Source organism: Peromyscus eremicus, chromosome 10 (genome assembly GCF_949786415.1).
Source record: "Peromyscus eremicus chromosome 10, PerEre_H2_v1, whole genome shotgun sequence".
Taxonomy (NCBI): Eukaryota; Metazoa; Chordata; class Mammalia; order Rodentia; family Cricetidae; genus Peromyscus; species Peromyscus eremicus.
Genome location: NC_081426.1, coordinates 89074331 through 89132229, shown reverse-complemented (window position 1 = coordinate 89132229; position 57899 = coordinate 89074331). Strand labels below are relative to the sequence as shown.

The following is a 57899-nucleotide window of genomic DNA, read 5'->3' as shown; positions in this document are numbered from 1 at the left end:
TTCCTGTAAGGAACACTATCGGTTTAAGGACACACTGGTCCAGGAATAGTTTGTCTTACAGGGACTGGCCCAGCATCAATCAACCCCAGTGTAACCTCTGCAAAGAGAACTCTCACAATCAGGCATTTACTAGCTAGAAAACGACCCCAGGAACCCAAGAGATGTCTCCGGTCAGCAAAGTGCCAAGTAAGCATGAGGACTTGTGTCTGGAACCCCAGCAACGACATTAAGATAAAAGGCCAGGGGTGGGGGGCGGAAGGGGCTAAGGCACAGTGTAAAGGTGCCGCACAAGCCTGACAACCTGAAAACTGGTCAAAGGAGAGAACTGACCAAAGAGCCAAGTGCTGTTTTGTTTGACTCTGGCACAGTGGTGTGCGTGTGTAGTCCCAGCCCCGAGGATGCAGAGGGAAGAGGCTCCCTGGGGCTTGTGAGTCAGACGATGGTCAGCCTAAGTGATGGTCAGCCCAAGTGAACTCCAGATTTGGTGAGACCTCGTCTCAAGACATGAGGTGAACAGGCCAGCACGATGGCTTGATGGGTTGAGATACTTGTGCTAAGCCTGGAGACCTGGGTTCTGTCACCAGAACACATGGTTGGAAGGAGAGAACCAACGCCTGGACAATGACCTCTGACCTCCACATTTGCCCTCATGGCAGGCACACACAAATCAGTGAATAATTTTTTATATAAAAAGGTGGAGATACATTGAAAAAGACGCCTGATAATCAACTTCTAGCCTCCACAAACCCCTGTGCATACATGCACACCAAAACCACAAAATGACTCCAAGCAGGTTGAACTCCCCCCAGCCAGGTACATGGCATTCAAACACTACCTTTCTTTCTTTCTTTTCTTTCTTTTTTTTTTTTTTTTTTTTTTTTTTTTTTTTTTTTTTTTGGAGCTGAGGATCGAACCCAGGGCCTTGTGCTTGCTAGGCAAGCACTCTACCACTGAGTTAAATCCCCAACCCCCAAATACTACCTTTCTATAACCATTCCCCTAAAACCATCCCATTTGTAAGAACAGAATCTGGGCTAGGGTGGAATTCTAATAGAAGCCCTCCCCTTCCAGAATCAAAGAAGCCGTGACAACCATGAGGTACCACCTTTATCAAAGTGTACAATGTAACGTCACCATCTTAAGCAGTGTATCCAGAGAACACTCACTGGTGTGGAGGGGTTGCATCCCTCCTAATCCATTGAAAGACATTTCTACTCAAATTAGTTTGAATCAGTGCTGACGTAGCCACTTCCAGGTTTATTGGCAGTAACTTTACACAATTTATTCCCGGTATCTGATGTTACAAACTTTGGGGTCTTTGAGATATGCAGGATCCTTGTATGTTACTGGCATAAACCCTGTAAAGAGATAATTAAAGTTCTTCACAAAGACAATGAGCAAAATCTTAACTAGTTCCATTCATTTGTGCAGGCGGACTTACCCATTTTCTGAGCTCGCTTAATGGCTTTTGTTATTTCTTTCTGTTTCTTTCCACAGAGACCTGTGAAAACAGAAGAGGTGCTTTCTTACACATCAGAAATGCTAATACTACATTTACAGCAGCTTTCTAAGTTGAATACTGGTAAGTTTTTTTTGTGAAGGAAGTAAAAAATCTCCTGTGGGTCATTTGGTCTCACACACTCGATTCTGTTACTATGACTCAATGACAACCATGTGGCCCTATGTAAACAAAAAAGCAAATGACAGTTTGCATAGAGCCACCAGTTGCTGACACTAGGTTTTAGTCTAAGAATGGCAATTTTTTTTTTTAAGATTTATTTACTATGCATATAGTGTTCTGCCTGCATGCCAGAAGAGGGCACCAGATCTCATTACAGATGGTTGTGAGCCACCATGTGGTTGCTGGGAATTGAACTCAGGACCTCTGGACGAGCAGCCAGTGCTCTTAACCTCTGAGCCATCTCTCCAGCCCCAAGAATGGCAATTTTAAAATATTTAGTTTTCCTGTCTTGAATACAGGTGCCTGCAGAAGCCAGCCATGCTGTATTCCCTGGGGATGGAGTTAGAGAAGATTCTGAGACACCTGATAATCGTGCACCGGACATCACCGTTGTCTAAAGAGAAATATTAGCGTTGTCCCTTCGAGCACAGTGGGCTGCTCATTACTGAACGTTTTTAGACCTAGGCTGGGCAGTAGTACTGCAAGATGGCAGAATAACTTATTCTTATTGAACCTGATGCTGGGAACCGAACTCCAGTCCTCTGCAGGAGCAGTATGCATTCTTAACTGCTGGACCACCTGTCTAGACCCAAGATACAGTTTTCCTTAAGTCCAAATTCCTGTATGTTGTCACTCTGAAGTTAAGTGTGAGTAAAGAAGGCAATTGCCCCTTGCACTGAAGGTAACTCCTTCCCTAAGGACCTCACTCCAGTCCCTGTGGCAGCAACTTCATAGTGACACAGCATGATTTGAAAACCTGCCATTCTTCTGAAATAACAAAAGCGATAAGTGTGATTCTTACCTACATTTATATTTCTAAGATTAAAAAAAAGTACCTGTTATGTGCCTTCCATAAATGCATCCGGTAAATGGAGAGATAAACTGGGACAAAAGCTGTTTGGGGGTTATATTTGGAAGGGAAAAAATATTAGTATATTTGTTATTCAACCCTGAATGTGTAAATTTAAAAATTTTTCAGAAACGACCTTTAAGTTATGTAAACATTTAATATGTTTCAGACAAAGTTAGTAACATGAAATAAAATACCATGTAGCAAAAAGCACCCTTTAAAAGTTAACATCTAGTGTATCAAAAACTTGACAAGACTAAGTAACATGAGTCAGCCTACCTGCTAGGTGCCAGGGCTACTGACTCCCACAGGCACCTAGAACACGGCTGCTTACAGCCAGTCACTGGATACTTGGCCCGTCCGTCATGGCAGGCTATCGAATGAGCTCTTTGGAAACACACAGACTAGGGCATTTACTTTAACTTATTCTTATTGAACACTTTAATAACACTTTCTAGATACTAGGCACTGTCCTTGGCTCTTCCCACAATCATCTGCTGCATTGTAGTTTTTTATAATCCCTTGATTTTTCTCCTTCAAAGGTAGCTATCGCTTGATACTACTGTGAAAATACTTAACTTTAATATCATGCACTTTCTAATTTGCTGAAAGCTTACAGAGGAACAGTATTTAAAGCGATAGCATATGACAGTGAACTGCAAAGGTCAACTTCACAAGAGGAACTTTCCCAAAGCACTCCTGTCTATCAATGTACAGTGAGCTACTGAGCAACAATAAAGAGGAGAAACACTTAGTCATAATATGACCACGGGGAGCGGGGGCTCTGAACTGAACAGAGATAACACAGGAGGTTATAACCAGATCAGATATCATCAAGTTGCTGAATCCGTCCTACATAAAGCCTGAGGACAGTGACATGATCCTCTGAGCAGATGAACCAAGAAGAGGAAAATCCTAGTCAAGTTCACAGAGGCAAACCAACGCTCACCTGTACGTTCTTATAATCTACTCGCTTCTCGCACAAAATACACTTCTTAAGGGGCTCCTTATAGGGGTTTTCCATCGGGATTGGCTAGGATAAAAGAAGCCTCGTGATGAAAACATGTTAAGACTGAGTCATAAAAGTTAAAGCCATAGCTATACTTATTTACACAAGTACTTTATTTTGTGTCAATCTGGCTACAGAGGGATTACCTCATGAAAGATTCTGCAATGAAACATCATTTCTACAGAAAAGGACTTCCAAGGTAAGCACACTGATCAAGGGATTCTTTGCTCATGTGCTGTGTTTGGATTGCAGATGACCAAAGTGTCTTAGTTTATTTAAAATTCATTCAATTAAAAAATTATATTTCAAGATAATTCTTTGGTATACATATAATTTTATCATTGTCTTTCAGATTTATATATTAAGTGTGTGTGTGTGTGTGTGTGTGTGTGTGTGTGTATGTGTGTATGTGTGTGTATGTGCATGCAGTGCCCACACAGTCCTGAAAAGGGCAATGGATCCTCTAGAGCTGGAGTAACAGACAGTTGTTAGCTGTCCAATGTGAGTGGAGCAACTGAACTTGAGTCTTTTGGAGAAGTAGTACATGCTCTTACACACTAAGCTATCTCTCCAGCCCTTAAAATTAATTCAGTTTCACTTCAAGAGAAAGGTACAGCACAACAGATAACATGCAATTCCTAAGTTAGGAGAACTGCTAACTTTACTCATCCCCAAATTTTCTGTCCGGTGTTTTCTCACTATTACATTTTATAAATAGGTAATGTTCCATGGCTTCCTGCAATAAAAGGTTCATTAATATCACCCTAATAGACTGCCATATAAGTCCTTGTGGGCCCATTTAGCATTTCTATCCTTGTTATTTCTTTTTTTTTTTTTTTTTGGTTTTTCGAGACAGGGTTTCTCTGTGTAGCTTTGCACCTTTTCCTGGAACTCACTGGGTAGCCCAGGCTGGCCTCGAACTCACAGAGATCCGCCTGGCTCTGCCTCCCGAGTGCTGGGATTAAAGGCGTGCGCCACCACCGCCCGGCTATCCTTGCTGTTTCTGATACAGTGCCTCCCTCTTACTATAAACATACTTGTCGCCAGTATAGAGACATTTAAAACTTTTTTAAAGTTCTTGGTTAGCATATAAAGAAACAGGATTCATTATGTGAGATTATATTTCTGTATATGTGTGTGTGTGTATGTGATTATACTTTTTTCCTATTTACCTTCTACAGCTCTCACTCAGCCTGCCTCTCCCTTCTTGCAGGCCCCCTTCTTCATTCCCAGTAATATCCTTTTCTGCTTTTAAAATAGGACTAACACAACATGTGTATTCTACCACCCTCTTTGTACCCCTGCCCTTCTCCTCAGTCCCTTTTCAACATTCCTGTCCCATGGTTTTTGGGTGTTTTGTTTTGTTTGTTTGTTTGTTTAGGGGAGGGTTTGTCTCTTCAAATAGGTTCTCACTATGTGGCCTCAGCTGTCCTACAGCTTGTGATGTAGCACGTGATCGTCTCAGACTCCCCACCCTTCTGCATCAGCTTTCCAGTTGCTGAAATTCCAGGTTTTACCGCCACACCCTGGCACAGGGTCTTCATTCAGAAATGGCTTTGAAACCTATAATCTTCCTTAACTGTGACAAATGAGTATGACTGTGTGTGTGTGTGTGTTTTCTGTGGAAAAGACACATAATTTTCCTTAGTCACAGTGTGATTCATGGACTAAAAAAGAAGAGTAAATGCCCTTTATTCTTTTCGAGTGTGATGTATGAATTAGATGACTAAGACAGATACACATTTGTTTAGACAAACCCCTGGTATTTAATAGTCCTTAAGATTTGTGTTCTTGCTTTTTTTTTTTTTTTTTTAAACATTTGATTTTAGCCAAAAGGCCAAAATGGATTGTTTTTGTTGTTGTAGCCCAGGGTGGCCTTGAACTCAAAGACCCTCTTGCTTCAGCATCCTAAGTGCTATTACAATATGTATGTACCACCATGTCTAGCTTGCCTTGAATTTTCTTAATCCAGTTTATAATCAGTTGAGATATAAGCTATATTCCTTCTCAACTCTAGCTAAGTACTTGTATGGTGTGATTAGGCGCCCACATCCATGTTCATACTTTAAACCCATAAAAATACACCTACAGTTTAGAAGCAGCTGTTTACATGTCCTAAAGTAAAACTAGTTTGGTAGGAGGCAGAGGCAGGTGGATCTCTGTGAGTTCAAGACCAGCCTGGTCTACACAGGGAAACCTTGTCCCAGAGAAAACAATACAACATTAATTTGTATCTCTTATCAAGGTAGCCTGCTAAAACTGATAAATTAAAGATAGTGCCATTCCCCAAATTCCATTATCTATAATTATTCTATCTACCCAAGCTATCTTTAGAAATTCTCAAATCATATCCTTTAATATCTAGGAAGAAAAATATGGTATTACAGAAGCCTGAATCTAGGAATTCTCTTCAAAACCCAAGTGACTATAGTCAGTAAGTTATACTTTCCAAACTCAAACATTATTTTGTTTTGTCCTGTAATTGAGTTCCAACTAGTTAAAATATATAAGAAAAAACCAAAAAAACAAAAACCTAGGCCGAATTTGGAAATGGCTTAGTAATATAAGGGGGAAAAACCTGGGGCTGGATGGGTGTCTGTGGTTAAAAGCACTTGCGTTTACTGAGGACAAGAGCTAAGATCCCAGCACCCACATCCAGTGGCTCACAACCACCTCAAATTCCAGCTCCAGGGGATCTACTGCCCTCTCTGGCTTCCACAGTTCCCCCTACCTCAATGTACACACAAATAATTAAAGGCTTTCTTTAAAAAGTAAGAAATCTTACCAGGTCCTCACTGCTGGCTACCTGTTGATCCTGTGAACAGCCTCTTCTGCACAGCACTGTCATTAAATAGAAATGGCAATGACCCGATTATTTTCATCCACTTAATATCTAACAAAGACTTAATGTCTTAAAAGAGGCTACAAGACTCAAAAGGCACGATATAGTGCCGGCATGGGGTGCACACATTTAGTCCCAGCAATTGGTAGGCATAGGCAGGTGGAGGGAGCGCTTGAGTTCAAGGCTAGCCTAGTCTACAGAGAGAGTTCCAGGACAGCCAGAGCTACATAATAGTGAGATTCTGTCTCAAAACAAAACAAACAAACAAAGCTGAACACTATCAAATAAGGGTTTCATATTCCTTTTACTCAGTGATTGGTTAACGTCCTGTTAGGATTTGGGGCACAACAGGACTTAAAATGAGCGATTCCCAAGGCTTTGGATTAAAGGGCATATATATTTCCTCTCCTATAAAACCTTCCTCCTTTCTACAGTTACCAGCTTGCAATGGTACAGAAGCAGAAAGGCACTGCCATCCCGAAGGGAAAACAAGAAAAAGATTCAAGTCGCTGACAGAGAAGCATAGAAACAAAAATTAAAAGTAAAGAGTTGACTACACCTCAAAGTCCTCTTGAGCTCTGAGAAACCAGTCTAAGGCGATTCGAGCTTCCCACCCATCTTAAACCTAGTCGTGGAGAAATAGTCCTTTTGCTAACAGCAAAGCCGCCATCGACAAGCGGAAGCAGCCTGCGGCTGGAGGGCTCTGCCGGAGACTTTACCCGCGTGAGTTCCGCGATCCGCGAGGCCGACTGCCGCGGTTATCCAGCTCTTCCTCCCTACGCCGCTGCACACGGCAACCACAGCGGCCATGGTCCTCCGCCCCTCCTCTTCCTTTCCCGTTCCCTAATCGCCCCGACAGGTCCTTTCCTGTACTCTTCCCTCGTGGGCCCGGGGATTCTATGCAAAGGTTCCGGGTGCGAACGCGGACACGATTTCAAAGCGACGGCACGGTACCGTTCTGTTCCCGCCCTCCCCGGGCCGGAAGTCACGTGACACAGCCTGTGGCGCGTAGAGATGGAGAGCTGATCCCCGGGCACCTGGAGCACCGGAGGGATGGCCGTACCTTAGTCTGGACCTCGGGCGGCCCGGCCCTCCGCCCCAGCCATGGAGGACGGCGGTGCCCGCATCCGCCGGCGGGTGTCCGTCCGCAAAAGGAGCCGCGGCAGCCTAGAGAGCCTGTGTGCCGCCCCCGCCCCGGCCGAGCTCCAGCCCGCCGGGGACCCGGAGGACGAAGCGGCGGCCGGGAGCCGCCGGCGGAAAACCGGGAGCCCGGAGCCCGCCCAGGTACAGCCCCGCTGATGCCCCGTTGATGCCCCGCAGAGCCCGGTCCCGTCATCACCGAGGGCTGCGGTGCCGACCCGCGTCCCCTGCACCGGGCACAGCTGCGGGGGGTTGAAACGTCCCAGGTGCACACGGTTGACTGGTTAGATGCGTAACCTTCGTGTGCTCTTCTCATCTTCGTTATCCTTGCTCACCGCACTTGGGAGACACTGCCTTGAGCCTTCTAAATGGATGTGAGACGTACACACGCACGCACACACACACCGTCCCTGACATAAAAAGTGTTCGCGGGGCAGTTAACTGGCTTGACAGACAGAAGGCCAGCCTTCAAAATGACTCGTTTCTACTTTACTAATAAAACATTTTACTGGTGACCTGTGACGTGCTGGTTACTTTATTAAACTAGCCATATTATCTAGAATTTACAACAACAACCGGGCCCTGGGAAGTTGAGAAGCTCAAATTGTAACTCTAATAAATATTACCTCCCAGTTTACATCTTTTCTGTTCAGTACGCCACCCCACGAGTGTGCACACTCTTGTCTCAAGTCCAAGTTCAGAACAGAGTTGGCTTGTAGTGTCTAGTGGTACAACCATGATTTTGTAACAGGCCAGCCTCTATGTTAGTGCCTGGATAGGAATTACCACAGTTATTAGAAGCATCTATTGAACTCACAACCTGATAGGCGGCTACCACTCTTTTGTTCCTTAATGCTTTAGCACAGGTTTAAGAATTAAAATCTCTGGGGCTGGAGAGATGGCTCAGTGTTGAAGAGCACTGACTGCTCTTCCAGAGGACCTGGGTTCAGTTCCCAGCAACCACATGGTGGCTCACAGCTGACTATAACTCTAGTTCCAGGGGACCCAATACTCACACAGACATGCATGCAAGCAAAGCGTATAAAATTTTTTTAAAAAATTAAAATACCGCTGGGCGGTGGTGGCGCACGCCTTTAATCCCAGCACTCGGGAGGCAAAGGCAGGCAGATCTCTGAGTTCGAAGCCAGCCTGGTCTACAAAGCGAGTTCCAGGAAAGGCGCAAAGCTACACAGAGAAACCCTGTCTCAAAAAACCAAAAAATTAAAATACCAAATGTTAGGGGTTTGGGCTCACACTTAAGCACCTAAATAAATAATTTAGAATTCCAGTATCACCCGGTGGGCTGAGCTGGGGATGTAGCTGAGTTGGTAGAATGTTTACCTAGCATGCACAAAGCCCAGTGCTTGATTCCCAGCACCTCATAAAACCAGGTATGGTGATACACTCAGGAAATAGAGGCGGGAGGTTCAAGGCTTCATACCTCTGTTATATGAGATTTTGTCCTAACTTAAAAAAAAAAATTTAAAGCATCCTGATACCCCATAATCCAGCAGCACTATTTAGGCAGGTCAGTTCAACTCTCTGGGCTTGTTTCTTTTATCTGGTGATGATAATATGTATTCAGAGGATAATTTGCATATAGTGGTATGTTTGGTATAGTCCTTTGCTGGAACATTTTTTATTCTTGATGAAGATGGAATTCATTTGTGTGTTTTTGTTTCAGGAAAACGACAGCGAAGAGGACATGTTCAATGACTGTGATAGCTTTGCAGAAAATTCCTTTTTAGCCCAAGTTGATGACCTGGAGCAGAAGTGCATGCAGCCGCCTGAACACAGGACACTTGCTACAGACTCTGCTACCCAAGATGTTTGTTCAGACGGCATCAAAAACAAACTCGGCGTTTCCGACTCTGAGAATAATAAGTGTATAAAGAGCCAGAGTGATCCAGATGTCCCTGCTGGACCTGAACCTGAAAATGAGCTTTTATTTGATGTGCCTTCTTCTCAAATTTTATACTTTGAAAGTATGCAGAACCCTTCAAATGATTTGGGTGGTCAGTGTACTAAGGAAAGAGATGGGAACTCACATAAATCATCAAATGAAGAACCAGCCTGTAGCCGTAAAGAGCAACCGCAGCAGCAAAATGATGACTTCTCTAACGTCAGAGCTTCTGCAGAGACCAATAGGAGGAAGAGCATTACGGACCACCTAAAAAGTGCTATGACTGGGAACGCCATGGCCCAGACCCCAGTGTTTTCTAGGAGTAAACAGCTCAGAGAGACTCTCCTGTCTGAGGAAATCAGTGTTGCTAGAAAAGCAATTGAGTCACCATCTGATGATCTCGGTCCTTTTTATTCTCTACCGAGCAAAGTGAGAGACCTTTATGCTCAGTTGAAAGGAATCAAAAAACTATATGGTAATACTTTTTATAAAATGAAAACCAAATTTATAATTCAAATAATACTAGAACATTAATTGAAATCAGTGGAAGCAGGTGGATCACTGGTTCTGTTTCTCATCTGGAATGACCATAGATCAATTGTGTTCACCCTGCATCCCTATCATGGACTTCTTTCCTTTTTACCGTCTGGTCTTCCTCCAACCAGATGTCCTGGCTGTGTCCCCTGCCTAAGTAGTCTTCAGTCCCCTCACTTCCTGTGCCCTCACTTAAGTTACAAAGACTAAGGAATCCAAGCCCAGACATGCTTCCAGAGTGGCCTCATGTTCTGCTGTTGACTACACTGCTGAGTTTTCATTCCTTCATGCTTGGCTTCTCACTGTTTTCTTCTCTGATTAGTTCTTTTATTGTTTCCTTGGTATTGGCTGCATCTGAATTCTCTAACAATTTAGTTGTTTAAATTCCTTTGACTGCTCAGAATCTTAAGTGAAAGAAATCAGTAATAGCAGTTAAACACATTTAAAGACAGCTAAGCTGGGCGGTGGTGCTGCACGCCTTTAATCCCAGCACTCGGGAGCCAGAGGCAGGCGAATCTTTGTGAGTTTGAGGCCAGCCTGGTCTACAGAGCAAGATCCAGGAAAGGCACAAAGCTACACAGAGAAACCCTGTCTTGAAAAACCAAAAAAAAAAAAAAAAAAAAAAAAAAAAAAAAAGCTAAGATTTAAGTGCAAAAAATACTGCAGTAATAATAATTATGCAATGTTTTTCAAAAGTCCTGGGTCCTTGCATATATTTCAGATATATCATTTTAGACAGGAACAGCAGGTGCCATATAGGAGGTCAGTCCATCTGGCACCACTTCGTAAATATTTCTGGAGAACGAATGAACTTTTGAAACGTGGATTGTCAACTCAAGACAATCAGGTTGGGGAAGTAGAATTGGCTGTTGTGGAGGGCTCCTAGCAGAGTGCTTGATTCCCTCAAGACTGGGATCTGGTTCCCAGCACCCACATGGTGGCTTACAGCTATCTGTAACTCCAGTTTCAGGGGATCTGAGGCCCTCTTCAAACCTTTCTGGGGCTAGACATGCACTCATACACATAAAACAGAAGAGTCCCAGAAATTGTACGTTGTGAGACACGAGGCTCACGAGCTAACAGTGCTGGGTGTAGTGTGCACTCACTCCTGCAGTCCTCCCTTCAAGAGGTGGAGGTCAGGAGATCAGGTCATTCCCAGCTACACAGCAAGTTCAAGGCCAGCCTGGGCTATACGAGGACCCTGTCTCTGACCCTGTCTCAGCAAAAACCAAACTCTTAAAATACACGTTAACTTTCTTCCCTCTGCCCTTCTGCTGGCCACTTTGCTCAGTCCGAATCTGCTGCCAAGTGACTTCCCTGAGGGCAGGCTTCTAGGGCCCTGCCTTTTTTTGTTTTGCTTTTGAGCTGTGTAGGCATTTTGTGGTATTAGAGATTGAACCCATGGCATTGAACATGATAGACAAATTCTCTGCCTCTGAACTACATTCCCAGCTTTCATGTTTTGAGACAGAATCTCATGTAGCACAGGCTTGCCTCAAACTCATGATCCTCCCGCATCTGGCTCCCAAGTACTGGACGGGATGTAGCACAGTGCATAGGCGGGACTTGGACTCAGTGTCTTATGTAACTAGCAGTTTCCCTGGTGTATTGGGCTTTATAGAATTCCCAACTGTTGGTTTGTCGGCCTCTTTAACTCTGGCCTTGTTACTTAAACAGTACCTTATCTATCAAACAGGATACGGCAAGACAATGGTTTTAGCGTGTAGTTAGATTCTTTGCCAAATACATGATAAATTATTTGTAATGACATTATGTTGGTAGTGTCTAAAAGCCTCAGTAAATCGCTGTGTGTGAGTGCAGGCGCATGTGTGCACATCATGTATGGTGTGTGCGTGTGTGTAAAATGAATATAGTTAAGTTTGTGTATAAACTTCTGTAGTTTGATAACTGGTGGGTGATACCAATCTGAGGTGCTTTATGTACATTTTAAATATTTTGGTTTATTTATGATCTGGAGATCAAACCTAAGGCCTTACACATTAAGCATTCACTTTGCTACTGAGCTAAACCTGTCAGCTTAATATTTTCTAAATATTTTTAAAGAAAAAAAAGTCACTGTAAGTACTTGAGAATCACTAGACAGTAAGGTGGTTTGTGTCTGTTATTCGGTCATAACTGTTGTAATGCCTCGAGGTGAGGCCTCACTGTGTAGCCCTGGCTGTCTTGGAACTCTGTTTTGACCAGGCTGACCTCGAATCCACTGCAGTCTGCCTGCCCTTGCCTCCCAAGTTCAGGGATTAGAGATGTGTACCACCACCCTCAGCTTCAGTTTAATTCATAAAACAATGTATTCAAGCCCTTTAGATTAAATTTGGGATGGGTTTTCTTAAACCATATATTAAGTGTGTAAATAGTTTTTAACTTTTTCCCACTTGTTTGTTTTGTATACTTGGATGTGTATTGATGTAGACATGTGTGCCATGGCATGCATCTGGAGGTCAGAGGACAGACAGCTTGTGGGATTTGGTTCTCTCCTTTCACTGTGTGGGTCCTTGGGATCAAACTCGGACTGTCAGGCTTGGCAACAAACGGCTTTGCCCACTAACCATCTCGCAGGCCTAATTCCAATTTTATGCTGTGAATGACATACTTGGAATAACTCATTTAGCTTACCCCCACCCCGCCCCATAGTACTTGTTAGACAGTGAGGCAGTAAACATCCAGTGCAGACTGTTCACACCCTCTTACTGAGTCGGTGGGGAATCCTGGAAGAAGTGCTGATGAAGTCTTATGTTTTGTAATGCTGCATCACTTTTCTCACAGACTGTCCAGTGGCGAATTCTCTCTGTACTCTCTGGGTTTTATGACTGTGGGATTTTTTTTGTTTCCTTCCTATTTGTTTGGCCGATCCTGTAGATTACAGTTGAGCTTCCTTTTTCTGTATCTATTACCTTGTTTGCCTGTTCCTCTAAAGATAAAAAGATGGTTCAGCAGTAAAGAATACTCACTGACTTCTCTTCCAGGGGACCCAGGTCCAAGTCTAGCACCAGGGTATATATATATATATATGAGTCGTGCACGTGTGTGTTTGTGTGCAGGCTAAACATCCACTCACAAAAAATACTAGTATGCATTTTGAAGATTGTTGATGTGCGTTTTCCAATTACTTACTTCCATTATTATCATTTTATCCAGGGCCTCGTGGAATGCAGGCTAGCTATGTAGTTGAGGATAAACTTGAACTTCTGATCTTCCTGTCTCCACTGCTCAGGTGCTAGGATTACAGGCATGAGCCACCAGACCCCTTTTATGGGTGCTGGGGATCACCCCAGGCTTCATACATGCTAGGTGAGCACTCTACCAACTGAACTGCATCCTCAACCTCTAAATTCTTCAGAGCACTAGTTTTCATGTAATGTGCTGCTTTCATCAATTGTTTCTTACTAAATTGGGAGTGGGGAGACCCTGGTTGTACCCATTAGTAACTGAAGCCTTTTATGATTTACATAGTCCTTATTTAAAATGATATTTGGACCATTCAAAGATCAAGTCCATAAGAGAGCTAACTGAAGGTTTTTCTGGTTTGTGTGAGATCTTGTGGATTTTCTTTTCTTCTGCAGTTTCTGCCTGAGAGGCTCTTGGGTAGGTGATGGAGGTAAGCCTAAATGATCTTGTAGAACATAGGACGATTTTAGGATGAACACAGGTCCTTAGACCCCCCTTCTCTATACATATTGGCCCCTTGTCCCCAGGCAGCTGTCTGCTCTGCTGGAACTCGACACCTGTATCTGTCACGATTGTAAGGGCGAGCCAGTTGCCCACCTGCTGACAAGGGCTGAGCTGAGACCTGCTGGCTGTGCACATCCAGGATTGGGGCAGTTACCACCTGTAAGAATTACAGTGATCATGAAGACTGCCACCCTGAGATTCCCGATTTCTCACAAAAACTCCTGAGAATACTGAAGGGGAAGTAATCTCTGCTGTTTTTCTTTAAATTCTACAGACTGGCAGCATACTTGTCTAACATTAAGTTCTGTGCAAAAAAGAAAAAATTTAATATATTCCTTGCCGACGAGTGGTGGGAAAACGCTTGTGGCTGAGATTTTAATGCTACAAGAGCTGCTCTGCAGACAGAAAGATGTATTAATGATTCTCCCGTATGTGGCGATTGTCCAAGAAAAGGTGTGTGCATGTAAACAGCTGTTGTTTTCTAATAGAACGTCTTCAGATCTAAAACCAGCACGAATGTATAGTTGTTAACTGATTCATTATTTGTTTGGATTACAGAAGTAGCACAGGGTACTGTTACTTTCAAATAGTAATTGCATATAGTTTTTCTACTAAATTGGTGGTTTAAACTATCTCTTAAATGTTCCATCAATATTTAGCCTGCTTTTTCAAGCAGAAACTAACTCATTACCTTATCAGAATAAATGAGTCAATTAGATGGGGGTTTTTTTGTTTTGTTTTGTTTTTTTTCGTTTTTTGTTTTTGGAGCTGAGGATCAAACCCAGGGCCTTGTGCTTGCTAGGCAAGCGCTCTACCACTGAGCTAAATCCCCAACCCGGTTTTTTATATATATAAAAGGAGACAGGTAAAATTTATTTTCACATTATATACTTTAAAAGTTATTCATATTAGGGCTGGAGAGAGGGTGAAAAGCCCTGGATACTCTTGCAAAGGACCTGGGTTTAATTCCCAGCACCCACGCGGTCACTCACAGCCATCTGTAACTAGTCCCAGGGCATGCATCACCCCCTTTGGCTTCTGGCAGTGTGTGCACACAGAGCACAGATATCTATCCAGACAGAACACCTGTGCACATATTAATTTAAGAGTTACCTGTGTTTATTTTGTAAAGATCATCGCCTTATTTTTGCAGCAGTTCCTAGATAGGCGTTCCTAGATTGTACCCACCGATGGGGACCATTTTACATTAAGGGAATCCCTCTGAGAACTTTAACGCCATCTCTTAATTGTGTTTTTGTTTATTTAACTGCGACTCTAGATTTCCAGTTTATCAAGTTTTGGTATAGAACTTGGTTTCTTTGTTGAAGAATATGCTGGAAGCAAAGGAAGATTTCCTCCCACTAAAAGGAGGGAAAAGAAATCGCTGTATATCGCCACTATTGAGAAAGGGCATAGCCTGGTCAACGCCTTGATCGAAACCGGAAGGATCAGCACGCTGGGTCTGGTTGTCGTTGATGAGGTTGGTTAACATCATGTTTATTATACTAACATACTGCGCTCATTTTCCCAGCTACGGTTTGGATCCTCTCGGTAACTAAATTAATATGCAGAGAACACAAGAGACATTCCATGGCAGACAATCTAAAATTTGGCAAATGTTTCTTGAACTGTGAATGTGGGTGTACAGAGACATTTTATAATGGTACTTATCAAATCCCAAATGTGTCAGGATGCTGCCCCAAATTTCATTAACCTAAAGCACCAGTGTGTGCTACAGTTGTAAAACCCAGTACATGTTTATTCTGCACAAAAAGCTGTTTTATATAGACAATGTATGAAAACTGACTTCTTTACTCCCTGCCCCTACCTTAAATCTCACAGTTGCACATGATTGGTGAAGGGGGCCGTGGTGCCATACTGGAGATGACCCTGGCCAAAGTCCTCTACACCAGCAGTAAGTATTGACTTAGAACAACCTGATTCTGTCTCTGGGTTCCATAACCTAGAGCAAGGGACTTGAGATTCATGCCCTAGCTTGTCAGCTTACACATTTGTGTTGAAAGAATAGATGGGTGGGAATTACAAAGGTGCTCGGAGCAGACCTGCTTTCAAACTCCTTGCTCCAGCTCCATGTTCAGTCATATCATCAGCCTCCGTAGTTCTGTCTATAAAATGGAGATTGTAGTTGTGAGGGTTCCTTGAAAATGTGTGATGCCTTCCCTGGGCTTCACACAACACTGGGTAAGGAAGGCCTGCTGCCCCCATTACCCTCAGCACCATCCTCCCAAGAGAATAGTATGTGCTTTTCCTGGTTTTTTTTTTTTTTTGGGGGGGGGTTTTCGAGACAGGGTTTCTCTGTGTAGCTTTGCGCCTTTCCTGGAACTCACTTGGTAGCCCAGGCTGGCCTCAAACTCACAGAGATCCGCCTGGCTCTGCCTCCCGAGTGTTTTTGTGTTTTTAAAGACAAGGTCTCACTATATAGCTCTAGCTGGCCTGGAACTTGTTGTGTAGACCAGATGGCCTCAAAGTCACAGGAAGCCTGCCTCTGCCTTCAGAGTGTTGAGATTAAGGGTGTGCACCACCACACCTGCAAAATATATTTGAGTAGTCACTTTAAGGAACTATTTTGCAACATCCAGTTGTCTTTAGATATGCATGAAATACTCCAAACATCTCTATTTATTGATATGGTATTTGCAATGCTTACTTATATATGGAAAAACTGTAAATGTCATCTCATAAGTTTTTTATTGGTGGGTGCTAGGGATTGAGTCTGATGTATCTGTGATGATCATGTACTCAAATACTGAGAAACACCTCTGGCCCCCCAAGAATAGTTTTAAGTTGTGAAAGTTCTGGGCCAGCCAACACTACATGATCAAACGCTGGTTTTGTTTTAAAAAGAGTTTGGGGCTCTTTGAGCTTTGTGTCCTCTACAGCTGTCAGATGCACACTACAGAGTGTTTATGCCCACTGTTTTATTTACAAGTCTTATGAAGTGTCCTTTTGGACTGCCTGAAAGGTCTCATTCTGTGAGCACAGATTATCTACTGTGACAATATACAGTTTAGCAGTCTGAAAATCAAAACTCCAGCGTGGTCTAAAGCTTTTTGAATGCTCTTATAACATAACAAATGGAAAATTTTCTTGACCTCATTTGATGGGGCACAGTCAAAATGCAGGTACACTAAAAGTCGCATAAAAAGTTACCTTTGGGTGTAAGGAATATATGAAATAAATGGATAATGTGGTTAGACTTAAGTCACTTCAATATTCTTCTTTATGTATATGCAAATATTCCAGAATCTGACAAAAAATCCCAAATCTGAAGCATGTCTGGTTCAAACATTTAGATAAAGGACACTCTGCTTGTACCCTCATCTCCCTGCTCTGTTTCCAGACTGCTCAGGCAGAATAGCACTGAAGTATTGCTAAAATTCCTTTGGACATAAATGACATATTGTTCTTAATATTTTGATTTTTTTAGAAACAACTCAGATTATTGGCATGAGTGCAACATTAAACAACGTTGAAGACCTACAGGAGTTCCTTAAAGCTGAATATTACACCAGTCAGTTCAGGCCAGTAGGTACCCAAAGTTTGCACAGTATTGGTTATTATGTATTCACCTTAGAAGTAAGGGTGGCAGGCGGGGATGGAATTGGGCAGTGGTGGCACACACCTTTAATCCCAGCACTCAGCCATGTGTTTGTGGTACCTGTGGAGACGAGAAAAGGACATTGGATCCCCTGGAGCAGGAATTACAGGCGGTTGTGAGCTGTTGTGGGTGCTGAGAACTGAACTCTGGGAGAGCAGCAAGAACTCTTAACCCCTGAGCTGTCTCTCCAGCCCCTCATTCCAACTTCTTACAACAAATACAAAAGGATCTGGTTTCCTTTAGAATGGGTACTATTTAATTCAAAAGTAATTTTTCAAGAATCTTACTTCCTGCTTTTATGTAAAGGAAAAAGAGGCAAAGCCAGAACTTTGAAGTTGAAGCATGTCTACAGATCCTAGAAAAGCTGAGGTCTTTGTTTGGGTGTCCTTGTTAAAAATTATTAAATTTCAAACTACAAATCTGATATGAATCGCACATATTTCCTTTTAATTCAAGGTTGAACTAAAAGAATACCTGAAAGTAAATGACACAATCTATGAGGTGGACAGCAGAGCTGCGGATGGCATGACCTTCTCACGTCTCCTTAATTATAAGGTATGACGGTTTGGAGCCCTTGAGTCCCGGCTCCCTGCTTTGTGCCCAGGTGTGCGGGGCACTGCAGCAGGTTCATGTGGGTCTAGGGGTGTGTATGGGGGAGGGGTCTGGGACTGGATTTGTCATGGATGGCAGCTGCTGGTTGAGTGCTGCTGGTTTTCTGTTTTGTTGGCAGGGCTGGGGATCAAGCCAGGGCCTCTCCTGCACATACGAGGCACACACGACCACTGAGCTACACCTAGGTCCAGTTTGAGCATTCGATCATACTGGGCATCTTCCTTGGGCATATGTCTGTGAAGCTGGGTATTTTATAGTTGCTGTATGCGATACTGTGAAAACCAGTAGGACAGGACTGTGTGCAGTCCCTCACCAGTTTGAAAGACAATACCACATTGTGCACACATCCTGTTAGTGAGCTCTTGTGGTAGTTAAGAATTAGAATACTTTTTATTCAATAGCTGCTGGATTTTGAGGAAGTACTTATTAGGTTGTTTGCACCTGACTAATGAACCGGTAAGATGTTTCTTGGCTCCTGAACCATGAAAATTTGGAGACACATCTGGTGGTTATGTCATTCACCCAGCAACAACAATAGAATACAGTCTGTGAGTGACACGTCGGTGTGTAGAGGTGGTCGTGTTTGCACACTGATGGCTTACGACTGGCATGAAGGGTATTTAAAAGGGAAGCATTTTATCACAGCTTTAGAATTTCGTGAGGTGTAATCTAAATCCTTATCTTAGTTTTCAGTAAAGTAAAAGGAACTAAGGAGATTTTAAATGACTATGCTTTTATTTCATGTCCTTTGTGTCCCTGCATAATGTTACAAATTGTCATAATTCACTGCTATTTTCTTTCCTCTTCTGGAAGGGTTAAGGAATCTGATTAGTGACCGTAAAGGGTTGTCACTTGTGCGGGTCTTTGACCGTTGGTGGCATCAATCCTCGTCTCTCTGGGCTTTTTGTTTGGCTCGAGTGGAGGTGGGCATATAACAGTTATTAATAACATGAACTGCTTTCACTTCCTTAATCCTTAATTGTTTAATCCTTTTTTTAGACTAAATGTGCCCCCAAACCAAATCTCTAACGAATTACCTAAGAGGAAAATTGAACAGCTGATGTTTTATAGTGCTCTCATCTTTTGTTTTAATGATGAGATATGGAGAGGTTTAAAAGTCACACAGGAAAATTGACACGCTTTTACAGTTGCGATCTGCCTGGCTCTTTGTTTTGCAGTATTCTGATGCCCTGAAAAGGATGGATCCCGATCACTTGGTAGCCTTGGTGACAGAAGTTATCCCCACCTACTCGTGCCTAGTTTTTTGTCCCAGTAAGAAGAACTGTGAAAATGTAGCAGAAATGTTGTGCAAATTTTTAAGCAAGTACGTTAATCTTTTTTGAAGTATCTGTTCTATGTCATAAGTTACAGACTGAATAATACACTCTACCTGTTGGGTGATCACTGTTTTCTTAGCAGAGCACTATGGTTTTATTAGGTTCTGAAGGATTGGCCTTAAAGAACGTTTAACTGAAATTCACATTAAAGTAGACTATTCCACAGTTACCGGAGAGTGACCACCACAGAGGCTTAGATTGGAAGGTTTGGCTGAGCAGTGACCCAGGGTTCAGCCACATCTTAGACCATTCTGCATGTCTGGGAATGGGCCCCAGCAGGCTGCACGCGGCGAGGGTGGGCTGCATGCTGCGAGGGTGGGCTGCAGCTGCGAGGGCGGGCTGCAGCTGCGAGGGCGGGCTGCACGCTGCGAGGGCGGGCTGCACGCAGCGAGGGCGGGCTGCACGCAGCGAGGGCGGGCTGCAGCTGCGAGGGTGGGCTGCAGCTGCGAGGGTGGGCTGCAGCTGCGAGGGCGGGCTGCACGCAGCGAGGGCGGGCTGCACACAGCGAGGGCGGGCTGCAGCTGCGAGGGCGGGCTGCACGCAGCGAGGGTGGGCTGCAGCAGCGAGGGTGGGCTGCATGCAGCGAGGGTGGGCTGCACGCGGCAGGGCGGGCTGCGTGCGGCGAGGGTGGGGTAACCACTGTCATCTCCCCAAGGCCAGGTCATGTCTGCAGATGACTTTCTCTTTGATAAGCACTTGTTTTCTTAACTTGTGTGGCACTAGATATACTTTCCTATCAATTCTGGAAGTGTGTAGTGTGGGGTTTGAGTGTTTGAATGTAAGCTCTGCTGTGTCCACAGAGACAGTGTAAGGCAGCGGTAAGTGCTGGTAGTTCTGTTTCCCGCACCTGTTTGTTGTGTGTGAGTTTGTAATGTTTACACCCCCCACCCCCCGTTTGGCCGCTTACCCGAGGCTATTTCGGGAGTCATAGACTGTAGCTAGAGTTTTCCTGCCTGGCCCACAGTCAGGACAAATCTCTCTCACCTGCCAGTCCCACAGCCGCTCAAACCCGACCAAGTAAACACAGAGACTTATGTTGCTTTCAAACTGTATGGCCGTGGCAGGCTTCTTGCTAACTGTTCTTATATCTTAAATTAATCCATTTCTATAAAGCTATACCTTGCCACGTAGCTCGTGGCTTACCGGCATCTTCACATGCTGTTTGTCATCGTGGCAGCTGGCAGTGTCTCTCTGACTCAGCCTTCCACTTCCCAGCTTTATTCTCCTCCTTGTCCCGCCTACACTTCCTGCCTAGCCAATGGCCAATCAGTGTTTTATTTATTGACTAATTAGCAACACATTTGCCATACAGAACATCCCACAGCAATAGACTGTTAACCTGAATTTTTAATCTGCCATTCTCTACCTTCCCTCTCAGTCCTACTGGTGTAGACTGTCTAAATTAGAATTAAATTTACCGGATAGTACAGTGATAAAAATGTTTAGGATACAGTGAAGAAGTTGGATTTCAGTATTGACAGTCTGCCTTTGCAGTGATGGTGTTGATTATTTAAAGGCTCACGCCTTTAATCCCAGCACTCAGAAGGCAGAGGCGGGAAGATCTCTGTGGGTTGGAGTCCATCTTAGTCTACATAGTGAGTTCCAGGACAGCCAGGCTACATAATGACTTAGAAACAAACAAAAAAGCTCAATACATTGGGCTGGAGAGACGATGGCTCAGGGGTTAAGAGCACTTCCTGTTCTCCCGAGGACCTGACCCAAGTTTCGTTTCCAACACCCATTTCAGGAGACTCACAGCTGCCTGTAATTCCAGCTCCAAGAGGACTCAGCACCTGTAGACACCTGTTCTCTCTCTCTCTCTCTCTCTCTCTCTCTCTCTCTCTCTCTCTCTCTCTCACACACACACACACACACACACACACACACTAAATTTTTTTAAAACTACAAAAAATAAGAAAATTAATCATTTTTCTTACAAAATCACTCAATTTTTTAGTATAATTTAAGATATTATTGAGGTTTCTACAGTGTTATTGTTTAGACATTGTTTTGCCGTATGGTATGTTTCCATTTTCAGAGCAGAACATTTCTGCCGTAAAATAAAACAAACCATCTCCCATGAAGACATATATTGTAGAGGAAATAATCATAGTATCTAGAGCAGGGGTCTAAACCTGGCCTCCATTCCATGGATTCATAGGAAGTATAGGAACATAAATTCAGGAAGCCCATGAAGCTTCTGAAATTGTATCTAAAGTGATGTGTTTATATAAGTAGTTGACTTTCCCTTAGTTTTAATCAGGTTTCCATAGGGTTCTGTGATCTGAAAAAAAGACTTGGAGAGTGTTTCTAATAGTTAATGGAGTAAGAATTAAAATTAAAAGAACCTCTTATGGGGCTGGGGAGATGGCTCAGTCAGAGAACCCAAGTTTGGATTCCTGGCACCCTTGTGAAAGCCAGGCATGGTGGCACACACCTGTAATCCAATACTGAGGAGACACACGAGGCTCCCTGGAGCACTCACAGGAGGCTCCCTGGAGCACTCACAGGAGGCTCCCTGGAGCACTCACAGGAGGCTCCCTGGAGCACTCACAGGAGGCTCCCTGGAGCACTCATAGGCTCCCTGGAGCTCACTGGCCAACTAGTCTTGCTGGAGTCAGTGAATTCCAGGTTCAGTGAGAGATTCTGTCTTAAAAACCAAAGTGAAGATGGTGAGAAAAACACTTGACGTCAACCTCTGGCCTTCATACGGAGACATGTCTACACCCCTGTACACAAATAGGAACACAGGCACATGCATACAAAATATACACAAAGAACATTTTGTGTACTTATACTGATAAAAATAATACATAACTAAAGGGAATGTTAACATGATGTAGTAAAAGAAAAATGGTAAGCACTTTCTAACTATAATTCAAGGGCTCATATTTCTTCCTTTTAAAGATTTATTTATTTTGTGAGTATGGGTGCTTGCATACACACACATACACACACACACACACACACACACACACACACACACACACGCACGGTGTGTGCGCCTGATGTCTTCAGAGGTCACAAAAAGGTACTGGATCCCCTGGAACTGGAGATACAAGTGGTTGTGAGCTGGGAACTGAACCTGGGTCCTCTGAAGAACAGTCAGTGTTCCTAACTGCGGAGCATCTCTCTAGTGCCAGGCTCTTGTATCTAACGGATTGTTTTTCTAGGGATTATCTAAACCACAGAGAGAAAGAAAAATGCGAAGTGATTAAGAACTTGAGGAACGTGGGCGGTGGTAAAGTGTGTCCTGTCTTGAAGCGCACCATCCCCTTCGGAGTTGCCTATCACCACAGCGGTCTAACTAGTGATGAACGGAAGCTTCTGGAAGAGGCCTACTCCACGGGCGTGCTCTGCCTTTTCACCTGCACATCCACCCTGGCGGCGGGGGTCAATCTCCCAGCACGCAGGTGAGAGTCATCAACCGCTTTCCTCTGCCGAGCTAGTTGGTTTGTTTCCTTTAACATTTTAATGAGAAAGCAGATTTCCTGATATTAGACTCCTCCCTTTTGTGCCCCCGCCCTTTCATGTGTTTGTCTGTTTGTGTTTTGATCTTGTGAGGCAGGGTCTCTGTAGCCCAGGCCTCCAACTGGAGGGAATCCTTCTGCCTCAGCCTCCTTCCTAGTGCTGGGATTAGAGGCATGACTTGATTTGGAAGGCCAGTCTGGGGGTGGAGTTCAGTGGTTAGAGCCTTGCCTGACATCTATGAGGCCCCATGTTCAATCCACAGGGGAGGGGCTGATTAAAGCCATCTGAATGAAGTAGCTTTTGTTGTTGTTTGAGACAGGGTTTCTCTGTGTACCCTTGACTGTCCTGGAACTCGTTCTGTAGACCAGACTGGCCTGGAACTCAGAGATGCTCCTTCCTCTGCCTCCTGAGTTCTAGGATTAAAGTCACATGCCACCACTGCCCAGCCTGAATGCAATAGCTTCTTAAAATCAGACCTCAGTTACCTTTTCACATATTACCAAACTTACAAAACTATAAAACTGACTTCTCTTTATAATTCGTGACTATAGGTTTTTTCTAGCAAATAATTTATTTTCACAAAATTTTTGTGACTGTCAAAAGCGTGCTTTCCTGCTGGGCATACTTAAGACAGTCTCAGTGTCATAGTCTTTAATTGTGCTGTCACCCGTGTTCATATTTATCGACTTACCTGTTTAGACACAGGTCACACTGTGTAGTCCTGGCTGGTCTGTAACTCGCTATGGAGACCTGTCGTTGAACACACAGAAATCCCCCTGCCCCTGCCTCCAAGTGCGGGGATTAAAGCCTGCAGCAGCACCATGCTCAGCATGGAGCCAGCTTCTGGTTTCTGTGTGGTTTGTAGTTTCTCCTCGCCAACGCTTTTTTCTTCTTCATTTTATTTATTTCTATTGTGGGGTAGAGCATGCGTGTCCCAGTGTGACTGTGGAGGTTGGAGGACAGCTTTTGCGAGTCAGGAGGCAGCTGGTTGTCTCCCTCCGCCATGTGGGTCCTGGGGATAGAGCTCAGGTCGTCAGCCTTGGAGGCAAGTGCCTTTGTCCATGGAGCTGTCCCTCCAACAGCACTTAGACTTTCCCTTGAATTTTCCTCGTGGTGTCTAATTACGCTAATTATTGTCGTGTGTTATTCCCTCCTGTTCCCACATCAGCATCTCCCACCCCCGACACCTAACTGCTGAACATGTATTTATGTATTCAACCCTCACAATTTATGACTGACATTTTATAGAGTTAAAATCTATTAAGTCATTAACTAGTTGAATGTCCCATCAGGTAAATGAGTTCAAAGCCAAGATTGGAACCCAAGCAGCCTGATGGTGTGATTCCCAATAATCCAGCTTACTGTCTTCAGTTAGGGCTTGACGAGGGCTGCGTCGTGAGCGCCATGGTTTTCTTCATCTTAGAACTGTTGGTAGTCGTTTCTGTATTTCATCCTCCATCATCTCTATGGTCTTCTCTTGTGACTTTAGCTTGAGTGGGGCAAAGACGTGTGGTTTGAGCTATTGGCTCTCCTTTGCATACTTCTCCAGTTTTAGCTTCCCTATAAAATCCAGGTTTCTTAGTAGGCTGGGAAGCAGAGTGCTGCCTAACACCAAGAGAGCCCTGTGTTCAAACCCCAGTCCTACCACCCCCAATCACCCCAGTCCCACCATCCCCAAATCACCCCAGTACCACCATCCCCAAATCACCCCAGTACCACCATCCCCAAATCACCCCAGTACCACCACCCTAAAATCACCCCAGCCCCACCATCCCCTAATCACCCCAGTACCACCCCCCCAATCACCCCAGTACCACCACCCCCAAATCACCCCAGTACCACCACCCCCAAGTCACCCCAGTCCCACCATCCCCAAGTCACCCCAGTACCACCCCCCCAAATCACCCCAGTACCACCACCCCCAATCACCCCAGTACCACCTCCCCAAATAACCCCAGTACCACCACCCCCAAATCACCCCAGTCCCACCATCCCCAAATCACCCCAGTACCACCATCCCCAAATCACCCCAGTACCACCACCCTAAAATCACCCCAGCCCCACCATCCCCAAATCACCTCAGTACCACCACCCCAAAATCACCCCAGTACCACCACCCCCAAATCACCCCAGTACCACCATCCCCAAATCACCCCAGTACCACCATCCCCAAATCACCCCAGTACCACCATCCCCAAATCACCCCAGTACCACCACCCCAAAATCACCCCAGTACCACCACCCCCAAATCACCCCAGTACCACCACCCCCAAATCACCCCAGTACCACCACCCCTAAATCTATATTTTTAAGACACAGAAGTAGGAGGTTAGCCCCAGTTAGATTGGATCAGAGGGTGTGGAAATGGATGGATACAATGGCAGTACGTTTTTATACATGTATGGAATTATCAGAATATAAAAAGTTAGTTTTTTACTATTCTATTAGTTACATTCATTCATTATTTCTTTAGATTTAAATGAATTTTAAATTTCCAAGAATTCTCTTGTGTTATACTTCTTGTAGCAGTCTGCTTTACTACAGTGGCTGTAATTCCCCCTGGGATTTTCTGTGGACACTATTTACAATTTTTCAAAAGTCTTTACTGTTCCCTATTTTTATTTATTGTATTTAGTCGTTTATTGTGTGTGTTCTCGTTACTTCTTTTCTGTTTGTTTTCTTCAAGCATTAAACAGTGTGTTGAGATCTATAAATGCAGAGGGTGGTAATCTGCAGGCAGTGATAGACTCTTCTGTTCCCTTTGAAGAGTCTGACTGCAGACTAGTTTATACCCGAGCAGGACTGAAATTGCTGTTTACATAGACTCAGCCCAGTTGAAGTCTGCAATGCCTTACAGTTAAAGATAGTATCAGTTCATACTTGGAAGCATCAGTGGCGGTCCATGCCAGATCTTTCAGTTCCGGGTGTAAGGTCAAGGCGCTTGGAGAGCATGGCTGTGGACTGCTCGGCGGCCTCTCACCACCAAGACTTGAGTACAAGTCTTGTACTTGAGTACAAGGATGGCTGTGGCGTTTACTCACCTCGTGGCTCAAGATAAGCCACTTCCTGAACTTCAGCTAATTCCTTCATAAGAAAAGAAAAGGAGGGTATTGTTAACTATTTTGTAAGAATTACAGAAGATATACTCAAGAACCTAGGACATCAAAGATGTACTGTAAATGGAGTTTTATTTAAAGCTAACATTAATAACAGGTAGATAAAATGGAATTGTGTTTAAAAAGTAGTGTGTTGACATAGAGGATCACTTTAATTTTATACTGTCCATAGAGTCATCTTAAGAGCCCCCTATGTGGCTCGAGAGTTCTTGAGGAGGAATCAATATAAGCAGATGATTGGCAGGGCTGGCCGTGCTGGGATCGACACCGTTGGCGAGAGTATTCTTCTTCTGCAAGAAAAAGACAAGCAACAGGTAGTGCTCCATCTGCCCAGACTTCTGTACTGCCCTGTCTGTCTGTCTGTTTGTCTTTCTTGGTCATTGGCCTAGCCCTTACATGAAATCATCTCTTAAAAACTAATTACCACTGTTCCTTAAATGATATATCCTCCTGTATGATTAAGACTTCAAAAGAGTGGTTCAAATATTTTTATAGATTTCAGACAATGAAAAATATTTTTCTGTTCTTATTTTATAGAACATCTGTTAATTCTTGCTCTTTTGGTTTTTGTGATATGATTTTGTTTTGACTTTGGAGGAGTCTGGGGCTTCCCAGGATCTGTACAAAGTGTTAGGCCTTTATGTGGAACATTATTGAGCATTAGTAACAGCACAAAAACATAATACCACTTTAACTTTTATAGGTCCTGGAACTGATAAACGGACCCCTGGAAAACTGCTACAGCCATCTTGTTGAGGAATTCACCAAGGGAATCCAGAGTTTGTTTCTGTCTTTAATTGGTTTGAAGGTATTTTTAAAGGTCTTCTTAAATATGACAACTATTACCTGAGATAATAGAGATTTTTAAAAATTCAGGCAAATTATAAAATATAAAAAAATGTTAACTTCTAATATAATGTGAAAAAGAATAATCTATGACGTAAAAAAATCTAAATCTGGGACTGGAGAGATGGCTCAGTGAATTAAGATCACTGGCTGCTCTTCCAGAGGACCTGGGTTCAATTCCCAGCACCCACATTTCAGCTCCCAACTGTCGGTAACTCCATTTCTAGGAGATCCAACACCCTCACATAGAAATATATGCAGGCAAACACCAATGCACTTAAAATAAAAATAAATGAATTGTTTTTCAAAAATAATCTAAATCTGAGTCTTTTTAGTTCTTCAGTTAGAGGAAATATAGGAAATCAGATAATAATTGATACCTCCCAAAAGTTATTTTCTAGGAGACAGTATTGTGGAAACTGTGAAGCAATGGATCATATATGACAACCCATCACCTCTGCTCACACTAAAACAGAAGTGTGCCTGTAACCCTGTGGTCCAATACCATCACCTCATGCTGGACGGCTGTAGCAAGCCCCAGCTCTGCAAACATGTGGGGCAGCAGCTGATGCCCTACAGAGCAGAATGTTACCAAGTTATGAGGCTCTGTAGGCTAGGTGTAGTAAGTGCATTTTCACTTACAGTATTTTCACGTTATGGGTTTACTAACGTGTAAACATCATCTTAGAGATTTGTACAGTCTTTATCAAGTATGAAAAATAATGAGATTAGGAATTAGATTTTTTAGGGTTATTCTTTTAGATTTATTCTTGAGTTAACTAAACTTAGCCCTTGTGCCCAAGTATATTTAGCCACAAAGTAGTAAAAGCCAGAGTTTGAATTAGCGTTTTCTTACTGCAGAATCACTGTTCTTAGCTCATCATATAGCCTGTCCTCATTACTATGAACATGGAAGTAAAAGTGTGAGGCATAACTGAGAGGTACCACAAGTTTGGTACCTTGCAGATGAATATCCTTACAGTATCACCTGGCCACTTAGAATCATGAAAGTCTAAAGGAAGAAGAAGAATTAGCATTGAGGTTGAAAGAGAAACCCTGACTAGATATAGAAGGAAGCAATAGGTCATCCTAGGTAGAGTAGAAGGCAAGAAAAGAAAGCTTAATGTGAGGTGGGTAATAGTCAGCAGGCCGGATGCTGTAACTCTGGAGAAGGGCTATGACCTGGGTAATAGGCCAGATGCTGTAACTCTCGAGAAGGCTGAAGATACTGAAGAGTGGATTGTTGAGAGGCAAAAGTTGCCCCAAACCATTGGTGTTGACTGGGGTAGTAGAGGAGCATGCCATCAGGTACATAACAGTTGTTAGAGAGACTTGGTAAGAACAAGGGCTCTGATACCAGTCAAGACTTGTGACTTGTACAGTCCGAGGTCAGAGGCTCAGAGGATGGAAGTGGGCATCCCAAGAGACACAGATGATGGGAAGGGCAGGAAACTCCAGGAAGGGAACAGAACAGTTGCATCGTGAGATGCAGTGAGCCCCGGTTATTTATCACAGCCGTGTTTCAGGTACCCTGATAAACACCTTAAGGACTCAAATCCTTGAACTAAGTATAATTTCTGTTTTACAAACATTGAATTGGAAGCAAAGAGCAATAGGCTGCTCTCAACTGTAGACCTGCATGCACTGCACGCCTGGGTCCCTTGCTGAATCCTCGTTTTCCTGTCTTCTGATGGCTCCCTGCATGCACTGCCTGGCCTACCACATCCCCTCCAAGTGATGCTTCACATGGAGTAGTTACAAAATGGGAGTGAACATGTCACTCTTCCCACTTCCACTTTGTCAGTGGTTTCCTGTTGCTCTAAAAATTGAACCCAAGCATGTTCCACAACATCTTTAATCCCAGCACTTGGGAGACAGAGGTAAGAAGACCTTTATGAGTTCCAGGCCAGCTAAGGATACATAGGAGGACTCGGTCTTTGGGGAAAAAAAAAAAAAAAATTAACCCAAAACCTGGGATAGTGGTCATATACCTGTAGTCCCAGCCCCTAGGAAGTGGAGGCAGACAAATCAGGAGTTGAAGACCAGCTGGGCTACATGAGACCCTATCTTAAAAATAAAATAGAAACCCAAAGGAAAAGAATATTAACCCAGATTTCTCCTCCTGGTGCCTGGTTAATGCGGCCTCAGCTTGTCTCTCCAGTCTGGTCTCTTGCATGGTTTTTGCTCTCCATTCCAGAAACCCTGGCTTTTCTTTACACTTCTCTAAGGTAAGGTGCACTAAGACCTTAATGCTCCCTAGATGTGCTGCTTGCCCATCTTCCTTGGGGATGCCTCCCTACACCTCTGAGTCAGTCTGTTATTTCCTTTGCAGAACTGCATTCCAGTCCTTTAACAGCACTGATCAGTTTGAGGTCATGTTTCAGTTTGAGGTCGTGTTTCAGTTTGAGGTCGTGTTTTTGTTACTATTATTTGACTAATAACATCCCCTGCTCTAAAGCCCTGAAAAGGCGGGGCTTACGTTTCTATTGCGGCTGATGCATTCCAGTGCCTTACACCAACTTGGCGTGTGATTGGCACTCAATAAATGCTTTAACGGACTTGACTTTGGAGTAATCCAAAGGTAGACAGAGGCCGGCCCAGGTTGAAATCGTGGCCAGGCTTCCCAGAGAGGAGTGGGAAGATGACATGAAGACAGGTCGGTGAGTCAGGCACCTGCTCTACCCAGCCTTCTACCGCATCAGCTGTGATGGTCAGGAGAGAAGCAGCATGGAAACTTAGTTATTTCTATTACTGAGATAAAGCACCACGACCAAGACAACTTGTTGAAGAAAGAGTTCATTTGGGCTTATGGTTCCAGAGGGTTAGGGTCCATAATGGTGGGATAGGATCCAGCAGGTGGCAGACCTGTCCTCGAGCTGGAAGCTGCAAGCTCACATCTCAAACTACAAGCGGTAAACAGAGGGCTCTGAATGGGAATGGAGTGTGACATATAAACCATCGAAGCCCCCCCCCCCCCCGGTGGTATACTCCTCCAGCAAGGCCCCACCCAAGCAGCACTACCAACTAGAGACCAAGCATTCAAACGCCTGAGACCATGGGGAGCATCTTACTCAAACCACTACAGAAGCTTAAGTACATTAGTGATCCACAAACTGAGTATCAGTTCTAGAATATCTTATAAGTGCATTTGAGCTTGATTGAATATTACAAATGATGGTTAATAAGAGGAAAGAGAGGAGCAATCGAAAAATGAATGCCCCATAATATTTTTATTATCCCTTATATTGGTTTAATATAAAATGATTACTTAAATATTCCCATTGAAGTATCATCAGAATTGTAAGAGTGCACTATTGATCGATCATATTTTAATATGCTGATTTTGGTGAAAGTGGCTAATAAAAGTGGATCTAATTCAGAGTGAGTGTTACATCTGAATAGCAAGTGCAGGATATTGGGATCGCTGTTGTAAGTTGTAAATGACAACAGGGGAGGAGGGGAAAGGAATGGAACCCAGGGCAGACGAGGAGAGAAAGGCGGAAGGAGGAAGGTGACCCTTCTGGCAAAGCGCTGTCTGACGCTGTCATGTGGATTCTTTTAGCTGTGTTTTCCATGTTTCCTTTTTAATGCAGTTCTTAGACCTGAAAGATGCTTCCATGGGGAGCTAGAAGTGGATGAAGAGAAGATTCCAAAGGAGTCTGAGTGGAACTGGGGAGACTGGCTGGGGAGGTCAAACAGCACAGCTTTGGAGATAGTATAAAAACTAAACAGCGTTTGGTGGCTGGAGGATGGCTCAGACGTTAAGAGCCAGTACTGTTCTTACAGAGGACACAAGTTCAGTTCCCAGCACCCACATCGGGTGATTTATAGGTACCTGTAACTCCAGCTCCAGGGATCCAACGCCTCTGCCCTCCACAGGCATCTGCACTAATGTGCACACACCTCACACACACAGGTACCTGCACTGATGTGCACACAACTCACACACAAACACAGGCACCTGCACTGATGTGCACACACCTCACCACACACACAGGCACCTGCACTGATGTGCACACACCTCACCACACACACAGGCACCTGCACTGATGTGCACACACCACCACACACACAGGCACCTGCACTGATGTGCACACACCTCACCACACACACAGGCACCTGCACTGATGTGCACACAACTCACACACAAACACAGGCACCTGCACTGATGTGCACACACCTCATCACACACACAGGCACCTGCACTGATGTGCACACAACTCACACACAAACACAGGCACCTGCACTGATGTGCACACACCTCACCACACACACACATACAGGCATCCAACTAATAATAATAAAATAGGAGCCAGGTGTGGTGCTGTACACCTTTAATCCCAGCACTTGGAATGCAGAGGCAGGTGGATCTCTGCGAGTTTAAGGCCAACTTGGTCTACAGAGTGAGTTCCAGGACAGCCAGGGATACACAGAGAAACCCTGTCTCAAAACAAAGCAAAACATAAAATAATAATAATAATAACCTTTTTAAAGCATTTTAATGAAAAATGTGCATAAAAAGTGCCAACATGATGATGTCTTTTCAGGTGTTTTTCTTGTTAACTTTTTTTTTTTTTTTTAAGATTTATTTATTTATTACGTATACAGCATGTATGCCTGCAGGCCGGAAGAGGGCACCAGATCTCATTACAGATGGTTGTGAGCCACCATGTGGTTGCTGGGAATTGAACTCAGGACCTTTGGAAGAGCAGTCAGTGCTCTTAACCTCCGAGCCATCTCTCCAGCCCCTTCTTGTTAACTTTTAATTGTGTAGATTTGTGCTGATGTTTTCTTCACATAGCTTTAGGATATGAAAGTGAGTAATCTCATTCCTTGAACTAAAGTAAATTTTCCAATGACGTCCTGAATTCTTTCAGATCGCAACAAGTCTTGGTGACATATATCAGTTTATGAATGGTACATTTTTTGGTGTTCAGCAGAAGATTTTATTGAAAGAGAAAAGCCTCTGGGAAATAACTGTTGAGTCACTCGGCTGCCTGACGGAGAAAGGGCTTCTACACAGAGACAGCCGTGGTGATTCTGAGGAGTTACAGTGTCCTTTCCGTATTACAAAGCTGGGCCAAGCTTCTTTTAAAGGTAAGTTTAAATCTCAGTAGTTTCTAAAGGAATACATTGGAAACAATAGAAATAGTGATTTTCTTTCTTTAAATTGTATTTGTGATTTCATATTAGAAGTATTAATCTCACAAGCTACTTCAGCTTTCAGAAGTTGAAAAATACTTTGAATTGTAAGTAATTGCACAAATGTATGGAGAAGGAGATGGCCATGCCTCCTTCCCAATCCCCTCCCTCAGCAACACACACAGCTTAAGTCCTGCCACAAATAGCACCTTTCTGGGTGTTTTTCTTCAATTCTCAGAACATGCTATAAACAGCTTTAAGATTTTGTTTGGTGGTGGTGGTTGTTTTTTAAGACAGGGTTTTTGTGTGTAGCCCTGGCTGTCCTGGAACCCACTCTGTAGACCAGGCAGGCCTCGAACTCACAGAGATCCACCTGCCTGGGATTAAAGGTGTGTGCCACCACCACTCTTTTTTTGTTTGTTTGTTTGTTTTTGTTTTTGTTTTTAAATAATTACTTAAAAACAAGTTTTTAATAAGTAATTTCTGTTGTTCTGGAACTTGCTTTGTGCATAATATAAAGATTACATCTAAACAAAGAATTTATTTCTTAGTGAGTATATTGTAATTTACTTACTGAAAAATAATCCATGTCTACTCATTAAAACATAAAGATCTGGGGTTAGGGAGATGACTCAGTCAGTAGAGTGCTTGCTGTGCACATGTGAGAACTGACCTGAGTTCAGATCCCAGCACCCACATCAGCATCCAGGCGTGGCGGGGTGAGTCTGCGATCACAGCAGAAGTGAGGCCGAGGCAGCTGGGTCCTTGGAGCTTCCTGGCAAACTGGCCCAGCCAAATCAGTGAGCTCTTGGCTCAGTGAGAGTCTGTCTTAAAGTAAAGTGGAGCATGACTGAAGAACCATACTCCATCTTCTGGCCTCCATCCTCTGGCACACATGTATACACACACACACAAAGGAAAACTATCCTCAGATGTCCCACACTCCTGTCCCCTTCCCACTCCTCAGGAATTCCCTCTGCTCACAGTTCAGTATATACTCTTCCAAACACACTCACCCACCACATAACATGTCAGGCAACACTGACCACATTCATCACAGTGGTCCAAAAGGATCCTGTCACTTAGTGGTGGTGTTAGCCATCTCTTCGGTGTTTACAAAGGGGCAGTGTGTCCCTGGCAGGTGGCACCTGACTGTTTTTCAACATAGATACATATGTGTATATATGTACCTTGTTCACCTTTGAATGGAATTGTGCATGTAAAATACAGTGAACCTAAGTCATCACACATGTCAGACAGGCACACTGCCACTGAGCTGCATTCCCAGCTCGCTCTTTTATTTTTAAAACTGGGTTTCACTAAGTTGACCAGGCTAGCTGGTAGCCCAGGTAGCCCTTGAACTTGCTGTCCTCCTGCCTCAGCCTCCAAGTAGCTGAGATTATATGTGGGCCTATACTAAGAGCCCAGGCTCCCTTTGGGCTGTAACATAAATTATTTAATCATCTTTTATTTATAAACACTTGCATTGTTTATGATTTTCCTAATTATAAACAGCCACATGGCTTATAAAGTGGGCATCTCAATTTATTTTGAGTACACATTGAAATTTGTTTTGCTAGATTACCAATTTTTTGCTAGTAGTAGTAATATCAGAACTGTCTAAAAATTGATACATACTATTAAAATAACCTTCAAAACCATTACAAATAAGAGAATTTGAAGTTCCTGGTGTAGTTAGTTAACTAATACACAGATTTAGTTTAGGACCTGAACTCTAGTGCAGGTATAGAACAAGAGATGCTGGCTGAGGTCCTCAGCAAACAAGAATAACAAGTCTTTGTATTGGTTTATTTTCAATCTCTCAAAGTATTCATTTTTATTTTATTATAATACATAGCACAAACAGACTAATAGCATAGATAACTTTGTATATTTCATGTACATCCATGTTATTTATGTAGGAATTATTCCGAGTCTTCAATGTAGTTTTCTCACTTATGACTCAGTTATGCTTTATTGTCTCTAAAATTGAGGAAGCTGAAACTCTGAGAGGTTGAAAATATTTGTTCAAATTCAGACTAATCCAAACTGGCTTTTGGTGCTGGGCCTCACGTGAGGCAGTCTGGCCTCAGCCTGCTGGGTAGATGTGGTTGACCTTCCCCCAGCCCTGCCGTCCAAGTGCTGGACAAGCAGGCACAGCACCCCTGGCTGAGAGCAGGTCCAGTCACCTCCTGAGTTTGTGTTTGTGTTTCTCTAGGGGCCATTGATTTGGCCTATTGTGACACACTGTACAGAGACTTGAAGAAAGGACTGGAAGGACTTGTACTGGAAAGCCTGCTCCATCTGGTCTACCTAACAACCCCCTACGACCTTGTTGCCCAGACTGAGCCTGACTGGATGGTGTACTTCAGGCAGGTGAGAAAAAGGGCTTTTCAGCTCCGTGATTAGCTGCCGCCTCTTCTCTGTTGAAGTGTTTGGAATTGGGCCTCTCATCTCTCACAGCTTCTCTCTCTTCTCCATTTACACTACTGTATATTAATTGTACAAAACTGTGGGTCTTATTATGACATTCGCGCATACACATATATGTCTTTCAGGTTCATTTAAATATGTATTGGTGTGTATGTGTATGTTCAGGAGTGTGCATGTTTGTACATTCGTGTGGAGTCAGAGGTCAACCTCGGGTGTCATCTTCAGGAGCCATCCATCTTGTTTGTTTTTGTTTTTAGACAGGATCTCTCACTGGGACCTGGAGCTCACCACTTAGTCGAGGCTGATTGGCAAATGAGCTCCAAGGACCACCACGCCTGGCTTTTTATATGGGTTCTGGGGTTGAGCTCAGGTCCTCCAGCTTGTGTAGCAAGAACTTACTAACAGCCATCTCCCAGCTTCACAAAAAGTATTTATTTTATAGCAAGTGACACAGGAGAGCTGGCCCTATGTGTAAGAAAACCAGTTGGTAAAGTAAGGTATTAGGATTTTTTTTCTGTGAAGAGGCTGGCTGAATAAACACCCAAGGTTACAGCAGGCAAAATGGTGGCTGCCTCCCTCCCAACCCCCATGGTTTTAAAGATTGAACCCAGAGCCTGTGTCTAAGTGTGTATTCTACCTTGGAAGTGCACCCCCAACCCACCCTCCCAACCCCCGTCTACAGCGTTAAGTATCATTTTTTGTCATTACGTAAGTTTTTGAAGTGGTGCTGTATGACGCAGCTGCTTTCAAACCCTTCCTTCTTGTCTCCTTCCTCTTGGAGCTCACTCTAATAGAAAACATAATCACAGTCCATAAAAAGTACTTGTGACCATGTCTTCATGCACAGTCATCTGTGATGGAGATATGGTCTGAGGAATGCAGTAAGACAAGGTCATCAGCGTGTGCTTACACACCAAGACAGCTGGGACATCTCTGGGCCATGTAATTTTATGGAACCACCATCATACGTACAGTCTGGTGTTGATGAAATAGTATTCTACCCCTGTCGATAATTCTCTAAAGTAGGTTACCTTCTGATCCTATATTTTTAAACTTGTAATATTTGTAAATAAATGTCATGGATTTTTTTTCTTGTCCATTACAATTATGAAAGTGTGACTTCAGAATTAATAATGGATTTGGCTCAAATGACAGACTTTTAGAGCTACAGTTTTATTTTTCCATGTGTTTATTCCTTTTCCATGTAGTTCAGTCAACTCAGTCCAGCAGAGCAAAATGTGGCTGCCCTTCTTGGAGTCTCTGAAAGCTTCATTGGGAAGAAGGCGTCGGGGCAGGCCATCAGGAAGGTGCGTGTTGATGTCTTCTAAAGAATGAACTGAATCCACCCAACATAATTAGTATGTCATCATCTCCTTTACTGGCCTGATCTTTTTGTTCCCCAGCACTTGGGAGGCTGAGGCAGGCAGATCTCTGAATTCAAGGCCAGTCTGGTCTACAGAGTGCAGTCCAGGCAAGCCAGAGCTACACAGTGAGACCTTGTCTTTAAAAAACAAAAACAGTTATTAATCTGTTAGGCTTATATTATAAAATATTTGCACAATATCATATAACTGTGTATGTAAGTCCAATTTGAAATGAATGTTTTATAATATATATTATGCGTATAGGTTTATATATGTAGCATGTGTGTGTGTTGTGTGTGTGTATGTGTGTGTGTGTGTGTGTGTGTAGTGCTGATGAAACCCAGATACTTGTGTGGACTAGGTGAGTATTCTGCCACTCAGCTTCCAGCCCCTAAAGAAACCAATATAAATTGTTTTCCAGAAGCTTTATATGCACTGTCCTACTTGATTTTACAAATTCTGCACAGGAGGGTCTGGATGTTGTTGTTGTTGTTGGTATTTATTGGTCTCAAAAAACTCACAATACTCTCTCGAGACAGGCAGGCAGATTTCTGTGAGTTCAAGGCCAACCTGGTCTACATAGTGAGACCTTGTCTCAAAAAAAAAAAAAAAAAAAAAAAAAAAAAAAAAAACCCTAAAAGATCCCAACTTATTCCTTGTAGTATATAAAGCATTTTAGAAGATTGAAGTGGATAAGCTAAGATTCTTTTGTGCTGTATCTTACATTTTACTGTTTTCAGATTCAGTTAATATGACAAAAGAAGGGAGTGGAGTTATGATCATGGTTCTTGATATACATATGAACATGTCATAATGAGATTTTGTATAACAAATGTACTCTAGTAAAAAAGAAAACGAATGTAGATCATGTCAGTAGATGCTGATAGTTTGATGTAATTAAGCATATGTTAATTATAAAGCAGATAGTATAATCCTCATGTCTTGGGACAAAATAAAACTCAGGCTAATGTCTACCAAGTAACTCTTTGGTAATCGTCAGTTCCCTTAGGCTAGTATCATTTTCCACTCAGTACACTGTGTCCTTTTTAAATTTTCATTGTTATTCCAATTTCTACTAAAACTTAGTTGTCCTCCCTACCATTTCCTACATATATTTAAGTCTCTGTAGACAGCTCTAATTTTAGTGTATATACTGACAATGGCTTTCCCTCTGATCTGTACCAAATGCTGCAGCTGTCCCATGCAGTTCAGTAGCCTGAAATGAAGACTTCACAAGCCAGGCGGTGGTGGTGCACGCCTTTAACCCAGCACTCTGGAGACAGAGGAGTGTGAGTGTGAGATTTTCAGATCTCTGTGAGTTCGAAGCCAGCCTGGTCTACAGAGTGAGTTCGAGGACAGCCAGGACTACACAGAGAAACTGTGTCTTTAAAAAACAAAGAAGGGGCTGGAGCAATGGCTCAGAGGTTAAGAGCACTGACTGCTCTGCCAGAGGTCCTGAGTTCAATTCCCAGGAACCACATGGTGGCTCATAACCATCTGTAATAAGATCTGGCGCCCTCTTCTGGCCTGCAGGGATACATGCTGTATACATAATAAATAAATAAATCTTAAAAAAAAAAAAGAAAAAAAGACTTTACAATGTTCAGATATGGTCTTTTACTTTAGAATTGACTATGCATAGATTTTCAAAATGCTGAATACAAATATTTCTTAAACTTTTATATTAACCTCTACAATGTAAAGTAAAATCAAAATCATACTAATTTGGGGCTAATTACTAAATAATACCACATACAAAATCTCCTTAGAATAAGGCATCTTTTAAAATTTGCATCTAGAATTTAACTGTGGTACATTTTAATATAATATAGTCAATGTTTGTTTTGTGATAATTAAATATTTACTAGCCTAATAGTTTAGACATACCACTATTTCAAATTCTAAAATAAAAATGGTATTAATCGGGGAGGAGTGGCGCACGCCTTTAATCCCAGCACTCAGGAGACAGAGGCAGGCGGATCTCTGTGAGTTTGAAGCCAGCCTGGGCTACAGATCGAGTTCTAGGACAGCCAAAGGCTACCGTGTCTCAAAAACAAAAACACAACAAAACAAAAAAGTAGTATTTACTTAAAACGTAATTTGTTTTTTCACATTAAAAAAGAAAAAGTTAGGCAGGCAAACAGCCCAGTGGAAATGGAAAATGTGCTTGCCACACAGGCCTCCCAGCCTGAGTCTGATCCTCAGAGTCCCTGAAAGCCTGAGTTAGCCTAGACCACACAGCATGCCAGAGACAAGAGCCTCGGAGCCTCCACAAGTGGAAGGAGAGAACCACTTCTAAAAGTTGACCCCCGACTTCCTTGTGGGCCCCCTGGCACACATGCACACACACTCATAGTCATACATAGTCACACACACAAATAAATACAATTTGAGAAAAGAAAACCCCGACCCACATCCACTCCTTTAAAACTTTATTATCTCTTAACATGTGAGCGGTCTGGGAACAACTCTGGTGTGGTTCCTCACTCCCTTTTATGTGGGTCCCAGCAACCAAGCTGGGTGCACAGCAAGGACTTCACCCACAGAGCTATCTCACAGCCCCGCCCACTGAGCCATCTCACGGCCCCGCCCCCTGAGCCTCTCACGGCCCCGCCCACTGAGCCTCTCACAGCCCTGCCCACTGAGCCGTCTCACGGCCTCTACCCCTTATTATTGACATTTCTTGCAACCGCTTGAAATTATCATTAGAGCATCCATCCGGCCATTTAATAATTCTGTCATTTTTCCTGGCTCTGGAATTACATTCTAAGCAAAACCTCCATTAACTCAATTTATAGTTAATGGTAAAAGCACATTAAAAATGGCAAATTAAAATGCTATCTTTGCCTACCCAGTATTCAATATACTTTTTCAGCTTAATGGTTTTTAAAGGATGGTCCATTATATACGCGCTGATTCTGTAACTCAAATCCACTGATACCTAGCATTTATCTCAATATTCTTTTCTGTATCTTATTTCTGTTTTCTTTTCAGACAGGGACTTGCTATGTAACTCAGGTCTTGATCCTCCTACCAAGGCTCCAGGTGCTGGGATTATCGGTACACCACCATGCCCAACTAATGTTGTAGTTTATAACTACTGTTTCTCTTTCAAGTCCACCTGTGAAATTGTTTAAGTTAACTTGACACTGGTGATGAGAGGCTCTGCACAAAACATAAGATCCCGGACGCCACTGGCAGAAGTAGAATCACAGAAGGGAAACTTCCAGCCCCAGGAAGCCTTTTCTGGTCTCTCTGTTTTCGTTTTGGGACACTGAGCATCACAACCATGTGGAAGCCATAGCATATTTCCTTGCAGTTTATAGTAGTGACAAGTTTACCACTCAGCGACATGTGTTTGTCTAGCTTCCATTCACACGCAAATGCAGTTTACAAACGGCACAGTCAATGTGGTGGTCTTCCCGCCTTCCAGCAGGGTACTGAGCCCTGGGAGGCAAGAAGCTGCTTCGTGACTCCATAGTCAGTGTTGGTTCAAACTTTGAGAGTCTGACCCCGAGTGGTTTATTTTAGGCATATTAATTAAGTACATCACAATTTGGTGAAAATGTTCCTAGTGACAGCTCGGCAGTTACGGGTGCCAGAGCTTGAGCATTTCAGTCCACGGCCCCTGCAGAAGGGAGTGTAGTTTACACCGGAAACCGCTTTACCCCATCTCCTTATGACTAGAAAAATGGGAGAGCTGATGTGAGGTGCACGCTGCTTTTGTGAACTCATTCCTTCCTTGCTGACCTGTAGGATAGTCTCATTCACTTTACCTTTTGCCCATTCCCAACTAAGTTTATTTGATTGTGTCTTTCCAGAAGGTGGACAAGAACACTGTCAACAGGCTCTATCTGTCTTTTGTCCTTTATTCCCTGCTGAAAGAGACCAACGTTTGGAGCGTGTCTGAGAAATTTAACATGCCCCGAGGATACATACAAAATCTGCTCACGGGAGCTGCCTCATTCTCATCCTGTGTGTTACATTTCTGTGAGGTAATTCAGTTAAGTGTGCGATGTGTCCTGCTGATCTCTCATTTGAGCTGTTATTAAACTCGTAAAGCAGTTGTCAGACTTTTCTCTCTGCTGAGTTACTGTGTTATTTCAAAGCGTGCGGATTTATCTCAAGCGTTTCTTTGTTTCCGCCTGGTTACAAGATTACTGGGTGTGAGCTTCTGGAAATGACGCAGACATTACTGGATCAACTAAAACTCTTAAGTAAGCAGAAGGTGCAGAGTTAGCCTGGTCCCAGGACCACTGCTAGCTCCAGGCTGTCCGTTAGAACCTGTGGCTTCTGTGTGTGACTCATGAGTGATGGGCGGTTTGGTAAGTCACCCGAGCCCATCGGGTGCCGTGTGATTACTCCATACCATGTTTTCTGGACAGCCACAGTGATGTGCCCATTTGCTTCTGGTGTCTGGCAGGCAGGCTAGGGGCCTACATCAAATACAGGGGTTTTACGTGTGTGTGTGTGTGTGTGTGTGTGTGTGTGTGTGTGTGTGTGTGTGTGTGTGTGTATGAACTTTATTTATATATACATTTGAAGTAGATTAGCCTAAAACTAGAAAACTGTAGAATTTCCTTAAATAGCACAGCAAATCTTACCAGTCTTAGCTACCTAAATAATTTTCAATTAACATATCATACAAGCTGTTTTTGCCAGGTTTTAATTTCAGTTTTCTCTCTTTCCTATCTTAAAGCTCTGTAGTCCATGCATGTGTATAATTAATTGTACCATATGTGCTAATGAAGGATGATTAGTGTATGTTTTTTAGAATCTTTAACTCTGTTCTCTGTTCGGAAGCTGTGTAAACGGTGTAAGATAGTACAGCGGCTGTATTAGTGAAGATGATTTTTAACTACAGTGAATTGATAGTGAAAACTTGTGCAGTTTCTCCCGTGTAGCAGGAAGGCCCACACCAGGGCAGCTCAGCATTGGCTGTCTGGTTGGTCTACAGCATCTTTCACTCGGCTCTGTTAGTGCAGCGGTTGCTTTCTCGGTGACTGCAGGGTGACATGACATGTTCTTATGGTGATACCCAAAGCCTAGAAAGGAACCTTTACAAATGAACATTTCAAACATATATTTCGTGTATGTGTTTGCAGTGTATACTAAACTGAACATCTCAACCTCAACCTCCGGGTGCACACTGTGTGTGCGTGCATGGGTGTGTGTGTGTGTGCATGCATGGGCATGCATGCGTGTGTGGGTGCATGTGTGTGCACTTGCCACAATTGCATGTAGAGGTCAGAGGTCAACATCAGAGGTATCTTCCCCAATTGTTTCTCCATGTTATGTTTTGAGACAGGGTCTCTCACTGAACCTGGAGCTCACCATTTTGGCTACACACCCACACAGACACAAGGTCTGGGGTTACAAATGTACGCCACTGCATGACGTTTAAGTGGGTGCTGAGCATGCTCATGCTTTGCAGCATGCACTTCACCCAGAGCCAGCTCCCCAGCCCTCAAGTATATATCTTAAAAAGATAAGTTGATATGATAGCCTCCAAGCCATGTTTAATGCTCATGATTTATGTTTCCTGTTTTTATTAGCTTAGAAAATGTTTCATTGAATATTACATTGCATTTGAATCTTTCCTTATTTAATACTTTGTCTCTGGGATAATTCCCAGACATAAAAACTGTAGTCACTTGACAAACAAAGCCGTACATCCACTCCTGTAATTTTGATTAGAAATAACTTGTTTTTTTATTTTCAATCTTTTTCCTCCTCCAAAAACGAGTTCATGAAGCTCCCAAGGTCTACCGTGCCTCCTTGTAATTGTGCTTGGGACCATCCTCACCCCTCCCTACACCCAAACTTCAGAAAAAACTTAGAGGTAACTTACTTAACATTTGATATATCTTTGTTTTCTCAGGAGCTGGAGGAATTTTGGGTTTACAGAGCCCTGTTCGTAGAACTTACCAAGAAACTGACGTACTGCGCAAAGGCGGAGCTAATCCCGCTCATGGAAGTGACCGGGGTCCTAGAGGTCAGCCTTTTCTTGGTTCCCCAGCTCAGGTTATTTCTGCTAATAGAAAATTAGGTTTTACCATTTTCTGAAGTGTTACTGCAGAATGGGTAATAGAAAGAGTCTCATTGCTCCGGGCTCAGTAGAGGAACAGAACTGATAGAATCAGTGCGATCGATTGATTGGCTGACGTTGCTGGGTAGTCCCCCGGTGGAAGTCTCCACACTGGAGGCTGCTCAGTCCATGGACTGAATGCGCAGCAGTCCCAGTCCGGTGTGGAAAGCCTGGGGATACCTAGAGAGCTGCCGTCTTCATGTGGAAGGCCGAAGAAGCTGGGTTTCTTACCAGTGAGGGATGGCGGCAGCGGCAGCAGGGTAGACGCACTCCGCAGTGGAGAGCAGAGACGGCAGGCAGAGCATCCCTGCCTCCCCTCAGACCCCTTTCTATCTGGGCTGCTGCCTGCTCCGGGGGAGGGACTTCCCCTTCCGTCTTCCTTCCAGGAGACGCCTCTGCAGACCTCCTAGATAAGACCCAGTTGATCCCAGACCAGATCACCCAGAATTATTTTTTTTTTTTTCTTTTTAAATAAAATACTGCGATGGCCTGCCAGAAAGCCGTCGCTAATTGAGAAACAAATACAGTGAAAGATCTCAGTTATAAAAAATCTGGGCTTGGGCTGGAGAGATGGCCGAGCGGTTAAGAGCACTGGTTGTTCTTCCAGAGGTCCTGAGTTCAATTCCTATCAACCACATGGTGGCTCACAACCATCTGTAATGAGATCTGGCGCCCTCTTCTGGCCTGCAGGTACACATGCAGACAGAACACTGTATACATAATAAATAAAATCTTAAAAAAAAAACACTAAGGATGTATATCCTGCCTCTTAGCCACAGCCCTCCTCCCTCTCCACTGGAGTAAAGAGTTACCCTCTGTCAGTTGGTACCCTGCGCAGTGATGTGTGGGTGGCAGGGAGGCATTCACACTCCGTAAGATGGGGAGAAAGGGTCCTGGCCGGTTGTCAGCCTTTCCGCCTCTGCTGTCTTCAGTTCTTCATCCTGCTTAGGAAGCACATCTGCACGGCCACCTTCATGCTCCCGGGTTGTGTTTGAAGGCCTGGGTTAGAACTTGAAGACGTGAGGCACTGCTCTCCGGAGCGCCTAACTGGTTCCGGTTCCTGGGTTTAGCACACACGCTGACTTCCGCTGTGGGAAAACTCCTGAGTCAGCTCCGACTCCCAAACACACCCTTAAATCCTGCAGTCTTCTGCTGGGTCCTCTGCATGTTTGCATTGTTACCTTCATCTACTCCTGTCTGGTACATGAGGATTTTTTCAATAATCCCAAAACTCACAGTATTGGTTTTTCTTCAATACCTTAGGGTCGAGCAAAACAGTTGTACAGTGCTGGATACAAAAGCTTAGTGCACCTAGCCAATGCCGATCCCGAAATGCTAGTGAGGACGATTGATCATCTGTCCAGACGCCAGGCCAAGCAGATTGTTTCCTCAGCACAGGTGAGCAAGCTTTGAAGATATGCCACAGCATCATGTCCTTATGCTTTAGAGATCAGAGCAAAATACTGCGCATCATATAATAGTTTATAGTTACAGAAACGTACTCGGGGGTAGAGAGATGGCTCTGTGGTTAAGAGCACTTGCTGCTCTTCCAGAGGATGGCAGTCTGAATTCTCAGTGCCTACAGCGTAACTTACACTCTGTAACTCTAGTTCTAGGGGATCTGATGCCTTCTGATCTCTAAGGGCACTGCACACACATGGTGTACAGACATACATGCCGGAAACATCCATACGCATAAGACAAAATTTAAATAAAAAAAAAATGAACTCAGAATTTATAGGTTCATTTTCTTAATTAGTGATTTTTTGGGGAGGGCCCAGTCCATTGTGGGTGATCTTATTCCTGGGCTGATGGTCCTGGATTCTATAGAAAAGCAGGCTAAGCAAGCCAGGAATTAGTACTCTGGCTTCTGACTCAGGTTCCTGCCCTGTTTGAGTTCCTGTCCTGACTTCCTTCAGTGATGAACAGTGCTGTGGAAGTGTAAGCTGAATAAACCCTGTCTTACTTAGGATTTCTATTGCTGAGACACCATGACCATGGCAACTCTTACAAAGGAAAACATTTAATTGGGACTTGCATTGTAGCCCAGACTGGCCTGAACTCACAGAGATCCACCTGCCTCTGCCTCCTGAGTGCTGGGATTAAAAGCGTGTGCTACCACTGCCAGGTGATCTGTGTAGTTTTTAGAAGATATGATGGGACATTTATATGGTTACCATTACCTCAGATATTGGAAAGCCTGCCTTATATTTTCATTTCTCTTGTGTAATCTTTACTTTATCTAATGAGAGAGCATTTTTCTTTTTCATTTTCACTTTGTTTCATAGGATTTTTCCCTTTATGAAGTTTTTGCTGAGCTTTTTTATTATAAACAGTATTACAAATATTTCTCTGCTCTCTAGACAAAGCCCACGTGCAACCAATCCCAGCATTTTACTTCTAATGTTTAGAAAATAGAAAAAAGTCTTGCTCATCAATTTTTCCCCCTGAGACAGGGTTTGTGCCTTTCCTGGAACTCACTCTGTAGACCAGGCTGGCCTCGAACTCACAGAGATCTGCCTGCCTCTGCCTCCCAAGTGCTGGGATTAAAGGTGTGCGCCACCACCACCTGGCATTCATCAATTATTTATAAAAGTCCTCTAAACGTCATTTTGGTTTGCTCTTTGAGTCAGTGACTTAGGCTGGATTTGGAACTGAGAGATGCCTCTGCCTCCTGTGTGTGAGAACTAAAGGCACACCAGTACACATACTAGGCACTGTGAGTGGGAATACTTTCTTCCTTGTACATGGTTTTTAAGTTAACCATATTTCCATACATGGCAGCATGCAGTCAGGGCCTTGAGGCAGGGAGATCACAAATTTGAGGCCAGCCTAGACTACATAGTAAAATCCTATCTCAAAAAATACAGGAAGGGGGGCTGGAGAGGTGGTTCAGTGGTTAGGAGCACTGGCTGCTCTTCCAGAGGACTAGGGTTCATATTTCCACACCCGTGTGGCCACCACAACCATGTCAAATTGCAGTTCCAGGAATTCCAACCAACTTTTCTGGGCCTCCAGGGACACATGGTGTATGCACATCCATGCAGACAAAAATAGCCATACACATTAAATAATTAAGTAATTAATTAAAACACAAAATACAGGAGGGAGAAATGACAGGCAGCAGGAGCGGATTGAGGGAAGGATGATGATTAAACTGTGTTTACTTTAGAAGCTTTAGTAAAAAAGTATTTTCCTGCAATCCCGATGGGCTTGTAAAAACACACTAAATTATGAGAAATATATATATTCTATGTAAATATAAGTTTCCAGAGCTAATTAAGTGTATATGTAAAGGATAACACTTTCAAGAGGTAATTAAATTTTTGCAAAATTCTCTGAAATTTTATAGATTATAAGTTAAGTTCTAAGTGCCGAGTCTCCTGTGAAGCAGATCTTTGAGTGTGGGAAAGCTCCTTTATTTTTGGTACACTGAACACTGTGATCAGCTAAAATGGTTTTTACAGAATGCCGCAGCTTCATTTACTGAAATCACTTGTTCTTAAGTGGCCATTTTTCAGTCTCACTATTTTAGTCCTAACGTTAGATATTGATGTCTCAGACTCAGGTCTTTAGCAGACATAAAAATGCTGGCAACTCGAGCCAAGTACATTTGGCCTCATGACTGATTTTTACTGCAGATGCTGTTACATGAAAAGGCCGAGGCTTTGCAAGAAGAAGCTGAAGAATTACTGAGATTACCTCCAGACCTCCCCGGGCTGGGGGTGGCTAACACTGACAAGGCAGGAAGCCATGCTGGGGACACAGCTCTGTGGTAGGGTGTTTGCCTGACATGCCTGAGGTTAACCCTCAGTACCCCCAAGAAAGAAGAAAAAGCTGAAGGGGTTATAAGTTGGCCTGGTGGTGAACACCTGTAATTCCGGCACTTGGGAGGAAGAGGAAGGAGATTGAGTGTTAGAAGTCATCTTCAACTACATAGAGAGTTGGAGGCCAGTCTGAGCTACAGGAGTCCCTGTCTCAAAAAAAAGCATGAAGCTGTCTGATGTATGTTTTCAAATTTGACTTATTTATTATACATGTGTCTTATTATTGAAGATTCTCTCTATAAATGAAATATGTATTTTAGTTATACAATAAAGACTGTGGATGAACTTTTAAGAAAGGCACTCTGGTGACTGAATGTACCATCACCTGTAACTGCTGTAACCATCCCACTCATAACCCATTTTCTTCAATTCCTGCACAATGTATCTGCCTCCACATGCTCCCAACCTCGCTTCTTGGTCATATCATTCACTGTTTTCCTACCTTTCCCCCAGTGTTTTGTGCCTGCTACACACATGTTCTGATGGTGAATTGTATACCCAGGTTTCTCTCATTTCTCTCATCAGATTGGACCAGAGTCACCAGAACTTGTCACTTCCAAACTCTGTATGCCCTAACTGGTGTGTGTTATTACCATTGTATGAAAATATTAGTATACTTCCAGTGCCAGCTAAAAGCAGAAATCCTATTTCTATGAAATTACTCCATACTCATCCATGTAACCCTTACAGGGTGCCCTCTAAGTATGATGGAATTTTTTTTTTTTTTGCTACCACTTTAAGAGTAGATGACCTTGCTCACCATGTGTGTGTGGTGTGTATACCACACAGCATCTACACAGCTCACAGAATAAGCATGTCTATGGGGAGGAACCAAATTAACAATTTGAAGCGTTTGTTTTCTAATTTTGTAAACTTTATTGTTTAAAAAAACCTTGTAAATAACTTGAAAAAAAAAATCACACACCAAAAATTAACCAAAAATAATTCTTTCCAAGAAGCTCTTTAAATACAATTTTCCTTTATCAGAATTGTAGTGAAAAATAACTAACCTGGGCCTGCAGAAAGACTCAGTGGTTAAGAACACTAGCTGCTTCTGCAGAGGACTGGGCTTCGGTTCTCAGCATCTGCATGGCAGCCCACGACCATCCACAACTCTGACCCCAGGGGATATGATGCCCCCTTCTGGTCTGCACAGGCACTGCATATACGTGGTTCACAGACATGCCCTGCAGGCAAAACACTCATGCACATAAATAAAAATAAAGGTTAAAAACTGTTTTAACAGCTAAGCCCAGCATAAGGAAAGATGCAGCCCAGCAGTATTACAAACACTGGACTGGTTTGGGTCAGTTCTGATCACCTGAGTGACTTGATTGGAAAATTTTCAGAGGGGTTCACAGCCATGTTCCGTGTCCCACATAGTAGATGGCAGCATTGCACTGACTGATAATAGTACTTACGGTGTGCACTGTGTGCCAGGAACTGCTGCTCATGCAGAGTAACCAACAGCATCCCAGAACTGGAAGACTGGTACTGACGTCCCCACTGCATACGTGAGCAAAGGTTAAGGTACCTTGTCCAAGGCCATAGACTGCTAATTGCTAAACTGTAGCTGAAGTTTTCCTGGTCCTGCCTGGCTCACAGTCAGGACAAATCTCTGTCACCCACCAGTCCCACAGCCGCTCAGACCCAACCAAGTAAACACAGAGACTTATATTACTTATAAACTGTATGGCCATGGCAGGCTTCTTGATAACTGTTCTTATATCTTAAATTAACCCATTTCTATTAATCTATAAATTGCCACATGGCTCATGGCTTACTGGTATCTTAGAATTTGCTTCTCATTGTGGCAGTGGACAGCGTCTCTCTGCCTCAGCCTTCCACTTCCCAGAATTCTCCTCTCTCTCTGTCCTGCCTATACTTCCTGCCTAGCTACTGGCCAATCAGCACTTTATTTATCAATCAATCATGTACAGTACTAACCAGCGATCCAGATCCATGAAGTCCCGGTGGTGTTCATGCACTTAGGATAGAATATTACTGAAAGGACCAGTGTCACACAAGACATCTCAAGACCAAGTTCTCAGCACAAAGGAGATGTATTTGCCACAGAGCGACAAAGGGCAGGAAATAAGAGACAAAGAGGAGACAGAGGGTGAGGGAGAAGGGGAAGGGAACCAGGGAGAGGGGGAAGGGGTATTTGTCCTGGAGAGAGACAGGACTGCCTCTGGATAGAGGGGAGACAGACACAGCACACAGGGAAATGGCGGTTTATAAAGGGAAACCCCATGTTAGGATGAAGTGGTTAATTGTGCCTGTTAATTACAGCAGCCAAAGGGGCTTCTGACTGCTGGACTTCAGTACTTTGATAGCTGGACCTTGGTGGTCAGCCTCAGGAGGAGGAAGTGGCCGACTAAGGGAACGGACCTTGGTGGCTAGCCTTAGGAATGTCATCTAATGGTTTAACAAGGCAGAGGGAATGGGGGAAGGGCAGGGCCTGCTAGAGCCCTTCGGTTGTCTTAGTGGCTCTGTCCATGTTTTCCCTTCCAAGTGTTTCTTTCCCCTTGTGTGACAAGACTTTTCCTAGAGAGATGCAGCGGACATACTTGCTAAACCCAAACAGGGGAGACACAGCAGAGGACGTGCAGGTGCCACCTGTATGGCTGGTTTTGTGTCAACTTGACACAAGCTAGAGTCATCCAAGAGGAAGGAGCCTCAGCTGAGGAAATGCCTCCATGAGATCCAGCTGTAGGCATTTTCTCTATTACTGATCAATGGGGGGGGGGGGTTGAGGGGGCAGCCCAGAGTGGGTGAGGTCACCCCTGGGCTGGTGGTCCTGGGTTCTATAAGAAAGCAGACTGAGCAAGCCAGGGGAAGCAAGTCACTAAGCAGCACCCCTCCATGGCCTCTGCATCAGCTCCTGCCTCCAGGTTCCTGCCCTGCTTGAGTTCCTGTCCTGACTTCCCACAATGATGGACTATGATCTGGAAGTGAAAGACAAATAAACCCTTTCCTCCCAACTTGCTTTTTGGTCACGGTGTTTCGTCACAGCAATAGAAACCCTAAGACACCACCAAAGTCTTACTTGGTAAACCAATGAGTTTTATTGGGGTTACAGAAATATGGGTGAAGGGTTACTCACAAGAGCAGAAATGACTCAAAACAGCTCCACCAGCAAAGCCCACTCCAGCATGGGTGGCAGCTCACAAAGCTGGGAACTGGAGCACACTGCACAGCCTGCAGGCAGCTCAACAGGTTGGAGAGTGTCCCTGGTGGCTCAGTTGATCTAAGCCTCTCTGTAACACGAATGTTAAATGGTCTTATAATAAAAACCCGGGGCCAGATATTGGGGTAAATGCTGAAAGATCAGAGAGACAAAGGAACAAGCCACAGCTCCTTCTCTCCTTGCCAACTCCACGAATCCTCTGCTTGAAAGCCTTTGACTTCTCAGCCAAAAAAGCTCTCTATGCTGTGAATATGTGTGGCTCCCATTGGATAGATAATAAATCAAGCTGCTTTGGCCTATGGCAAGAAAGCTTACAGCCAGGCGGGAAATCCAAGCAGAGATAGAGATCCAGGGAGAAGAAGGGTGGAGTCAAGGGAGCCACCAGCCGCCTCCGAAGGAGCAACAAGATGTCAGCAGACCGGTGACGCCTAGGCCACATGTTAACATAGAGATGAATAGGAATGGGTTAATTTAAGATGAAAGAGCTAGCTAGCCAGAAGCTGAAGCCATAGGCCATACGGTTTGTAATTAATATAAGCCTCGAAGTGATTATTTTATAAGCTTCTGGAGGACTGTGGGACTGAGAGGCCGGGTGGGACTAAGAAACAGTCTGGCTACATCTCTTCTAGGCAGCTGGGCTGGTCTCAGAGTCTTTGCTGCTTGGCTGGGCTTTATTGCTTACTCTGGGAGGGAGGAGCCTAGTGAATATGTTCGGTTTCAGGGACTTCCTGAAGCTATTTTGAGTTGTTTGCCTTCTGTGTTAAGGAGCTTCTCTGGGAGATAGAATGTTTCAATCTCAGAAGAAACTGTTAACAACACCCCTAGCTTTGACTTTATCCTTAGCATTACACCCCATTATTCATGTTCCATCTCTAAATTTCTTTACACATACCAAAGTATGACAGCCTAAAGACTTAGTAGGAGCTTGGGAACCACTGCACATACTGTTTATTACAGCCAAACAGGTTATAAAAGAGCAGGAAGCTACCCTGCTGGCTGCTTTAAGCAGCTTCTGATGTGATAGATGCTTACAGGGGGCCGGTTCCTCTTCAGTTTAGTTACATCTGAAACCCCGACTTTATTAATCTAGTTTTCCCAAATAATCGAAGTTCCGATGTGCTAGCCAATTAATAAGAGAGATTTATGCCAGGTGGTGGTGGCAAATGCCTTTAATCCCAGCACTCAGGAAGCAGAGGCAGGTGGATCTGTGAGTTCGAGGCCAGCCTGGTCTACAGAGAGAGTTCCAGGACAGCCAAAGCTACACAGAGAAACCCTGTCTTGGAGAAAAAAAAAGTGAGAGAGGGGCTGGAGAGATGGTTCAGTGGTTAAGAACACTGACTGCTCTTCCAAAGGATCCAAGTTCAATTCCCAGCACTCACACGGAAGCTCACAACTGTCTGTAACTCCAAGATCTGACACCCTCACACAGACATGCATGCAGGCAAAACACCAATGCACATAAAATAAAAAAGTAAATTTAAAAAAAAGAGATTTATAATTCAAAATTAGTCAACTAATTTAAAATTAGAGGTGGGTTGAGGAGAGAGTACCTTCATAGTGACTGGACAGTCTGTATCTGCAGCCCAGAGCAGGAGCAGGACCCCATCAGTGTTGTCTAGGATGCAGCAGATGTCGTCATAGTGACCATAGCGTGTTTCCTAATGTCTCAAAGGCCCTGTGTTGAAGGTGTGGCGCTCGGTGACTAAGGAACTATTGGCAAGTAACGGGACCTTTTGGAGGTAGTGCCTACTAGAAGTGAGTTAAGACAACAGAGACACACCCTTCATGGGGATACTGAGTCCCTGACTCCTCTGATGCACCCCCACAGTGACACCCTGTGACACCAAACACCCACACAAAGCCAAGTGAGCATGGACTGAATAGCTATGAGCTGAAATAAACTTTTCCTTTTTAAGTTGGTTTACTTCAGATATTTGTTACTATAATGAAAATTTATCAACACAGGCATTAGCCTGTAGGGATATTAAGTGTGAAGAAAATAAAACAATTTTATTCTAGAAAAGAATTGAAAAGTACATCAGTAGGGAACAGTAGACCCGAAATGCATTTAAGAGTTTATAATAAGCAGGTTTCAGCTTTGTGTGATAGGAATCCAAATAGAACTAACCTTGGCAAAAGGGAAAGAAGCCACTGAGAGGGACAGTATGGGCTCAGGACCCCCAAGACCAAGTTCTCAGCACAAGGGAGATTCATCTGCCCAGAGAGACAGAGGACAAGGGATAAGAGACAAAGACAGGAGACAGAGGACCAGGGAGAAGGGGAAGGAGACAAGGGAGAGGGGGCAGGAATAGTTTTCCCAGAGGACAAAGGACTGCCTCTGGAGAGAGAGGGGACAGATGTGGCCCACGGGAAAATGGCGGTTTTTATAAAGGTTCAGGGAGAAACGCCATGTTAGGATGAGGTGTTCAGTTTTGATTGGACAGGTTAATTAGGTGAGCCACGCGGGGGCTGTTGATTGGTGGACTTAAATACTTTCAGCTGGACCTTGGTAGTCAGCCTCGGGAGGGGGAAGTGGCCAAATAAGGGACAGATAGACCTTAGTGGCTAGCTTTAGGAATGTCATCTAACAGTTTTAGCAAGGCAGAGGGAATCGGGAGAAGGTCAAGGCCTGCCAGAGTCCCTTCCCTGACCAAGTCCTGGAACAGTGCGCAGGAACAGACATGCCCAAGGGCAGCTAGACCCAGAGATGCCTCGCCACCAGTGCTGGACACCTGTCCTTTGTCAGGCAGCTCCTAGACTGACTTCATCTGTTGCTTCAAGGTCAAAGCGTAATGGTCCTACTGCCAACTCAAGTAGGAAAAAATTCCCAGGAGTGTTCTTAGCGGACCAGGGCATAGCCATGTCCCAAGCCTTTGCCAGGGTCTGAGTTTGGATTTTCAGAAGACGACATGTGAGTGGTAGGTAGGGGAAATGATAAAACGGGTGAACCTTCACGGGGACGAGTGGATAAGTCAGTCAATCATGTTAGAACAAAGACTACCTCAGTGCTCAGAAAAAATATGCTAAACTCACTTAAGCTAAGTTTTTAGATAGCGATTCGGATATGGAAACTTTTATGGTGTCACCCAACTGTTCTGAAACATCTAGGAATATACTTCTTATTCACATCAGGATGGAAAATTTAGAATTACGAGCAATTCCAAAAATGCGGTCAGGTTTTCTCTTCTTTTTTCCATATTTCTATGCGCATGAGTGTTTGCATGTATACAAGTATCCTACGTGTATGCCTGGTGCCTGCAGACGTCAGAACTGGAGTTATGGATGTCAGTGAAGCACCATGTAAGTGCTGGGAACCGAACCTGGGTCCTCCGCAAGAGCAAGTGTTCTTAACCGCTGAGCCATCTCTCCAGGCCCTCAGGGTTTCTTTTTCGTTGCTTTTGTGGTTTTGTTAGTTCTGTGGAGGTAGGGCGCACACCACAGTGCATGTGTGTGTGGAGGTCAGAGGACAGCTCGGTGGGGTCTTCTCCTTCCACCTTTTCTAGGGTCCTGGGGATTGAACTCAGGTCATCAAGCTTGGGCATCACATTGCCTCAACCACACCAGTTACGCTCTTTTATTTCTCCCCTGGTTGTTAGCCAAACTGGCTACCTAACCCAACAGAGCTCTTTCTAATGGCCAAGATTGTTTTGCCCTACACTAGAAGTTTGAACAACCGAAACAAAACCTGTCTCTTGTGCCACATCCAGCTTGTGGCCAAGTGTAAGTAAGGTTTTTCAAGTTTAGCACCCTCGGCCTCCACAGTGGCATTTCTCAGGTAACGCTGGTTGGAGGAAGGGCATCATGCTTCCAGTCTTGAGAGCATCACTTAAGCATCTCTGTTCTCTGACACCCGTCCCGTCATAACACCAAGGACACAGGACCGCCATGGTTGGTTTTCTTTGACAATCTACAGTAATATATAATCATATGGACAGATGTGTGTTCCCCTCATTACTTTCCACAAGTCATGAGACCACAAGCCTCCATGTACTGAGGGCTGGCTGTGTGCTACCCCGGCACTAAACACTCTGCATGAAATCATCTAGATGATTCCTTCCTAAGGTTGATATTTGACTCTGTCTCAAATGGATAAAAGAGAATGGCTTTCCAGAATACCTTTTCTTTTCTTTCCTTTTTCCTTTCTTTTTCTTTGATCCAGTCTCACTATGCTGCTCTGACTGGCATAGAACTTGCTGTGTAGACCAGGGTGAGTTCAAACCCAAAGAGAGATCCACCTGCCTCTGCCTCCCAAGTGCTAGGATTAAAGGAATGTGCCACCATGCCCAGCTCCTTTTGTTTTTGTTTTTTTTTCTTTAATAGGTTTCTAAGAGCTGTGGGGTGTGTGTGTGTGTGTGTGTGTGTGTGTGTGTGTGTGTGTGTGTATGTGTGTGTGTGTGTGTGTGCACTTGTGCATGTGCAGATGTACATGCCATAGCAGATGTGTAGGGGTCAGATAACAACTTTCAGAAGTCAGTCTACACCTCCCTTTAAACAGGGCAGCAGCCAGGACCCACATTTCAGTCACACTAACAATTATTTTGTTGTTCAGTGTTGGTTAGTTGGTTGTTTTGAGTCAGAATCTCATAGAGCTCTGGCTAGTCTTTAACTCACCATGTAGCCAAGTCTGGCCTTCAATTTCTGATCTTCCTGCTTCCACCTCCTAAGTGTAGATTAGAGATGTGAGTCACAATGCTCAGTAACAATTCTGTTCTTGATGGTCGTTGCCTCTGCGGAGGTCTGAATGAGAATGGCCCTTATCAGCTCATGTCTGAATACTTGGGTCCCCAGTTAGTGGAATTGTCTGGGAAGGATTAGGAGGCATGGTCTTGTTGGTATGCAACTGAAGGTGGAGTTTTGGTTTTAAAAGACTGGGCCATTTCCAGTGTGCCCTCTCTGCCTCTGTTTTCAGATTGAGTAATCAAGACACTGCCCTACAAGTGTTTGGAAGACCAAAAGGGTAGTGTCTTAATTACTTTTCTATTGCTGTGATAAAACACCATGACTAAGGCAACTTATAAAAGAAAGTGTTTAATTGGGCTTGTGGTTTGAGAGGGCTAGAATCCAAGATGGTGGAATAAAGCCACAGCTGAAGCAGCAGCTGAGAGCTCACATCTCAGTCTCTCTTAGTTCAAGGCCATCCAGGGCTACATAGTGAGTTCCAGGACAATCTGAGTTACATGATGATGAGAACCTGCCTCAAAACAAAGCAAAAAAAAAAAAATACAGAAAGAAAGGAAGAAAAAAGATCAAATACTTGATGCACCTAACATAAAATAGAAATATGCCCATTTCTAGAATCAGTTCTGATATTGGCTTTGCATCTGAAGCCATCTCTGTTCTCAGTAGGGTAGAAGTTGCCTAGTTTAAAGCAAGGTTTAGAGATACAAATTATTCTCTCTTCCATTTTTATCTTGTGTTTTTTTTTCTTTTTCCCCTCCCCCAACTTCTTCCCTCCTCCCTACACACCCGACTTTGGCCAACTACTTCTGGGCACGGGGCCTGCCTTAGAGTGTGGTTGGTATACATAGTGACACCCAGATGGAGAAAACTGTTTTCCTTTGTCTTCAGGTGTCAATTGCAAACAGCTTCTTGGTTGGGGTGGTGTCCCATTTCCACTTTCCCCTCTCAGTGCTGAGACTGGGCAGGTCTTGTGCATGCTGCCACAGTCTCCGTGGTTCTTATGTGCATCAGTCCTGCTGTGTCTAGAAAACACTATCTTACTTAGGGTTACTGTTGCTCTGATGAAACACCATGACCAAAAACATCTTGGTGAGGAAAGAGCTTATTTGGCTTACATATCCCAAGACACAGTCCACTGAGGGAAGCCCAAAGCAGGAACTCAAATCAAGTAGGAACCTGGAGGCAGGAGCTGATGCAGAGCCATGGAGTGTACTGCTTAGTGGCTTGCTTCTCATGACTTTCTCAGCCTGCTTTCTTATGGAACCCAGGACTACCAGCCCAGGATGGTACCACTCACAATGGGCTGGGCCCTCCCACATTAATCACTAAGTAAGAAAATGCCCTACAGGCTTGCCTACAGCTCAGTATTACAGAGGCATTTTCTCAGTTGAGATTCCTTCCTCTCAGATGACTTTATCTTGTGTCAAGTTGACATAAAACTAGCCAGTACACTGTCTCCTTGGAGTTATTCATCACCTCTGGCGCTTAAAGTCTTTCTGCTTCCTCTTCAGCTTGAGCCTTCAGGGGAGGGGTTAATGAAAACATCCCGTTTAGGACTTAGCCCTCCAAAGTCTCTGTCTCTCTCTATGCATTGTCCAAGTGTGAGTCTCTGTGTTAGTTCCCATCTACTACAACAAGAAGAAGCTTCTCTGATGTGGGCTGAGTGAGGCACTGATCTACGGGTTTAGCTGTATGTCATTAAACAGCATGTCATTAAGAGATATTTAAGCCAGGCGGTGGTGGCACATGCCTTTAATCCCAGCACTCGGGAGGCAGAGCCAGGTGGATCTCTGTGAGTTCAAGGCCAGCCTGGGCTACAGAGTGAGTTCCAGGAAAGATGCAAAGCTACACAGAAAAACCCTGCCTCAAAAAAAAAAAAAAAAAGGGTTAGGGATTTAGCTCAGTGGTAGAGCGCTTGCCTAGCAAGCGCAAGGCCCTGGGTTTGGTCCTCAGCTCTGAAAAACAAAAAACAACAACAACAACAAAAAAACCTGTCATTAAGAGTTATTTTGTTGCTACGTTCCTTTAGCAGAATAATAATAGGTTTTCCAGAGGCCCATGACCTTTCTAGTCTCTGTTTCTTGGCCATTTTAGCAGTATCAAATATGGGTTCCATCTCTTGGAGTGGACTTTAGATCCAATAAAAAAAAAGGGGGGGTTGGTTACTCCCATAACATTTCTGCCACTATTACACCAATACATCTTGCAGGCAGGTCACTGTTGTGGGTCACAGCGTTGGTATCTGGGTGATACTGATGATTGCCTTTATCATCAAGAACCAGCAAAGTTCATTCTGGTGCCATGAATGTTAGCCAGGAGGGGTGAAGCTTCCAGGTAGGCACCAGCTCAGCAATAGGAGCTTACTAGGTTGCACAGAGTAACCAATTGTAGCTAGAGTTTTCCTGCCTGGCCCACAGTCAGGACAAATCTCTCTCACCTGCCAGTCCCACAGCCGCTCACACCCAACCAAATAAACACAGAGACTTATACTAGTTACAAACTGTATGGCCATGGCAGGCTTCTTGCTAACTGTTCTTACAGCTTAAATTAATCCATTTCCATTAATCTATACCTTGCCACATGGCTCGTGGCTTACCGGCATCTTCACATGCTGTTTGTCATCATGGTGGCTGGCAGTGTCTCTCTGACTCAGCCTTCCACTTCCCAGCTTTATTCTCCTCCTTGTCCCGCCTACACTTCCTGCCTAGCCAATGGCCAATCAGTGTTTTATTTATTGACTAATTAGCAACACATTTGCTATACAGAACATCCCACAGCAACCAATAGTTTTGGCAGTAGTCTGTCATGTTCTGGAGGTTCCATGGGTTCCCTTTGGCAAGTGACTCAACAAACTGTGACCCGCTCCTGGCACTGGAGGGTTTCCTCGGTGTCTCACATTTAGTTGGGGAATGTTCTCCCCTGTTATTGGTGACTCCATCTGTATCCCTTTCACATATTTGTATATTTTAGGAAGCGTCTACAGCAGTAGATTTCCACGTGGCTTTTCAAATGGCCTTTATTGCTAGTTGTCCCTCCCATATGTCCTCCTTTATCCTCTCCTCCCCCTCTCTAGTTAGTCCTCCTATTGTAGTTTCCTCTTGTGTCTCCATAGTAACATATTCTATTTCTCCTTCCCCGGGAGATCCTCTCCTTCACCCTAGTCCCTTACTAGGTACCTAACCTCCGTGGTTATTTGGATTATAGTACACATATCAAAATCTTAAAATCTAACGTCTATGCATAAGAGAAAACACAATATTTGTCTTTTGGGTCTGGGTTACCTCACGTGGGATGATTTTTTTCCTAACTCCATCTATTTATCCATGAATTTATAATTTCACTTTTTTAAAGATTTATTTTTATTATTGGTTATGTGCATATATGTACTTGTATGTGAATACATGTGCCCACAGAGACCAGTGCATTGGATGTTCCTGTGATATTGTGTTCCCCAAAAATATTGTGCACCCTAATAAACTTATCTGGGGTCAGAGAACAGAACAGCCACTAGATATAGAGGCCAGAAAATGGTGGCACACATGCCTTTAATCCTAGCATTCTAGAGGCAGAGATCTGCCTGGATCTCTGTGAGTTCAAAGCCACACTGGAAACAGCCAGGCATGGTAACTCACGCCTTTAATCCCAGGAAGTGATAGCAGGAAGCAGAAAGGTATTTAAGGCATGAAAATGAGGAACTAGAGCTGGTTAAGCGTTTAGGCTTTTGAGCAGCAGTTCGGCTGAGATTCATTTGGATGAGGACTCAGAGGCTTCCAGTCTGAGGAAACAAGATCAGCTGAGGAATTGGTGAGATGAGGAAGCTGTGGCTTTTTCTGCTTCTCTGATCTTCCAGCATTCACCTCAATACCTGGCTCCAGGTTTGTTTTTATTAATGAGACCTTCTAATAATTCATGCTACATGTCCCTAGAACTAGAGTTACAAGCAATTGTGAGCTGCCTAATGTGGGGGCTGGGAATTGAACTCAGAACCTCTGGGAGATTAGTATGGACTCTTAACTGCTAAGCCATCTCTCCATCCCCCATAATCTCATTTTTCTACAGCTGAATAATATTCCATTGTATAAATGTACCACATTATCATAATCAAATGTATCACACTTCATTATCCATTTATCGGTTGATGGAAATCTAGACTGTTTCCAATTTCTGGCTGTTATGACTAGAGCAGCAATGACCATGGCCAAGCAAGCATCTCTGCAGTAAGGTGCAGAGTCCTTTGGGTATACGTCCTTGAGGAAGATCTGCCCCTAGGTTCCTAAGGAACTGCCACACTGGTTTCCACAGTGGCTGTACAAGTTTTAGAGGCCTGCCAACAATGGAGGAGTGTCTCTCAGCCATTGTGTTTCATCTTTTGAGAACTTCCTGCTTAGTTCTGCACCCCACTTTTAATTGGGTTGTTTTCTTGACGTTCAGCTTTTTAGTTCTTTATACACCGTTTCCTGTATACACAATTTCTCTTGAGCTGCTTCCACTCCCTGAATGTTGCTCTCCTTGGCAGATGTCTCAT

General features: G+C 43.8%; 2 protein-coding genes across 3 annotated transcripts; one reads left to right on the top strand and one right to left on the bottom strand.

The window, feature by feature from the left end:
• Window positions 1–1237: 1237 nt before the first annotated feature.
• Mrps18c (mitochondrial ribosomal protein S18C) lies at window positions 1238–7238 on the bottom strand. The gene is made up of 6 exons (XM_059274812.1): window positions 7102–7238; window positions 6326–6381; window positions 3481–3564; window positions 2518–2575; window positions 1442–1501; window positions 1238–1358 (listed from the first exon to the last, which is right to left on the bottom strand). Exons 1-6 carry the CDS (start codon window positions 7190–7192, stop codon window positions 1282–1284), a joined length of 426 nt encoding a protein of 141 aa, XP_059130795.1. The 5' UTR covers window positions 7193–7238; the 3' UTR covers window positions 1238–1281.
• A 122-nt stretch (window positions 7239–7360) lies between these two features.
• Helq (helicase, POLQ like) lies at window positions 7361–45781 on the top strand. Of its 2 annotated transcripts, XM_059274810.1 has the most exons (18): window positions 7361–7666; window positions 9207–9900; window positions 13924–14102; window positions 14929–15129; window positions 15492–15564; window positions 17098–17195; window positions 17725–17823; window positions 19059–19204; window positions 22391–22630; window positions 25977–26118; window positions 26508–26612; window positions 31528–31747; window positions 34011–34168; window positions 35434–35532; window positions 39411–39584; window positions 41471–41584; window positions 42941–43075; window positions 45319–45781. In XM_059274810.1, the coding sequence occupies exons 1-18, from the start codon at window positions 7487–7489 to the stop codon at window positions 45454–45456; spliced, it is 3195 nt and encodes a 1064-aa protein (XP_059130793.1). In that variant the 5' UTR covers window positions 7361–7486; the 3' UTR covers window positions 45457–45781. The 2 variants fall into 2 exon arrangements, with proteins under 2 accessions (XP_059130793.1, XP_059130794.1); XM_059274811.1 differs by lacking the exons at window positions 39411–39584; window positions 41471–41584; window positions 42941–43075; window positions 45319–45781 and adding an exon at window positions 36784–37110.
• The last annotated feature ends 12118 nt before the right edge of the window (window positions 45782–57899 follow it).

What these genes read in the sequence shown, in the direction of transcription:
- Helq (XM_059274810.1), top strand. Translation starts at nt 7,487, where the DNA reads ATGGAGGACGGCGGTGCCCGCATCCGCCGGCGGGTGTCCGTCCGCAAA. An exon ending in AGGAATCAAAAAACTATATG is followed by an intron (nt 9,901 to 13,923) that starts GTAATACTTTTT and finishes TAAATTCTACAG; the next exon opens with ACTGGCAGCATACTTGTCTA. An exon ending in TTGTGCAAATTTTTAAGCAA is followed by an intron (nt 19,205 to 22,390) that starts GTACGTTAATCT and finishes TTGTTTTTCTAG; the next exon opens with GGATTATCTAAACCACAGAG.
- Mrps18c (XM_059274812.1), bottom strand. Translation starts at nt 7,192, where the DNA reads ATGGCCGCTGTGGTTGCCGTGTGCAGCGGCGTAGGGAGGAAGAGCTGG. An exon ending in TAGATTATAAGAACGTACAG is followed by an intron (nt 2,576 to 3,480) that starts GTGAGCGTTGGT and finishes ACCCCCAAACAG; the next exon opens with CTTTTGTCCCAGTTTATCTC. An exon ending in TTATGGAAGGCACATAACAG is followed by an intron (nt 1,502 to 2,517) that starts GTACTTTTTTTT and finishes CTGTTTTCACAG; the next exon opens with GTCTCTGTGGAAAGAAACAG.